At 59.4% G+C, this 63,405-nt stretch overlaps 9 protein-coding genes across 14 annotated transcripts in view; 3 read left to right on the top strand and 6 right to left on the bottom strand.

The window, feature by feature from the left end:
- Positions 1 to 6,475, top strand: part of MEX3A (mex-3 RNA binding family member A) — a 13,148-nt gene extending 6,673 nt beyond the window's left edge. Inside the window, exon 2 of the mRNA XM_087772079.1 lies at positions 5,361 to 6,475. Coding sequence (XP_087628205.1) covers positions 5,361 to 6,466 — 1,106 coding nt within the window. The 3' untranslated portion in view covers positions 6,467 to 6,475. The remainder of the gene's footprint in view (positions 1 to 5,360) is intronic.
- A 13,758-nt stretch (positions 6,476 to 20,233) lies between these two features.
- Positions 20,234 to 25,675, bottom strand: LOC104012225 (ras-related protein Rab-11A). Its single transcript, XM_087772127.1, has 5 exons — positions 25,561 to 25,675; positions 21,623 to 21,818; positions 21,354 to 21,547; positions 21,187 to 21,267; positions 20,234 to 20,943 (listed from the first exon to the last, which is right to left on the bottom strand). The coding sequence occupies exons 1-5, from the start codon at positions 25,598 to 25,600 to the stop codon at positions 20,804 to 20,806; spliced, it is 651 nt and encodes a 216-aa protein (XP_087628253.1). The 5' UTR covers positions 25,601 to 25,675; the 3' UTR covers positions 20,234 to 20,803.
- A 650-nt stretch (positions 25,676 to 26,325) lies between these two features.
- RAB25 (RAB25, member RAS oncogene family) lies at positions 26,326 to 30,520 on the bottom strand. The gene is made up of 5 exons (XM_009464216.2): positions 29,763 to 30,520; positions 28,522 to 28,717; positions 28,197 to 28,390; positions 27,955 to 28,035; positions 26,326 to 27,179 (listed from the first exon to the last, which is right to left on the bottom strand). The coding sequence occupies exons 1-5, from the start codon at positions 29,800 to 29,802 to the stop codon at positions 27,049 to 27,051; spliced, it is 642 nt and encodes a 213-aa protein (XP_009462491.1). The 5' UTR covers positions 29,803 to 30,520; the 3' UTR covers positions 26,326 to 27,048.
- Positions 30,521 to 30,586: 66 nt separating this feature from the next.
- On the bottom strand, positions 30,587 to 32,783 carry LAMTOR2 (late endosomal/lysosomal adaptor, MAPK and MTOR activator 2). The gene is made up of 4 exons (XM_087772132.1): positions 32,603 to 32,783; positions 31,306 to 31,468; positions 31,099 to 31,188; positions 30,587 to 30,826 (listed from the first exon to the last, which is right to left on the bottom strand). The coding sequence occupies exons 1-4, from the start codon at positions 32,743 to 32,745 to the stop codon at positions 30,770 to 30,772; spliced, it is 453 nt and encodes a 150-aa protein (XP_087628258.1). The 5' UTR covers positions 32,746 to 32,783; the 3' UTR covers positions 30,587 to 30,769.
- Positions 32,784 to 33,611: 828 nt separating this feature from the next.
- Positions 33,612 to 45,947, top strand: UBQLN4 (ubiquilin 4). 4 transcript variants are annotated; one of them, XM_087772076.1, is made up of 11 exons: positions 33,667 to 33,839; positions 35,903 to 36,054; positions 38,551 to 38,756; positions 39,095 to 39,357; positions 40,593 to 40,751; positions 41,479 to 41,704; positions 42,089 to 42,228; positions 42,678 to 42,761; positions 43,373 to 43,488; positions 44,127 to 44,304; positions 44,735 to 45,947. In XM_087772076.1, exons 1-11 carry the CDS (start codon positions 33,690 to 33,692, stop codon positions 44,885 to 44,887), a joined length of 1,827 nt encoding a protein of 608 aa, XP_087628202.1. In that variant the 5' UTR covers positions 33,667 to 33,689; the 3' UTR covers positions 44,888 to 45,947. The 4 variants fall into 4 exon arrangements, with proteins under 4 accessions (XP_087628200.1, XP_087628199.1, XP_087628201.1 ...); XM_087772074.1 differs by lacking the exon at positions 40,593 to 40,751 and having other exon boundaries at positions 33,612 to 33,839; XM_087772073.1 differs by lacking the exon at positions 42,678 to 42,761 and having other exon boundaries at positions 33,614 to 33,839.
- Positions 45,624 to 52,391, bottom strand: LOC148053907 (uncharacterized). The gene is made up of 4 exons (XM_087771920.1): positions 52,370 to 52,391; positions 51,672 to 51,944; positions 50,018 to 50,950; positions 45,624 to 45,682 (listed from the first exon to the last, which is right to left on the bottom strand). Exons 1-4 carry the CDS (start codon positions 52,389 to 52,391, stop codon positions 45,624 to 45,626), a joined length of 1,287 nt encoding a protein of 428 aa, XP_087628046.1.
- A 1,741-nt stretch (positions 52,392 to 54,132) lies between these two features.
- On the top strand, positions 54,133 to 56,700 carry GPATCH4 (G-patch domain containing 4). Of its 3 annotated transcripts, none has more exons than XM_087772515.1 (7): positions 54,133 to 54,251; positions 54,403 to 54,476; positions 54,994 to 55,086; positions 55,292 to 55,399; positions 55,574 to 55,680; positions 55,815 to 55,865; positions 55,998 to 56,700. In XM_087772515.1, the coding sequence occupies exons 1-7, from the start codon at positions 54,179 to 54,181 to the stop codon at positions 56,515 to 56,517; spliced, it is 1,026 nt and encodes a 341-aa protein (XP_087628641.1). In that variant the 5' UTR covers positions 54,133 to 54,178; the 3' UTR covers positions 56,518 to 56,700. The 3 variants fall into 3 exon arrangements, with proteins under 3 accessions (XP_087628641.1, XP_087628639.1, XP_087628640.1); XM_087772513.1 differs by having other exon boundaries at positions 55,182 to 55,399; XM_087772514.1 differs by lacking the exon at positions 54,403 to 54,476 and having other exon boundaries at positions 54,162 to 54,251; positions 55,182 to 55,399.
- Positions 56,701 to 56,846: 146 nt separating this feature from the next.
- On the bottom strand, positions 56,847 to 58,807 carry NAXE (NAD(P)HX epimerase). Its single transcript, XM_087772516.1, has 6 exons — positions 58,581 to 58,807; positions 58,134 to 58,242; positions 57,924 to 58,034; positions 57,675 to 57,788; positions 57,442 to 57,589; positions 56,847 to 57,360 (listed from the first exon to the last, which is right to left on the bottom strand). Exons 1-6 carry the CDS (start codon positions 58,763 to 58,765, stop codon positions 57,158 to 57,160), a joined length of 870 nt encoding a protein of 289 aa, XP_087628642.1. The 5' UTR covers positions 58,766 to 58,807; the 3' UTR covers positions 56,847 to 57,157.
- Positions 58,808 to 59,270: 463 nt separating this feature from the next.
- TTC24 (tetratricopeptide repeat domain 24) lies at positions 59,271 to 62,750 on the bottom strand. The gene is made up of 10 exons (XM_087772511.1): positions 61,934 to 62,750; positions 61,641 to 61,853; positions 61,432 to 61,560; positions 61,137 to 61,258; positions 60,932 to 61,045; positions 60,717 to 60,787; positions 60,550 to 60,623; positions 60,294 to 60,426; positions 59,848 to 60,024; positions 59,271 to 59,528 (listed from the first exon to the last, which is right to left on the bottom strand). Exons 1-10 carry the CDS (start codon positions 62,679 to 62,681, stop codon positions 59,417 to 59,419), a joined length of 1,893 nt encoding a protein of 630 aa, XP_087628637.1. The 5' UTR covers positions 62,682 to 62,750; the 3' UTR covers positions 59,271 to 59,416.
- Positions 62,751 to 63,405: the final 655 nt, after the last annotated feature.

Genomic DNA, 63,405 nt, shown 5'->3' with positions numbered 1-63,405 from the left:
TTTGTGCCAGGTAGGACTGCATCAGTAGCAGTACGTACCTGTGCAGGATCTGGCCTTCTACTAGCAGCGAGAAGGTTGTCAGCGGGTTTAGCTCTGAATTTACACTGAAGTAAAATATCCGATGGAACTACTCCATAGGCATGGCTAGGACATTTTCCCACTGTTCTTCTGCTGGCGTTTACACCGTGCATGGTGCGGTGGGTACATCCAGTGCGCATCCATCCCGTGCACCGCTCCGGCCTTTTCCCGCTGCCAGAGCAGCGCACGGGAGCCTCGGTGCAAACCACGGTGAGGTCCCGCGGAAGCCCGTTGGGTTTACGCCGCTCTGAGTGAGAAAAGATTTGGGATGGGTTCACGCGCAGTAAACGGCAGTCAGATCGGACGCATCCTACACCCTTGTTGCCCTCGTGAGCAGCTGCCTTAGCTGGACAGGTGGACCAAACTCTTGAAGCCTTCCCTGTTAGTTTTGAGGGATTTATTTACCCCTGATGCAGGGGTAAGCAGAGAGGAGAATGTGGCTGTGCATCCAAATCTCCCCCTGATTCCCTCACCCCTCCCCAGTTTGGCAATGTCTAGGCTCGATTTATTTATTCGTTTTTCGCCAGAGCTAGCTGCTCTGCGGATTAATTCCAGTTAGATAACTGGTCTGGGTGCCGGAGGCTTGACAGTCCTCAAGGGTTTGTTCCTGTATGTTAACATTTGTGGCTTACTAGAGTAATTTGCAAACACATTTACTTTGAGTCAATTGGCAATCAGTTAACTGAAGTTAAAAAGAAAAAGGGGTGGGGGGAGGAAATAATCATACAAGCCTCCTTTGTCAGATGCTTTGGGATCTGTGTTATTGGCAAAAACCAGAATAATAGAAGCTAGGTAGTGGAACCACAACAAGAAAGGGCTTAATTCTCTCTCTAATATAAAAATCTAACTGGCAGGAGTCTGCCAGGGATCAATTAGCTGATGTCTGCACGCTGCCTTAAAGAGTAGAACGCTACGGCAAAGTTATATATTATTATAGTTTCTACGGGTCCTTTTCTCCTCTTAGTTTTACATTTTTACCACCACCTACTAAGCAGTTCTCTCCCCTTTTAATAATCCACCGAGTAAAGCGGTTTGTTGCATGTTGTTTTCAAATTTCAGTTACGCATGAAGAAAGCCTTTCATTAAAAAAAACCAAACAACATACAGGACAAATTTCATTTGAAAAAAGCACATAGGACCGTGCTACTCATTCGGCCAGGATATAAAGGGCCACATCCTGAACTGGCTGTGCTGTCAGAAAAAGGGCGATGTCAAAGGAGGCTCAGCCCCTATTTAGTTGTACGAAGCAAGGTCAGGGTTGGGGTTGAGCTGGGCTGGGAGCCTTGGCACTAAGTGGGGAAATCAGATTTAAGCCCAGCTTGATTTTAGCTGATGTAAATCAGCGCGGCTCTCTTGGAAGTTGGTGGAGTTATCTGGATTTATACTGCTGGTGGCTTGGCCTGTTGTCTGTACCAATTTAGAGCTGCGAGAGATCTGGGCCACCGAACCCGCTGGGCTGCTGGTCGCGATGGAGTTGGTCTAATTTCCTGTGGGGTTATTTTCTCCCGCTTTTAAGCACAGGATCCCCCATCTGTCTGTCTCTGCAAAGCTGGCTTTCCTGTCTGCAGGCCTGCACGGAGACCCTCCCTCCTCCTCCTCCCCCTGCTTCTCACACCATCGACTGCACCACGCGTCCTTTTGTCCATTTCTAGATCCTCCCTCCGCCTCTCGCCACGCTCTCTCCTTGCCCGTCTCCCTTTTGCCGTTTTGGGGTGTCTGTCCTTTGCCTCCACACCCCTAATCCTCCGCCTCCCTCGGAGGGATCGCAGCGTGCCTCTCCCTCAATTTCCATCACCTTTCCTCCGTCCCTAACTCACTCCCACCCTCTCCAGCTCATGGAACTCGCTTACGTTTGCCCTCATTCGTGTGTATTCCTTGCCACCGTTTCCTTCCATCTGTCCCCAGCATGGAGCCCCTGTCCTTTGTCACTGCTCTGCTTGCCTGACCCTCCGTGTCGCCTCTTTGATTGTTTCCCTTCGTGCTGGGCTCAGATCCCTCTCCCCCCACACGCAGTCATTGTCCCGTGGCTTAGAAAAACGCCGAACCCAAGCCCAGCCCTGACAAACGCCTACCTGAGGTCCTTTTGCAAACGGGAGCAAGCCTCGCGCTCCTGGGAGGCAGAACGTGGGTCACCGAGGAATTCAGCAAACGCTGCTTCAGTCTGGGGTGATGCACGGGAGTAATTTCCAGCGCGGATGCTTGCCGCAAACACCCCCTTTCTTTCCGTGCGACGCTCCGGTGATATCCCTGGGGAAATGGTGGCATCTCGGTTAATCTTCCTAAGATGGAATCTCCATCTTTGGAGCGAGCAGCATAGGAGCGGAGCCGGGAAATGTCTGCCGGGGATGGGTCAGGGAGAGCCGAGCCTGCCCTGGGGCTGCGGGAGGGCATAGGTGACCCCTCACGGTTTTATCCCGCCCTCCAGGGGCTCCTTGGGATGAAGCTTTATTCTGTGATTTTGTCTGCGTGGGTTTATTCCTACAGCGGTGTCGTGCCTAGCACCGTGAAGTCCTGTTCTTCGAGTTTCCTAAGTACTAATAACGCAACACTGTAGATGACCATCGGTCCACATCAGCTGTTTAGAAACTTTACTAAACAAAGCATTGCAAATATACTTCAGGGTGCAAACTCGGCGGGGAGTAACGTGTGAGCTACATTAGACTTGGCAGGCGGTGGATTTGGTTTGGATTTTGGGGATTTGCCCAGCTCCTTCTCTGGGTCAGATCTAGCATTTCCATTCACCAGGAACGTGAAATTAGTGGCTTAGAGATGGGTTTAATGCAGCAGCATCGCAATGCTAAGTATTATAGGAAGTTTTGCCGTAACGCAGAGCAAGAGGCAGCTATTCTTCCCGTTCCACAAATGGGGGACTGAGGCTCGGAGAGCTGAAGTAGCTTTGAGGAGTTAAGAGTCGCATTGGGTGTCGACAGCAAAGTCAGGATTTACCGGCACGTGTCCTACGCCAATGCCAAAACCCTCTGACAGGCGGTGGGGTTTCAGAGCGATGCTGGGAGGTTTCGTGTTCGCGCAGTCTCCTGCAGTTTGACGAGGCTGCACCCCGGTGCCCATGCGATGTTGCGAGATGCGAGTGTGACCCGGCGGGCTGAGCATGCTTTGTGCAGCTGTAGCTATTGGTTGTACCGTGTGCGGCGCCTGCCACCGCTGCGAGCGCGGGGAATTATTCTTGTCAGCTGTAGTGGCACGAGGCTCCAAAGGTGCAGGGTTCGATTCTTGCTAATGATACGCGGTGGTGGGATCGTTACGTTCCTGTAAATACCCTGATGTCACAAGTCTGTGTCTGACGAGACGAGCTGCAGATAAGTGGCAACACAAAGTGAGTGGCAGCCCTGAACTCCCAGCTGGGAGAGAGGTTATTTATTAGCATCTGTATAAATAATAATGTTCCAGCCCGCAGGCTGAGGAATCTTAATTTCTTGGTTGCAGAAGCATCGTTTGCAGGTCATCCTGTGTTAAAGTATGATGTCAGCGCAGTACGTTGAGGAAAACCTGCTGGTGTCAGACGGCCAGAGGAGAGGACAAGAGATGGGCTCCTTTTGGGGAGAGAAGATGGGGTGGGGAGGAGGTGGGGGATCCCACAGAGGTTTCAGTGCCATATCCCGATCCTCTTGTTCCATGAGCCCCGGGTCAGATGCCTGAATCCTTGGGAAACCAGGGCAAAATGCTCGCCTTACTCCATCTGCGCTCGTAGAAATGTGGTGCCCTGGAGAATCACATTTTTCAATTTTTCTTAAGAGACCCGAGCTTGGAGCAAACCTCCCCGCAGAGGAAGCCCCAGTCTGCATGGGAACATGGTGCCAGGCTTTGAAAGTGCCTTCAGGCACCGAGTAAGGCTTTTGGAGAGAGGGATCAGAGGGACAGCAGCAGGGAGGGTTTCCAGAAGTAGTTTAGAAAACTGTGCCACATCTGTAACAATATTTAGTTGCTTGATGGCATCCTAGTGTCATCTAGGAACCTGGAGTCACACAGCTGGCTCTAAACCCCTCTAAAAAACGATTTGGAAGCCAAAACACACTGAAAAGTCTCTTGCCTTTTTTGGAAAAGCAGAAAGATGTTTTCTGAGCTGTAAGGAGCAGGGGGAAAGGTCTCGGTGGGCTCCAGGGAGGTGGATACCGATATACAAAAGCACTGGCATGGCAAATGACCTCAGGAAAGGGTCCGAGCGCCCGGACCGCTGTGGTGGGGAGGCCTGCGGCCATCAGCGTTTGATGGACCAGATGGAGAGCCAAGGGAGAAATGCAGCCCTTGGCTGGATGGCCTCCCCTCCCCGGGCAGCCACCGCCATGCCTTCGCTGCGTGGTGGGGCTGTGCGTGGACACGGGAGGGCAGCCCTGCCCCATTTCTTGCTGTTTTGACCCCAAAGCAAATACCGGCATCCTGCTACCCCCTTGGCCTTCTAGCGGTGCTGACGTTTGGGGTCCCACCGTATATGAGGCGGGGAGTGCAAATTGCTTCGTCTCTGCTACACCCCACCCCAAACTTGGCCTGCCAAAAGTGACCCGGGTCGCACCGGGTTCACCCCAAAAGCTCCACGGTAGGACAGAAGTCCCTGCGGAGGGCTCTGCTCTCTTGAGTTATGGCAGACGTCTCTCCCCTCATGCTCCCCATGAGCTGGCGCAGGGCAACAAAGGGGCTCCACGTCGGCCATGCCTGGCCGTGGACTCAGCGTCTCCCTGCTTTCTTCTGTCATCTCCAGCCTCTGTGGCGGCCCTGTGTGTCAGCCGAATCCTTCCTGTCCCAAGAGCTGAGACGAGAGAGGGAGAGACCAGAGGGGAGCCAGGGCGGCCATCTTCTCTGAGGGGCAGCATGGCGGGGCCCGGGCCTCAGTGCTTCCTCACGGGGACTGCTGGCCCGTGGGGAGGGCTGGAATCCCCCCAGCTCCCTGGTGCTTGCGGGTGTGTGAAAGGGAGATCTCCGAGGGGTGATTGCTGAGAAGTGGCTGATTTCTGAGGGGAGGATTTCTGATTTCGGTGGTGGGGGGCAGCACGCAAAATGGTGACACCTGCCATGGGATGAGGGAGCGGGGAGCTCCCGAGGGAGGAGCTCCATGGGGATGGCGAGGGGGAAACCTCCCTCTGGCATTTCTCCTATCGGGTTTAGGGGGAAAAGGGCCTTTCCCTCATTTTAGGTCCCCGGGCAGTGGCTGCTGCGTGGTGCAGGGCCTGCTGAAAACATGGCAGCTCAGCCTGGTTTCCTGAGGAGAGGGGAGGGTGGCGGGACAGCCTCTCTAACCTCCCTGCCTTGTTTTCTCTCTCTTCCCCAAGGCTGCAAGATCAAAGCCCTGCGGGCAAAGACCAACACCTACATCAAGACGCCAGTGCGGGGCGAGGAGCCGGTCTTCATGGTGACGGGACGGCGGGAGGACGTGGCCATGGCCCGGCGGGAGATCATCTCCGCTGCCGAGCACTTCTCCATGATCAGGGCCTCCCGCAACAAGGCTGGCACCACTTTTGGCAGCGCTCCTACCTTGCCGGGGCAAGTCACCATCCGGGTGCGCGTGCCCTACCGCGTGGTGGGCTTGGTGGTGGGCCCCAAAGGAGCCACCATCAAGCGGATCCAGCAGCAGACCAACACCTACATCATCACGCCCAGCCGGGACCGGGACCCCGTCTTCGAAATCACCGGCGCGCCGGGCAATGTTGAGCGCGCCCGGGAGGAGATCGAGACCCACATCGCGGTGAGGACGGGCAAGATCCTGGAATACAACAACGAGAACGACTTCCTCTCCAGCAGCCCCGACTCCGGCATGGAGAACCGCTACTCGGAGGCCTGGCGGGTCCATACGCCGGCGCCGGGCTGCAAGCCCCTCTCCACCTTCCGGCAGAACAGCCTGGGGTGCATCGGCGACTGCTCCGTCGACCCCGTCTACGAGACCCCCCGGCTGAATGACCAAAACGACTTCAATTACGGTTACCTCTTCCCCAACTATGGCGTGAACAAGCAAGATCTCTATTACGGGGTGCCGGAGTCGGGTGCCCCGATGTGGGCTGGGCAGGAGAACACCAACCCCGTCTCGGTGCTCTTCTCGAAGCAGCAGCGGTCCAGCAGTACCGGCGCCATCCACCCAAATTCACATCGCTCCCCGTCCTCCTCCATCCAAGAGCCCAATCTCTCCGGTCTCCCCAGGCGGTCGCAGGGGGAACCGCTCCAAGGGTTTTCCAAGCTGGGGACGACTACCGCTGCCCGGACGTCTGTCTCCAGCAGCCGCGAGTGCATGGTGTGTTTTGAAAGCGAAGTTACGGCAGCTCTGGTGCCGTGCGGCCACAACCTCTTCTGCATGGAGTGTGCCGTGAGGATCTGCGAGAGGACTGATCCGGAGTGCCCGGTTTGCCACGCTGCAGCCACTCAGGCCATTAGAATATTTTCCTAAAGAGACAGAGCAGGGCATTGGGGTGGGGGGGTGGGGGTAGGAAGGGAGCGTGGGGGGGGCCAGGAAAGAAAAATGATGATGATAATAATAATAATAATAATGATAATGATAATAATAATAATAATAATGACATCTGAAGAACAAACGAATGAATGAAAGAATAAATTAATTTAAAGAAGAAGAAGAAGAAAAAAAAAAGAAATTATTTTACAAGCAATGTATGTTATTTTTTAAAAAAAAAAAGTGAATAATAAAATTAAAATGAATAGCAAAGCCAGAAATTTTGAAGGGCGAACGATGCTCCAGCCTGCAATGTCTTTTTTAAAACAAGTACTCTGAACGCACACTCGGATCTCACAAGCAAAGCGGTTTAGTTCAGTTTTTTTTGGTGGTGAGATTGGGACTTCTCTGCATTGACCAAGCCAGGCCACCTCGATCGGACGGGGAAGGGAGCAGGGACGCGGGGAGGGCCCTGCCGGCCTTTCTTCTCCAGCCACGTTCAGTCTTCATCTTGGTCTGAAGCCCCTACTCTCCTCCCCCCCAGGGATGTCAGCCCAACTGGGAGCTCAGAAAGAAACAAATAGAAAGAAAGGAAAACGGATGACGGGGATTTAGAAAAACAAGAAAGAAACCATCAACCTCTGGGAACCTGTTAGAACGAGGGCACAACTGTATTACCTCAAAGATTTAAACAAAAAAAAAAAAAACCACAGCAGCTAAAGAACTTTTATTGTTTTCCTTTTTTTCTAAAAAAAACCAAACAAAAAACCACAAAAAAAAGAAAATCAAAAAAAGAAGATGAAGAAATAAAAATGACGCCGGTGAAACTGAAGAAGGTTTGGAAGAACCTATTGGAATCACACTGGGCGATTAGCATTTATTTTATTATTCTGAGCCACCGTGGAGTCTGGAACTTTGTTCTTTTTTCCTTATCCGAGCAGGGATTTGTTCATCAGACGAATCAGGAGTCACTAACAGGGTATTTCAAAAGCAGTCCTGAGTTCCCATCCATGGGGGGAGTGTATCGACTTCCGCGTTTCCGTACTTCACTCTTCATCCTTTTTTCCAAGCGATGCCAGCTGCAGCTACACACAACACGCACGCGCGCACACACACGCACACACGTAACATTGTGCTTTTCTTTTCTTAAAAATATATATATATCGCACCAAAACCTAAGAAAGACGATCATGCAATACAGGCAATGAGCCCACACGAAACCAACATGCATCCCAACAGAAAGCAAAAAAAAAAACAAACAAACCCCGAGTTTATATATATAATTTTGTTGTCGTCGTTTTTAAACTGGACCAAAACTTTTGTTACCCAAAACCGAGTGGGGGGAAAAAAAAAAGAAGAAAAAGTATTTCTTTATGGACCAAAACCTCTTCAGCTGTCCTTTACCTGGATCTTCCTGAGGTTGGCCACTTTTATATATTATATTTTTTTCAGAACGAAACAAAACAAAAAAAAATTGCCTTGTTGAACATCCTTTAATCATTTCAAGACTCCTGGTTTTGTTAAATCAGATACTTTTTAAACCATTGGGAAGTGGGAGAGGATGGGCTTCGAATCTGGCTTCTGTGCCAATGCACGCAAGATGCAAGCCAGCATCTGAACATCATCAGGTTTGTTCAACCGGTCTCTGGATGCCAAAATGCTGTGATGGTAAAGATGTGTGTTGGATTAACCTATCAAGTACCAGTATACCTATCTATAAATATATGTGTATATATATATATAGGCACTTAACTCATCAAGCACCTATATATATATATATGTGTATATAAAATTATATATATATAATTTTTCTCCCACCACCACCGCTTCCCCGTTTCTTACCCCTCGACTTCTGCTCACAGATCCTGGACCCTGATTTAGAACTGAACCAACAAGTTTCACAACTGGGCAGAGAGAGTTCTACAGCAAAAAAAAAAAAAAAAGAAAAAAAAAAAAGAAATAAAAATCGCCTGAGATATTTTTTTCCCTTCAGTTACAGGAGACTTTATTTTCATCGTAATAATGTTCCTGGGAACATCCCCTCTTCTGCTCAGTTTGCTGCCGCTTGCTCCCGGTTGCTGCCTGCACCCCGGTATGGTCCGCTCGAGCCATCCTCGGTCACCGGAGGAGAGGCTGAGCTTGCCACTCTCGGGGCGGGCTGCTCCGGTGCTCTGCGTCGATAAAGATCCACTTTCGATCTTCAGATATCGGGTGGAGGGGCGTGAAATGATGGGCCTCCACCGTTTTGCATCAACGGTAAAATAGTACGTAGGGGCAAGAGGTAGATGGAGGGGTGGACGACGTTCCTAGGCTCTGTAGTGGATGCTGATGTTTTGGAAGAAGTAAAAAAAAAAAAAAAAAAGAAAATGCTGTGCTAAAGGGACACTGTCAGGTCGAATTTGTACTCACCTCCTCCCCAAAGCTTTAAGAAATCTCCGGCCACTTGGTTCTCCCGGCCCTGCGGTGTGCACGGCCGTCGGCACCGGGACCGGGTCGGGATGCGAGCGCTTCCCGGGGGAAGGCGCCGTGGTTTTGGACCCGCCGGTGTGGGTGCCGTGGGGGAGCCGCGGAGCGACGGAGGGCTGGGGGTGCTGGCCAGCCCTGCTCCGGCCGAACTCCCAAAAGCCTCCCCGGCCCGGTGGTGTCCCAGGGCACAGACGTGAAAGCCATCCCCCTGTGGAAGCGTGGCCTCGGCGAAGGCTTCAGGGCCTCGGCGAAGGCTTCAGAGCCCCGGCCAGCTCTGGCCACATCCTTTCGAAAACTGGCCCAGTTCTCGTTCAAAATCTGGCTTCGGTTTGGTCCCAGTAAAAGAAGGGGAAGGGAGAGGGGGAACATTTCTGTTCTCCGGGCAGTAACCTCTCCCCTCCCCACGCACACCACCTCCTCCATCATGTCCCGTCCCCCCACCCCGGGGTTGTATTTTAACCGTTCCTTGTGCAAAATTCTCCCGCTGATGTCGAGAGAGTGGTTGGGGCAAGAGCTGGGGGGCGGGGGCGGGCGGGGGGGATCCAACCACCCTTCGAAGGGGCGTTCGGAAATGTTCGTGTTGGTAACGGAGGGGATTTAGCTGGAAACTGCAACGGCAAATGCTTCCCTGGCCGAGTCCCCCGGGGCCGATATGTTAGTTGAGTTGACTAGTCGTTCTTGGCTGAGTGAAGTCTGTTCGTGGTAATGTGAGCAAGTTTTTGATCAATGTCTTTATTTGATGCCAGGTTGTGAAGAGGTGGGTGGGAGCGGGGAGGGGGGAAGGAGACACCCGTGTCGGGGACCTGGGGTGGGGGGGACCTATTCTAGCACTGACCCTAGGGAGTGGGGAGGGGGGAAGGTAAGGGGGGCTCTTGTCTGCTCCTTTTATCTCCTCCCTTACCTCAACAAGCGAAAACGATGTAAAAGCCTCCTGCATGCTGAAAAATGTTAGAGAAAAAAAATAAAACCTTTCTTTTTAAAAAAAAAAAAAAGGAAAAAAAAAAGAAAAAAAAAAAAAGGAATAATGACCCAAACAAACGTCCATGCTTGCTGATCGGAACCGGAGGGGGGCTGTCCGTCTGTCCAGGCAGCGGTCCGGCTGTCCAGGCAGCGGTCCTTCTGTCCAGGCAGCGGCACGTCCGCCCCTCTCTGCAGACGAGGTTCCTACTCAAGTCTCCAAGTTGGCCTTTAATAAAATCTTCAGTTCCAATAACCTTTATATATATATATATACATATATATATACATATACATATATATTAAAAGAAAGCTTGATGTAGCAGTTCTAGTTTAAAATGAATAGAAGTATTTCGGCCCCTGTTTTATTTTGATTTCTCCTTTTCCCCTGCTTTCCCCCCGTACCCTCACCAACTCCATATTTTGATGTAGCAACTTTGGAAGAAAGAAAAAAAACAGGCGCTGTAAACGCACCGAGAGCTACCTCTGGCCCGCGAGGGGGCTGCGCGGGGGGCTCGGGCAGTGCGGGAGAGCTGCGGCCCCCGCCGCTCCCCGGCCCGGCGCGGGCACCCGGAGAGGGGCATTCCCGGGCCCTGCCTCTTGGCATCCTAGGGGAGCCCGGTTGCGGGGCTTAAACAACAAATTTGCGTAACTTTTTTTTTTTTTTTTTTCTCTCTTTTTAAATATATGTATATATATAAAAATCTTAAAAAAAAAATAAAATAAAAACAAAAAACAAGAAAAATGCCCATGACCTTAACTATTTGCTCTGACTTGTATCTTCCTTGATAGGTGACTAAAAATGGCTTGTTGGTCTAATTCACCAGCAATAACGTTAACTAAAGACAGACCCCTCCTCCCTGCACCCTGCCCTTCTCTGCAGCGAGGTCCGAGCAGGGTTCCCGGCGCACGGGTCCGCTTTCCTCCTTCCCTCCCGCCCCGCAGGGATGCCTCGGGTGACCGACCTTGCAATAGGAACAGCGGCGTAAACCAGCTAGGAGAAACCTCGCTAGCTTCAACTGCCCTAAACATCCCTCCCAGGACTCTGGGATAACCCGGTCGGGGTGCTGAATCGATACGGGGCACCCGACTTGTGCCCCGGGGGACGCGGCACACGAAGCCGGGTCTTGCCGAGCCGCCCGGCTCGCCCTCCCTCTGGTTTAGGAGCAGCACAACCCTTGCAGGGAGCCTGGTCCTCAAGACCTCCCCATCCTGCAAATCACACGGGGGCTTGACTTTACGACGAGCGAGCGGCCCACCAAAATCGGGCCGGCTCCTGGCAGGGGTAAAGCGAAGCATCCATGCTTGCAGGATGGGACCTCGCGGGTGGCCCGGTGCCGATGGACGCTGCTGGTTTCCCCTCCGCGCTGCTGGCCAGACAGGGGAGCGGGTTGTTCCCCGGTGTTTCCATCTGCCGGTGGGGATGGCGGAGCCAGGCTGGGGACCCGGCTGAGGACCTGACTGTGACTTGCCGTGCCCGGGTGAATGGTGGCGGTCTCCCCTGGGCACTCATCCTGCTGCAGGGCTGAGCTGCGTCAAGGCACTTTTGTGAGGCAGGCGAGTGGTGGGACAGAGGGCAGGTCCCCAGAAACGCGGGGGGCTCGGAGCATAGCTGCGTTGGAAGGTGCTGAGCTGTTAGCAGGAGGCTTCCAGGTCCAGGCAGGATCAGACCCGTGGGGGAACGGAGCGGACCTAGCAAATGGGACCGACTTGGTGCCAGCCGCCCCAGTTCAGCGCGCCGCTGGGATTTACGCACGTGCTTTGCCAAACTGCAGCCGACTTCGGCGCTTGCTGAAACCGAGGAGCGGGGGCTCCGGTGCTTTTGCTGAATTTGGGACTCATCCTGCAAACTTTCCTTGTGGACGTGACCTCCCGGGCAGAGCCGAGACGGCAGAGCCGAGACGGCGTCGGGGCTGTGGGAGCGGGGGCTCCCCGGTCCTGGCGCAGCGGGGAGATGTGACCAGGGAGCGGACGGGTGGCAGCGGGGGGCTCGGCAGGGGAGTTTCGGGGTGATGCCGGCACGGCTCTGCCGCGGCCCCCAAAACCCGACGCATCTTCGGCCGGTGTTTGCAAGCTGCCGCGGCGGGGACAGGGGCTCCTGGAGAAGGGACGATGCGGGGGAGAGGGTGACAAAACGTAAGAAAGGGAAACGGAGGGGTAAAGTAATATCATGCTGTGATGTCATCCTCATCGACATAAATTATATAGAGAATAGTATGTATTATAATACATAACAAAAGAAAAAAAAAAGAACCAAAATTGGATTTATATTTAATGAGGAGATACTATAAAAAATATCTTGTCCTAGCTCCCATTTGCAAAAGTATTTTTCAGCTGGAGGGATATCTATTATTTTTTTCTCTTTTCTTTCTTTCTTAAAAAAAAATAATCTCCATACGTACAAAGGCTCAGACTGTTAGTATTGTGAACCTCTTAAATCAAAATGCTCCAACCTGTTTATTTGGTATTTGAAGGGTTTATTTTGATGCATTTACTGGTGTTTTTTAAAGAGAGAGAGAGGAGGGAAAAAAAGACTAAGATTTTAAAATTAGAACATTTCTTTATAATTTAATATTCTATTTTAATAAATGCATTTATTACATGTAAATGTAGCAAGGAACTGGGCTAATAAAAATACTTTTTATTAGGTAATTTATTATAAGAAAAAAGGATATTTTATTTTATGATAAAGTGATCCTTAAAAGTTTAGAAGGTTTAGAATATATGTAGGTTAAAAAATACATTTGTATCCAGAGTATTGCTTAAAAAGTGTTTTTAATATATGTTTCCTTTTTTGTGTGTGCGTGTGTGTATGTAAAAGGTGATAGTTATGGTGCAGATAGCCCTTTCCAGAAATAAGAAATTAACACAGTTGGATGTATTTAAAAAAAAAAAAAAAAAAAAAAGAAGAAAAAAGGTCATTAAAAACCAGAGAAGTAGAAGAGAAAAACCACTATGAATCAAAGCCCGTGCGGTCATTTCGAAGCCCCCGTCCTGTGGTCGCTCTGTCTGGCGAATCCCTTCGCAAGGGCTGGAGGTCGGAGCGCGCTGGAACGGCTTGGCGGGATCGGGCCCTGGCTGCCGAAACCCTGCGGGCTGCGGCTCGGGGGTCTTTCGGCAGCAGCGCCCAACGCCGGCCCCGGCCGAGCCCCGGCCCCGCTGCGGCAAAGCACATGGGCTCGTCCCCTGCGCCCACGGGCTCGCCGGGGCTCTGGCTCCGACCCGCCGCCCGGGGCAGGCGCTGGGTGACGAAGCTTTGCTCTCGCTGTGGGTTTTTTGGGGAGGGCAGGGGCTCGGGAGGAGGCTGGACGCTCTTAAAAAGCAAAGCTTGCGTTGCTCGCCTCTCCAGCCCTCCTCCTACTCGGTTTCCTCCCAGCCCTGTCCTGTCCCGGGGAGCCGGTGGAGAGTTTTGCCATTGATTCGGTTCACAGCAGGGTTTCAGAGAGCCCTGTCCAAAACCGCTTCTTGTCGGAGGCGAGAGGATTGACGGTCCTTCCCGCAGCCTTGACGGGAGGGGACCACCAGCCACTGCCAGCGTGGACCTCCCCGGGCCGGGAGCGTGCCGCAGGGCTGCTCTGCGGACGAGGGTGGTGGTTGCCGTCCGTCGCCTCCCTTCAGGCTTTGGCTCCGTTTCTTTCCGCAGCTGAGCGGGCTGCGGGGACAGGAGTATTTTGTCCCAGCATTCAGGCCAGGCCTGATCTTGCAAACATCCACCGTCGTCCTTTTGGACCTAAGGGCTTGTGCAGGACCTCCTGCAGCTGCTTTGGGCTTGTACCTGGTGCTCCGAGCAGCCAGGGGATGAGGCCGCTTGTGCAGAGCCGTGGCCAGCTTCGACCCGTCCCGGCTAGGTAAATGCTACCCCTTCTGCTCCCCCCAAGCCAGCACGGGCACGTCTCGTCCAAGACAGCCTGGAGCGAGCGGAGTGCTCCTTTTTTGAGGCTCTGAGCTTGCAAAGCACGTGTTTTAATCCAAGAAAGCCCTTCAGCATGCGCTTAACTCCAGCCACATCCCTATTTTGCAGGATCTTGGCCCAAGGAGCTGCTTTGCTGAGCAACCTCCACCTCCCCGTGGGCTGGGGAGCGCGGGGGTCCCGTACCTGCGCCGCGGCGCCGGCCCTCGTCCCGCTCCCCTTCCCAAAGCAGCAGGAAGGTGAGGGACGCTTCTGCTCTGTTGCCTTTCAAAGAAGCATTTAAAACTAAGATTTTTTTGTTTGTTTGTTTGTTTTTAACCAAAAAGGAGAAGAAAAAAAAAAAAAAAGAAAAGTTTGAGTTGATGGGTATTAAAAAAAAGTTAATAATAATAAACATTCAAATTTATTTCATATAATCCTAGAGTAAAGATTAAAATAAAATTAACTAGTTCAAATAGTAGATGCTATCCATATTGTTTAATCTATAGTAGATCCAAGTGATCCCAGACAGAGCAGAATGTAAAATAAACTTGTAACCAAGATCAGCTATCGTTTTTAACTTCCCCAGAAATTCCATCTTTTTTTGGTACTATTTTTCTGAAGCAAACAAAGAATCGAACGAAAGCCTAACAAAATACCAGAACACCGACTGGTACCTTCTGTCAATCAAAGTCCTGAAGTTATTTTTATAGAGGGGAAAAGAAAAAAAAAAAAAAAGGGATCTAATAATATGTATTTTTTTAAAAAGATAAGTTTGGGTTTTTATGTTGCTTTTTTAAGAAAAATAGAAAGATTTGGCTAGTCACTGAACAAAATAAGGAGGTTTTAGGCCATTATTTTTGCCTTATTCTGACCTCCGGCCTTGGGCTCGGAGCGTGAAATTGCAGAAAAAAGAAACGTGAAAAGTTGCCGTTACTTTTCTCGCGCTGTTCTTGCTTTCCGAACGTCTCCAAGCGCTGAAGGCGTTGGAAGGTCCCCGTCACGGGTGGGACCGTTCCTGGGCGGGAAGGCGAAGGAAAGGAAAATTGGATCAACTCCCCTCTGTAACGTGACGGACAGAGCTCGAAGGCAGCGAGGTGCTGGTGCGAAGGCGTGGGGCTCCTCCGGCACGTCCGCCGCGGCCCCGTCAGTTAGGCTTTCTGCCCTCGGAGCCGGGCAGTAGACATAGGACATTAGGGTTGGTCTGTTCCCTTTTTTTTTTTTTTCTTTTTTTTTCTTATTTTGGTTATATCTCGACCCGGTGAGGAAGCACTGCACCAGGGAGACGATGTGCGCCTTGGGATGAGCTGGCTTGTTTAGCAACTGGCATCTTTCCGGATGCCAAATTTGGCTTGTTGGGTGTTTTTGCTGTGCCGGGTGCTCCCTTAAGGGAGCTGTTGCTCAGCCTCAAGTCATCAGGTTCGAGCGCTGGAGCTGCGGGCGAAATGTTTGCAAAAGGCTCTGCTGGCCTGGGGGGTCCTTCCCGCGGCCGGGCCGGGCCACGGCATCCCCGAGCCCGCAGCCTTCCTTCCCGACAGCCGACCCCAGGCCGTCCTGCTCTCGGGAGGGTGACATTGGTGGCGAGCGCCTGGTTTTTGGCTGCGAAAGCAAGGGAGGAGGCTGTTCCCGGCCGGTGCCACGCGTCAGGCTCCGCAGTCTGAGTCCTTGCAGTGCCGGGAGCGGGAGCGAGCGGCTCCCCGAGCTGGTGGACCAGCGTTCAGATGCAAAGGCTGGACGGCGGGTCCGTTCGCACGGAGGGAAGCTTTTCCGCTGACAGCAGACCCGCTTTGGGCGGTTCGGGACGGGGGAGCGCAGCCCTGGCACCGGCGGTGGGGCGGGATGAGCCCCGCGCTCCCGGCCAGCTGGTTAAACCCTGGTCCTTGCGTTTCAGAGCCAGGCCAGCACTTTTCGCCGGAGTGCTGGTGACTGCTTTTCGCTGCACCAAAATCACCGTTTACATGCTATCACTCGAAAATAAATGACCTAGCGTCAACTCCGTTATTACTGGAGAAGCAGAGCGTTGCGAAGAAAACACTCGTGAAAGGTGGTTACCTCTGGGTTTAGCTTTCGCTCCTATCCTCTGTGCCGTGGCTCAGCCGTAGCGAACCCAGGGATGTCCTGCAGTTCAGGAGCATCCACAAGGATCCCAAAGCCTTCGAGAAACGCAGCGGCTGCCCCTCGCTCCCTTGCCCGCGGACGGCGCGCCTGCTCCTGGGGTGGGACGAGGCAGCCGCTTACCAGCATTCGTTCAGCAAAGCCATGCAATAGGTTAGGCCAGGAAGCGAAGACAGTTCTCATTCGGTTTCTGCGTATAGCACTGTGAATCAGAGATCGCTCCACGGGACCCTCCCCGGCATGCCGGAGAGGTTTCGGAAAGCAGGGCACGATGTCTCCCGCGCTTTTGGAGGGGTTCGTGCTTGGTGGAATCAAGCGCCCGGTCCTTCCCTGCAGGGGGGGCGAGGCGGCCTGTTTGCTCTTTCATTTTTGTTTTACCTCATTTTTTTGGTTTTGATACTTGAAGAAGAGTCAGTGATTGACATTGTACAGTGATGCCCTGGACTGGAGAGTGGATGCACTTTATAGTAACTTGTATACTGATAGTGGGGTCCCATCCTGCCTCTGCCGAGCCCGCAGCGAGGTGTCCTTGGTGTCAGCGCCGGCAGGAGCGGAGCCAGGATGGGCTGGTTCTTCCAAAAACCTTTCTAGGATGTTAGGGAGCAAGCTCTGTATTTTATTCTGAGTTTTCACATACTGTAGAAACTCGAAGTCACATTCTGCTGTCGGTTGACCCGGTGGAAAATTCAGCCGTAATTGTGGTGGGCTGACTTCAGTTTTGCCCGTGCCGTGCCGGCTGGGGACGGTGGAGGTCGGGCAGCTCCTGCCTTTGCTCCTGTGTAACTCACCCGGTTCAATGGGGTTACTCTACTGGAATCTGAAGTCGCTTCAGCCCTGGCAGGCTGCGGCGTTCCCGCTGGATCAGCTCCAGCATCACTTCAGGGCTGCTAATGGAGCAAATTGAAAGTCACCCCCAGTAAAGTGACACTAATGTAAAACCTGGAGTTGTTCCACTGGTGTCTGCGCAGGGATAAAAAATGAAGTCACCCTCCGACGGTGGCACCAGTTTACCGGGCAGCTGATGGCAGAATGTGTTTTCTGGTCTTGCGAAGATGCTTTTGAAACAACTTGCAGAGAAACGGAGTGGCGAGACAGAGCAGCGCGTCGTGGCCGCAGCGCTCTCGGCTCCCGGGAGCTGGGACGGAGAGACACGGTCACGGGCTGCTTTGCTTGTCTGTGAAACGATCGGCACTTTTTTTTTTTTTCCTTTTTCCTTATGAATTCTGTTCAAGATAGTCGTAAAAAAAGGGGAAAAAAAAAAAAAAAACAGGGGCCAGATCCTGTTTTGCAATTGAGGATTTGCTCCTGGGTTAAAAGCAGTGTTAAGCAAACATGAAAGGCAGCGGGCACGAGCGCTGATGAATCCCAAACGAGCAGGTCTGTTCCAGCCGTGGCCGCTGCAGAGCCCGTTCACGCTGCTGTGCCACGGAGCCGACTCTGATCCCAGCCCCAGGCGAGCCAGGGAAATCCCCAGGGATGCCCAGAGCCGCCCCCGGGCCTCCGACGGCGCGGTCGGTCGGGAGCCTTTGGGGCTGCAGAGGATTTCCTCCGGCTCTGCCCCGGTATCAAAGAGATCCGGGCTCCAGCTTGCTGCCGTTGGGACTCTGGCAAAGCAGCTCCGGTGGGATTTCCCATGTGAGACGTGAGCTAAAACGAAACCCAAGCCACCAGGCACCACGGGCAGCCGATCCCGGCGATGCCCACGCAGCGGCAGCGGCTTCCAGGGGAGCGCAGCCCTCCGCCAGCCCTTCATGGCATTTGCTTGACCAGGACCACCTTAGCTTTCTCTCCTCCTCGCTCAAAAACGCTGTACAAGTTTGCGTGTATCCGCTTTCCCACGGATCCGGGTGCTATCACGCGGTCCTCCTCCACGGTACTACCAACCTTGCGCTGAGCCAGCCAGCCACAGAGTCGCCCGGCGTTAGCCCGGCCGTCCTGACCGTGTGGCCCTTCCATTTAAAGTCCATTCCCTATTATGTTGTGTTTGCCTTTTTTTTTTTTTTTTTTTTTTCTCTCTCTTTTCTTTTAACGTCATAGGAAACCTGTAGTCGGGATTGTTACTATTGGAAACCGATCACATGTTCCATGCAGGTATTTTCATCTCTCCGGCGTTACGCAAAAATAAAGGCCTGAGAGAGAGATATAACCGAACATAGAAGTAGAGTTAGGCTCGTTGTCTGAGTTTTGAGGCATATAGTATAAGGGGAGAAGGAAAAAAATTAAAATAAAGTAAAAAATTAAAATAATGATGTTGCACAACTTGTAGAAAACAAAGAAGGGAAAGGGTTAATGTATTAAATGTGCTAAATTACATTAAGAACTTAATTTTATTAAAGTATTATTACTTAAGAAACTTGGTGTCTGCTCTTGGTTTCTGTCTGTTCACGCTTTGGGAGGGGGGTCTGGTTGGGAACGGGGCCCCTGGCCGGGCTGAGCGCCGGGGCGGCGGGGCCGTAACCTCCTTCTGCCGCCTTTAGCGCCGCTTCTCGGGGTTAATTAGAGCAAAGGAGTTTCATTTGCGAGGCTATCGGCTCCCCTGCACCAGCCGCTCTTCCCGGTCCTGGTGGCCACAAGGTCCCAGGTCCGTGAGCCTTCTGTGCAAACCTGTGCCTTGTTTCACCCTTCCCACTCCTTCATTCCAGCAGAAATCGTAGAAAAGCTGGAAAACCTGTAACAAAACTGAGCTGCCGAGCTTGAAAGCGTCTCCATGAGCCTAAATGACCTCATCGTCCCGTGCATCCATGCCAGCGCCTGGCTGGACGGCACATCTGACGGCAGCGAGCCCCGAGGGACGCTTGGCTCAACCCCTGTCCCTTTGCGGAGCCGGGGGCAGCGTCCTTCCCCCGCGCGCCCACCTTTCCCGGCGGCGGGGCTGACATCACCTCTTGGCACCGCGTTTTGGCGTGGGCAGATGGTGGTGCGGGAGGGGGTTGCGCTTGGCGGCTCTGCGGCGGGTCTGCATATAGCCGTGCCTCTCCCGGCTGGCGCGGGCACGGGGCAGAGTCCGGCCGGTGGAGTCATCACCGTCACTCACCTGGGGACAGCCTCCAGCCATGGTCAGACGCAAAAGGGATGCGGCCGAGGATGAGTCTGGCCAGCTCAGGGGCGAGGCTGCCTCCGGGACAGAGCGGTGCCGCGGCGCGGGGACGTGCTGCGCCGGGCTGGATGAAGCCAAGGTTAAGCTGCTGCCAGGGCCGGGGTGGCTGCGCTGTCGGTTGGATAAAAAGGGGCGACCTCAACCCAAACGGGGCTGGCACCCACGCGACGCAGCCGTTTCTGCACCGGGTTCGTGCCCCCCTGCGCTGCCCCCGTGCCACGGCAGCAGGATCCAACCTGCCCCTCTGATCCTGAATTTCCAGCTCTCTCCTCCAGCTTCCCAGCAAGGCACCCCCTTGCCCAGGCTACGGTCACTCCTGCGTCCCTGCCCCTCCTCCTCCTCGCCTCCCTTGCCCTTCATCCCCTGCATCACCCTTCATCCCCTGCATCGCCTGGGGATGCTGCTCGGCTGCTCCGCGCCCAAGCGGGCAGAGGCGCGGGGCCGGAGCTGGCACGATTCCTGGCCTCAAGGAAGGACCCTGGCAGAGAGAGAAAGAACCTCCAGCAGCAACTTTATTTGGGGATTTTGCCCAAATTCTTACTTCATCGATAAATCGCGCCCCGAGGCAAGACCCCGGCACAGATCCTGCTGGCACAGCCAGGTGAGATGGGGTGACCGGGGGCAGCCACGGAGACAGAGGCACCCCCAAAAAAACCCCACGCTGGGATGGGGGACGCGCTCCCGCGCTGGGCTTAATGGGAAGGGACAAGCTGTCCCAGGAAAGCCACCGCAGCACCTGCACCCCTCTTGATTGACACCTGCCCATCACCCCCTGACAGCGGCACTGGGCTCAGCCCAGTCTGTCCCAGCACCCTGGGTGATGTCCGCGCTGGGAGGCCCCCGGGCAGGGGACGGGGGCCGCTGTCCCCGTGGGTGCAGCAGACGCTCCATCTAGCGGCAGCCACGTCCCCAGGCCCCCGGCCACGAGTGGCAAAACTCGAGTGGAGCCGCTCCAAGCCCTGGGGGAGGCTCCTCGCAGGCCGGAGCCAAGGGACCCCAGGCGCTGGCACCAGCCGCCGCACGGGGAGGCGTGCGGAGGGACCCGGTGCCCACCCTCAGCAGCCCATCCCTGCCCTCCCCCCCCCCCCCCCGAAGCCCCGGGACCCCCTCGTCCCCTCCCCAGGGCTCCCCCAAGGACATGGCCCCCCCCCCAGGTCCCTGCTCCAGGCCCCCCAGGCTGGGGCAGCAGGGGAAAAGGTGCAGTTTTGCCCTCAAAGGGCTCACAGCATGAAAAACAGGGTCCTTGCGGGCAGGAGCAGGGAGTCACCCCCCGCTGGGGTGTCCCACAGCCGCCCCCGCAGCACCCCGAGGCACACCCAGCCCTGGGTGTTGAAGGGGCAGGGCTGGGTGCAACCGGCTGCCGTTGCCGCTCGCTTCACCAGGCAAGAGAAGGGTGCACCCCGTGTCCCCCTCCGTACCCCGCCCCGAAGGGCTGCACCCAGGGGTGCCGCAGGAATGTGGCACCAAACAAGGGAGTCACGATGCTCGGGCTTGTTCGGTGCCACCCTGAGTCACCCGGTGACTGCGCCTTCAGGGCTAGAGGAAGCAGGGACACGAGGGGATGCCACGTCCCAAACCATGGGGAGAGAGGGGAGAGCCCCTGATGCTTTTTTATCCCCCTCCTATTTGTGTAGGTCCTACATAAAACACAGGGAGAGCAGCATACAGGCAGCATGATGGTGCGCACAGAAGCAGCCGCCAGCCCGCTCTGTTCTGGAGAGCTGCGGCAAACGGAGGTAGAGGGTGAGAAAACCACGACGCCAGCACGCGGCGGGTGGCGGCGGGGTGGCAGGGCGGGGGCAGCCCGGGGGGCTCAGATGTTCTGGCAGCAGGGTGCCTGCCTGCCCTCCTGCTGCGTGGGCAGCACCCGGATGGGCTCGATGGTGGTGGCGGGGCCGAACTCCGACTCTGGCTGCCCAGCGATCTGCCTCTGTGACACGATGCGGTAGATCTCTGCGGCAGAGAGGGAAGAGAAGGCCAAATAAAAAAAAGTCTTTAAGTAGGTATTTCAGTGGGGGAGCTGCCCCCTCCCAAAACACACAGCTCCAGGGGTGCAAATGCCCACACCTCCCCATCCAGGGGAGCAGGATCCCACCCCAGAACGTACGGCCAGGGTCCCCAGCGGGGTCCTGAGAGGACACAATGTCCGAAACCAACTCTGCTCCCCTCCCTGCCCCTTTCCTGGCTGCCCCTTACCCGAGAGGATGTTGTGGAAAGCCGTCTCCACGTTGGTGGAGTCCAGAGCAGACGTCTCGAGGAAGGAGAGCCCGTTCTTCTCTGCAAGGACAGGGCGAGCTCAGGTGGCTGCCACGAGCTGCAGCTGCCCCGGGATGGGCCAGGCCAGGGCAGGGTGGGGGAGATACCTGCAAAGCTCCTGGCCTCGTCGGTGGGCACGGCCCGCAGGTGCCGCAGGTCGCTCTTGTTGCCCACCAGCATGATGACAATGTTGGCGTCAGCGTGGTCCTGCAGCTCCTTCAGCCAGCGCTCGGCGTTCTCGTACGTCAGGTACTTGGCGATGTCGTAGACGAGCAGAGCGCCCACCGCCCCCCGGTAGTACCTGGGGGACAGCAAGGGGACAGGGTCACAGCAGGGCCCCGAGTGAGGGACACGGGTGGGCAGCAAGGAAACTCACGCCGAGGTGATGGCCCGGTACCGCTCCTGCCCGGCCGTGTCCCAGATCTGAGCCTTCACGGTCTTGTTGTCCACCTGGATGCTCCTTGTGGCGAACTCCACCCCGATGGTGCTCTTGCTCTCCAGGTTGAACTCGTTGCGGGTGAAGCGCGAGAGCAGGTTGCTCTTCCCCACCCCGGAGTCCCCGATGAGCACAACTGGGGAGCACAAGCACAGCGTCAGCCCCCCGCACGCCCAGCGAAGGCGTCTGCATCCCGCGATGCCGGCCATCCCAGCGGACCCCGCAGCCCAGCCCGGCAGGGACGGAGGAGCTCCCCGTCCGCCCCCACCCCAGACCCCACCTCCGTTTCACCCAGGGAGAAGCTGCAGCCTCCATCGTCCCGGTGGCACCGCAGCTGCCCACAAACACCCCTCAAGCAAATTCCTGCTGTCACCTGGACATTGCCGGAGGTTTCCTTCCCAGCACCAGGGATGGGAAGGCACCGCATTCCCCCACGTACATGAACCAGGCAGAAAATCGGAGCCAGGACCTGTGCGGAGACAGCCGGGCCAGAGAGGCCAAGCAGAACCGGGTCTCCTCTTTCCAGCCCAAGCTCCAGCCCTGAGGCCATACGAGAGGACTTAAAGACCTGGTCTGAAAGGAAGCATCATCCTCCTCCGCTGCTGCTGGTCCAGCCCACGAGCCGGAAAGTCCCTGGGTGCTAGTTAAACGCATTTTTTGCCTGCCCCAGCTCTGGCTGGTTCCTGTAAAAGCTGGTGCAACAGGCTCTGGGGAGGCTTTATCGTGCAGCTCCCCTATCAAGTTTGTTGAGTTTATGACTCAACAGGTTTTGATTTTTCTTTTAAATAATTCCCCTTCTTCTGTTCGTTCTCCTGGTGCCCTCAAACACAGCCTGCTTCGTGTCACCCACCCTTGTGGGACCGAGCTCGGGGACACCTCCCCCCCAGGATCAGACAAGAGCAGGGCTGGAATCACAACCCGCCAGTGACCACAGCGGAGCGGCAACACCGGTAAGGGACCACACCAGAGCGGCAACACCAGCAAGGGACCACTGGCTGTGCCACCCCACTGCACTCCTCACCGGGGCTGCAAAGCACGCCGCAGGATCTGCCTGGCTTTTGCAGCAAGACACATCTACACTCATTCAAGGCTCGGCAGCCGCCGTCCTCCAAGGATATTGCTCCGTGTCTCCGATAACCCCAACCCCATCAGCTCCAGCTCACGGGGCCTTGGCTCCCTTGCACGGGCTGGGATGCAAAGCCTCCAACAACGTAGCCACCCCCTTGCCAAAACCCTCGTCGCAGGGCAGCCAGCAAACAGCACTGCTCCAGGGAGCCCAACAGCCTGCGGAGCAGCTCCCTGCCATCGCCGAGGGCGGCTGGGAGGCACCGGAGCCTTGCTGGCATTCGCCGTGTCCGGGCGGCTGGCAACAGAGGAAAGGGTGCAGCGCTGAAAGCCACTGCGCCCTACGTGGAGGCCCAGGAGGACCTGGGTTACCCTGGACAAACCGGTAGGGAAATACAGGCCAGCGATGAGCCAGGTTCGTTAACGCTTGCTGAGCCTCGCCGCTTTGGTCTGGGCTTGGTGTTTAATCAACGGGAAGTTGCCGCTTCCTCCGGCTCAACCGCCGCGTCCCCTATCCCGGCAGCGCCGGGCTCCTGCTGCCTCCGTGGCTCGGGGACAGGAGGGCAGCGCTGCCGGTGGCTGCAAGAGCCCTGGCTGCCAGGGGACAGCACTAAGTACAGCCAGGGGAAACTGAGGCACGAGTGTGCCACGCTGCATCGCCCCTGCAGCCAGCAAAAAAAGTATGGGCATAGGAAAGCCTTAGGAAAGCAGGCTGGGGAGGGAGGAAGGGGCAGAGCCAGCCCGGGCCGGCCACACGCTGACTTTGCACAGACCCGCACGGCCATGGCACCTCCTCGTGCCCCTGCGAGCTTTGCACCACGCCAGGGATGCAAGGAGGGGGCCGGATGGGCAGGGACCCGGCAGCCTCCAGGGCAGAGGGGATGCAGGGGGGTACGTGCTCAGCACCATCCCCCCGAGCTGGAAGGACCAGAGGGACTCGAGCAGCCTCCCCCACCCCACGCACAAAAGCATTTGACGCGCTCAGTCCTTGCTGCCTCTGAACACGCAGCACGAGCTGTTTAAAACAAGAGCACGCGTCCCGTGAGCACCGGCGGAACAGCCTTGACGCCTCACGTCCCACCCCGGAGCTGGGGATGGAAACAGCCTGGAGCTCCGCACGGGGCCCTGAGGAAGGGTCCAAGGAGCAGCCGTGCCCAGGGCCGTTTCTCATCTATCCCAAGCCCCTCCAGCAGCACTGAGGGCTTTCCTGTGAGCACAGCTGGAGTTTGCATCGTCCTTTGCAACAGGAGAAGGCAGCTGATGCTCCCGTCTCAGTGGGAGTCGGGATAACGCTCCTTTGAGCGGTGACCATCTCCCATTTCTCTGGGGGAGAAGCTGGTCTCAGCAGAGCCATCCCACCCCGGAGAGCACTGGCCCAGCACCGTGCCCCTAAACACTGCGTCTCCCTTGGACTTTGCTCCTGCTTTGGGAGGGATGAGCAGACCTTGCATTCAAAACTGAGTTCTACTTATTTTTTGAGCACTCCAGAGATCACCGCCAGACCGAGGAGGGGAACGCAGAGCCCAGTGCCGAGCTGCTCGCAGCCCTGGCTCCTGTAGGATCACAGGGAAGGGACGGGCACCCCAGGGGGACAACGCGCCGGGGCCATCTCAGAGCTGCGCTGCTGGCGCAACGCTGGGCGAGAAGCAGAGGAGACTCCAGCCAGAGGAGCTCCTGCCCAAGAGCCTTGCTCCGAGGCATGCCCCAGCTCTGGCCGCATCAGAGTTTCCCCCTTGCCGGGTCCCAGAATAACTCCAGAGAGGAGGATTTTCCTGGGCAGGGGCCAGGGGAGGCGTGCGAGGAGCCAGGGGCTACCGTCCTGTCGGTGGCTGGAATTACTCGGGGCCTTTGGGGCAGGGCTGCGAAGGGCGGCTGACTCACGGCCGGCCGCCGGGTGATCTCACTCCCTCCCCAGCTTTTATTGCTCGGGAGGTTGTGACGTTGCGAGCTGTCCCCTGGCTTCCCCCAGCACCCGCTCCAGCCACAGCATGGCGGCCGGTGCAAGGGGAGAGCTGCTAACGGCAGGGAAACCCGGCGTGCGCAGGGGAGGGTGGCTCGGATGGGGATGCTCCACAGGGACACTGGGATCCCAGAGCCAGGAAAACCAGCATCACACCTCCAAGGGCCCAGCCCGTCCCCCCTTGCACACCAGAGAGGTGACACCGTGACCAGCACCGGGAAGGACAACCCCAGAGCCCTGGATCCTTTCCTTAACTGCAGCCGGGCGAGCAGCACAGCTTTTCCTCCTGGGATCGCTCGCTCGGCCCGCAGAACTGCTCCTCCCAGCCCAGCCGCGCAGAGGGGAGCACCCAAACCCGCTCAGAGGGGCTCGGGTGCCGGCACAGCACCCGCAGTGCCACACGGACCGGCTTTCCCCACCGCCCCTGCCTCCTTGGGCTGCACCCCGGGACCAGCACCCTGCCACGGGCTCGGCCACCCCTCCCTTGGGTGCTGCACCCCGGTGAGGGCTCCCGACTCCCCCCACAGCAGTAACGAGCTGCTTTAATTAGCACTAGGACCACAAACCAGCTCTATGCAAACCCTCAGACCACGGCAGCATTTCAGCCTCCACCCTGAGGCCCCAGCACCACTGACACCCACCACCCTCCGCCCAGCACAGGGGGGCACCCCAACAAGCCCTCCCCACATCCCCAGCACTGGGAGCCAGTATATCCCAGTACAAGCCAAAGCCCCGGCTTCCAGCTCCATCCTGAGGGTGCTGCATGGAAATAGCAGCACCCGCAGCAGGCTGAGACCGAGCACAGCTCATTGCAGGCACGGCCAGAGCAGCACAGGCAGGGCAGGACACCCACCTTTGAAGAGGTAGTCATACTCATCGTCCTTGCCCCGCATCTCGCCCAGCACCACAGCCCCACTCCCACTGGGCTAACTGGGATTTCCGGGCCTTATCCAGCCCTGGCAGGGGCTGTCCCCTGCACACCCATTGGTGGCCACAGCCCTTCCTCCTCCGCACCCATTGGTGGCCGGGGCTGCCCGTCACCGCCCAGGTGTGCTCACCTGGGCCAGGTAAGGGGGGGTGGGCAGGTACGGGGCTGCTCCCATGGCTGAGGGCTCTGCTCCCTGCTCAGCACCGCCGTGCTTTCCCCAGGGCTCGGGGGTGCATTGCGTCGGGGTGTCCCCACGCAAAGCAGCAGGGAGAGGCCACCACCGCGTCCATGTGTGCCACCGATGGGGACAGTCATGGCCACGCTCTCCGTGCAGAACCACGGACGCAAAATGGGAGCTGGGCCGACAACGTCTTGCATGGAGCAAAGGGAAAGCGAGTGCGCAGAACTAGAGGAAGATCCGGAGAATCCAGTGGGAATTCTCCCAGTTCCCAGGGGTTTTGGGTAATTGGCTGAGGCCAAGTCATGGCTTGGACCGATAAACTGCCAGCTGTCCCCTATAAACCATCGAGGGCATGGGGACACGGACTGGGAAAGGCTGCATGGGGAGCGGGCACGGGGGACCGTGGCATCGGGCTGGGCTGCTTGGGTGACCACGATCTCCAGCGTGTCGGGGAGGTGGGGACCAGGGGATGGGACCACAAAAACGCGGGAATTCCGGCTCAGCAAACCTGCATTTCGCAAGTCCTTTAATGGTTGCGTCACCGTTGCGCTGGACACGGAGCTGCTCCCCGGGCCCCTTGGCACCGGGCTCTGCATTGAGCCCCGTCCCGCCGTGCAGATGGGAGGGAGCTTCGCTGGGCCCTGCTGTCACCCTTGTCCCATGTCTGGGATGGGGACAGAGGCATGCCAAGGACTGAGCCCTGCCACTTCGCTCCTTAGGGCTTGGGACAGCCCCAGAGCAGTCCCCGGTGGGGATGGAGACCTGTGGGGACAGCCACATCCCCAGCGCGTGGCACAGGGTGGCCCCACGGGAGCAACCCCAGGGCCAGACGCCATCGGAGCGGTTCCTGTCGCTGGCACGATCCTGGCCAGAACCGCCTGGCTCCTTCCCCAGCGGTGCCGCGGGGGTATCTCGGTCCTCTGCACCGCGGGTCCGGAGGGGCTGGGAAGTCCATGCGTGACGGTGGTGATGCTAATCAGGGCCTGGCAATAACGAAGCAGACAGAGCAGAGCTCCCGGCACTGGTGCTTCTCACCGTTTATGGCAGAATTTGGCCGCTGTCTGGGCTGCTGGTCCCCACTGCACAAGGATGGGGGTGGCACCACAGGCTGGGTGACGGCAGCCTGTGCCGGTGGCCAGACGAGTCCGCGCGGAGGCAGACCCAGCTCTATGCCACTGGCATGTCCCGGGGCTGCGGGGGTCCCCGGGGGCTTCCCAGGGTGCCTGGCCCGCTCAGAGGGCCACGCAGCACGGGCGCTTCTCCGTCTGCGCCGCGGCCGCGGTCTCTGGGCTCTCGCTGGCTAGCGACACCGTGTTGCTTTGGCTGCTCCTCTGCTTCTGCTTCTGCACTTTGTGGAAGATCTCTGCAAAACAAGAGGTGTCGGGGGGTCTGTGTGTCAGCCGAGGGCCCCTGGGGAAGCAGGGACAGCTTCGAGCCTGCAGCCCCCGGTGCTCGCCTGCCGGCCCGCTGCTTGGCACATCGGTGGCTCTCCTTCCCCTTTACGCAGCAGAAGGGCTGAGTTGAGGGGTGACAAGGGAGCAGCTCCCCCAAGTTGCATCGCCGCGGCGCCTGAGGAACACCCTGCGCTTAGGCAATTTCCTCTTGCCCAACCTGGGATTAGTGCTTCACCCCGTGCCAGGGCTGGCGGCTCGCCGAGCCAGGCTGGCTCGGCACTGTACGGCACAGCACGGCACCCCTCGCCGCGCTCCTGCCCCGGTGCTGCTGGCTGCCATTCCTGGAGAGGTGCTCCCGGCCGAGCGTCACCCCTCTCCATCCCCGTCCCCCCAGGTCCCCAGGGCCGGTTGGGCAGGGTGCTGGAGACGTTGAGTCAGGAGCACAGGACAACAGGAAGGGGGACCAGGGATTACAGGGGGAGAAGGAGCCCCCGGGGCTTCGGGGATGCCCAGGGGCCGTGAGAACAAAGCCATGGGTGGGGAGAGCAAAACGCCCAGCACGATAGGCCAGAAACCAAACCAGCCAGAAAGACAACACCGAAACCAGCCCCAAAGAGCTCACGTGGAGCAGGGCAGAGGAGAGACGCGCTGCACATCCTCCGCCCAGCCCTGTGTCCCTGGTAAGGGACCCCGCAATGCCCCGGTCCCCGGGACCCCGCTGCACCACGGCACCGGTGCGTGTACCCTTCAGGATGGTCTCGAATGCCTGCTCGACGTTGGTGGAGTCCAGCGCCGAGGTCTCGACAAACAGCAGCCCGTTGTTGTCTGCAAGGAGAGGAGTCCCCCGAGACGATGCAGACCCCGGTGAGGCCATGGCTCCATTTTGGAGCCCCTTTAGAGAGGTTGGGGTGCCCACATTGGTGTGGGTGCCTGCTACCGGGGAGGTTCCCAAGCCCCCAGCCCCGTGGCAGGGTGCCAGCCCGTACCTGCAAACATTTTCGCCTCCTCCATGGGCACCTCCCGAGCCTGCGCAAGGTCGGTCTTGTTCCCCACCAGCATGACGACGATGCTGGCCTCGGCGTGGTCGTACAGCTCCTTCAGCCAGCGGTCCACCACATCGTACGTCTGGTGCTTGGTGATGTCAAAGACGACCAGGGCACCCACAGCCCCCCGGTAATACCTGTGGGAGAACCCCACCGTCACCCCATGCTCTGGACACCCCCCACAGCATCCTCACCCATGGGGCTCAACTACAAGGGCATCAGCACCCAGGTACCGGGGGAGCCCGGATTTCAGGGATCCCATCCTTACGCAGAGGTGATGGCGCGGTACCGCTCCAGCCCGGCCGTGTCCCAGATCTGAGCCTTCACCACGGCGTCTCCCACCAGGATGGTGCGGGTGGAGAACTCCACGCCGATGGTGGTGCGGCTGTCGTGGTTGAACTCGTTGCGGGTGAAGCGGGAGAGCAGGTTGGTTTTACCCACCCCGGACTCCCCGATCAGGACGACTGCGGAAGGAAGGGAGAAAGCCCACCGGCGCTGTCGAGGAGGGGAGAGGGCTGCTCCAAGACACTTCACAGTAATTCAAATAACCCTTTCTGACACGAGCCAGAGCAGCCAGCGGCTCGTTGCCTTGGCAGTGTGGCAACCGGCCCGGCCCAGCTGCCGGCACAGGGTGCACGGGCATCCTCCCTCGCCCGATGACCCCAGACCCGGGCGCAGCAGCGGGGCAGGCGTGTGGGTGTAATACCCGGCGCGGTCACTCCTTTGGCAAACGGGGGTCCCGTCCCTGTGCCATGAGCTCTCAGCCCCTTGAGCGCGGCTGGGCGACCGCGGCTGAGCCCACCCGTGCTCCCCATCTCCTGGCGTAGCCCCAGCGCTGTTCGGGGGGGTCACAGCTGCCAGGCTCTGGGCAGCAGGAGCAAGGCGAGGACGCTGGCAAGCCCTGTGTCACCCCGCTGCAGTCGGAGGTCCAGCGGGGTCCGGCCGGTAGCACCCGACAGATTCAGGACGCCGGGGCCCCTTGCCTGCAGAGCTCAAGGTGCGGGGCATGAGGCCGTGCCCCTGTTTCTCCAGCCCAGGTTTGACCCCCGTGTCCTCTGCGTGTGCCACCACGCGGGTCACCGCAGCAGAAGGACTTTTAAATGCCCGCCGCTCTCGGGAGTTAATGGGCTCACCCGGCATTTATGTCTTGCACGCTCAGCCCCGTCCGGCTCAGCCCCCACCGCACACCGGCAATGCGCCCGGCGTCCCACGCGTGCAGCCTTGGGGTGGGCACGGGTCTCCCTGTGCCTCCACGGACCCCGGTGCCATTCGCCAGCCCTGACGTCGCTGCCGTCAGGGGGGGACGCAGCCGAGGCCGGCGCCTGCTCCCCGATCCCCTGACCCTTCGCAGCTCCCGGTGCACATCAGAGCGGCGGGGATGGACAGCAACATCCCAGTTCGGGACACGGCGGCCCTGGGGGGAAGGCACACCAATTCCCTCCCCGCAGCCCCTGGCCTCCCGCTCCATCCCTTTTGGGGAGGGGGATTCACGTCGAGCCCAGGACTCACCCTTGAAGACAAAGTTATAATCCTCCTCGGCGCTGCCCATGTCGCCCCGGCTGCCGCCCGCCCTCGCCGGGGCCGCCGCCGCTTGGTTTCCTCCTTCCCACTGCAAAGCCTCGAGCGGACGGTGCAGAGCGGGCAGGGCGCCGAGGGAGGAGATGGAGGGGGCAAAGTTTCCTCTCTGTCTGGGAGCGAGCGGGGAGCGAGCAGGGTCCGGGGGAGCGAGTGGGGTCCGGGGGAGCGACGGTAAGGCTGGCCGGGTTGGCGGTGCAGCTCGGCCGGTTGACTCAAGGGGTGGGACTGGGTGTCGCAGCGCAGGTTGGGCAGGTAGTGTCACCCTTGGGACCGTCACGGGGCGGCCGGAGGAGGAGCCGGGGCCTGATCCTGGCTGCTGAGGCCGGCGCAGGCTGCAGCGCGGAGCAGGCTGGGGCAGCGGGCAAGGGCAGTGTGGGCAGCGCGGGCAGCGCGGGCAGCAGGGCCAGAAGCAGAGCCCACCAGCTCAGCCTGGCTCCAACCGGGTGTGAACGTGTTTCCTCGCCTCTGCTGCCATCGTGTGAAAGCCGGGGAAACTGGGAAAGGGAAGGAGCCCCCGCCACCCCCTGCTACGCCAAGGCAGCCGGGCAGGGGTGCAGGGGGGCTCGGCTCTGTCGGACCCACTCCCCCCTGACGCAAGCCCCTCGCAGCCCCTGCCCGGTTTTTCCCCAGGGTTACGGCCCATCGTGGAGCTCCGGGCAGCCCCAAAGCGCTGCCAGCGGCACCCCCAGCCCGGCCGGGCACGCGTTACCCCCCAGCAACTCCTTTTATTCCCAAGAGAGACAAAAGGACACAAGCATCAGACACGCTTTTATTCCCCCCTGTCTTTTTTGCTCCCCCCACCTTATTTTTAAAGGCCACGCCAAAGCAGGACCGAGCTCCAGGATGCCCGTGGGGCCATTCACCCCCCACCCGTGTCGGTGACGTCGAAGCAAACGGCCTTTGCACGGCAGCACCTCCGAGCCCCTCGGCTCCCGCACTCAGGATGCGGCCACCTGCGTGAGCGGCTCCTCCAGGTACTGGACCAGCGCCTGCGCCTGCGAGCAGAGAGCGGCGTGAGCGGGGCCGAGGCGGATTGTGCAACCTGCACGCACGCCGCCCGTGTGCTTATTTTAATTTATGTTTCATTTTACAGCCTTAAAAAGGTGTGGTGCGGTGCCTGGGCTGGCACGGGGGACAGAGCCGCAAGGAGGAAAGAGGTGTGCCAGGCACGGCAGCTTCCTCCACCGCTCCCATCCTCATCCTCAACAGCCCTCTCCCACCCCACAGCAGGGACGCGGCCCCCCGGCCCCCTCCCCACCCTCGTTACCTTGGCCTTCAGCATCCCAAATCCAACCGTCTCCTTCGCGTACATGCAGAGCAGCAGGTTTGCCACCCGCGTGATGGCCACTCGCCCCTCCTGCCCAGGGAGAAACAGCACCCGTCGCATCCCTGGCTTGGCAGGGACCGCCGGCAGGGTCCCGGGGACCCCCAGGGCCGCGGCAGGGAGGGGACGGCAGCCCCCGGCCCCACGTACCATGCAGTCCATGAGGATGAATTTGAGGTTGTCCTCGTTGAACGCTTGGTGCCCGTTCTTGTCGTAGGCCACCCAGATGTTGCTGGCGATGGCCGCGGTGACTCTGGCGTCAGTGTCCCCGTAGCCCGAGTAGGCAAGCAAGGACCCCTCGTTGTTCAGGAGCCTGGAAACGAGGTCGAGGGCCAAACTGGTGCCTCTAAACCCAGTGGGGCACCAGACCCCACTGCCTGCAAGCCCCCCCAGCCCAGTCCCCCCAGCACTGCCCCCACGACACCCCAGGCTTGCAGGGGATTTTGGCAAGGGGGTGGGGGGCTTCAAAGCCAGGAGGCTCTGGGGTGGCCCCAGTCCCGAGCAGGGCAGCGTGGGTCTGCGGTGGCTGTGCCTGTTGCAGCAGCAGGACCTGCTGCAGACAGGGCACAAGCCTGGCGGGCAAGCACCGTGCAGTGTGCATGGCCCTGGCACCGTGCACAGCCCCAGCACCGTGCATCATGTACTGTGCACAGTGCATGGTCCTGGCACCGAGCACCGTGCGTGGCCCCGGCACCGTGCACGGCCCCGGCACTGTGCATCGTGTACTGTGCACAGTGCATGGTCCTGGCACTGAGCACCGTGCGTGGCCCCGGCACCGTGCATCATGTACTGTGCATCGTGTACTGTGCACAGTGCATGGTCCTGGCACCGTGCACCGTGTGTGGCCCCAGCACCGTGCACAGCCCTGGTACCGTGCATTGTGTACTGTGCATTGTGTACTGTGCATCGTGTACTGTGCACAGTGCATGGCCCTGGCACCACGCACTGTGCATGGCCCTGGCACCGTGCACAGCCCCGGCACTGTGCATCATGTACTGCGCACAGTGCATGGCCCCGGCACCGTGCATCGTGTACTGCGCATGATGCAGGGTCCTGGCACCAAGCACCGTGTACGGCCCTAGCACGGTGCATCATGTACCATGCACAATGCAGGGTCCTGGCACCGTGCATGTCCCTGGCACCGTGCACCATGTATGGCCCCAGCATCATGCATGGCCCCAGCACCATGCACAGCTCCGGCACCGTGCACAGTCCTGGCACCATGCGTGGCCCCAGCACCGTGCACCGTGCAAGGCCCCAGCACCACGCATGCCCCTTGCAGGGGCCCTCGCCCCCCTGGGGGTGCATTTCCAGGGCAGGGGGAAGAAAGCATTTCCTCGCAGGAGTCTTGCCCTGCGCCGAGCGGGAGCGTGCCAGCCGGCCCTGCGGCCCCCAGCGCACGGGCGGGGAAGCCGCCCCTCGCCCCCGGCCCCCAACCCCTACTCACAGGGTGCTCTGGACCCCGCCGGTGTTGGCCTGGCTCAGCACCTGCGTCAGGGCTTTGGGGCGCAGCATGGCCGCAGCCGCCCCGCTTCTCGCCCTGCGATGGCGGGGAAGGATGAAGCAGGCCTGCTCCGTCAGCGGGGCCATGCTCTGCCCGGAGCACGCTGGGACTTGTAGTCTCTGTCCGGGGACGCCATGCGCGGTGGCCTGTCCCCCAGGGCCGCTCCGGGGTGCTGCCCCGGCACCCAGCTCAGGGTGCAGCAGGGTCCGGCCGCCCGAGAGGTGCAAGGGGAAGGCAAGCCTCGCCGGGGGGGGGGAGCGCCGGCATCGGCCCGACACCCCCAAACTCTACCCCTTGGCCGGCCGAGCGCGGCTGTTGGCACCCGGCTCTGGATCCGTGCTGGCAAAAAGGCTGTGGCATGGCGGCAGGAGGCCACCCCGCGACGGGCCCCAGCGAGGGGGTGGGGGTCCGGCCCCCGTTGGGGCACCTGGCAGAATCGGTGCCGTTGTTAGAGCAGCTTTGGCAAAGGGAGGGGGCAGAGGTGGTGGGGCTGGGTAAGGGGGTGGGTGCAGGAGGGATCCGGCTAACCGGGGGGATCGGGAGGGATCCGGCTAATGAGGGGGCTGCAGGATGGATCCAGCCAACCAAGGGGATCCAGGATGGATCCAGCTAATGAGGGGGGGGTGCAGGATGGATCCAGCCAACCGAGGGGATGCAGGATGGATCCAGCTAATGCAGGGGATCCAGGCTAGAGCCAGCTCACGAGGGGGGGTGCAGACTGGATCCAGCTAACCCAGGGGGTGCAGGACGGATCCGGCTAACGAGGGGCTCCTGGAAGGCACCCGGGGGTGCTGGCAAGGCAGGCAGCGAGGCAGGCAGCAGTGCAGGCAGCAGTGCAGGCAGCAGTGCAGGCAGCTGCCCCCGCTTTCCCGCCCCCTCCCCGCCCCTTTCAGCCCGCCCCGCAGGTCCCCGCCGGGCCGCCAGGGGGCGGTAGCGGCGGCGCAGGGCGCCGGGGCGCCGCTCTCGCCCGGCAGAGGCGCGCGCCGCCTTTCTCTGGCGACGGCCCGGGCTGGCGGGGCGGGCGGCGAAGATGGCGGAGCCGAGCGGCGGCGGGCCCGGCCCCGGCGGGGAGGGCGAGGCGGGGCTGGGCGGCCCCGGCGGGGCTCTCATCCGCGTCACGGTGAAGACCCCCAAGGACAAGGAGGAGATTGTCATCGCGGACGGCGCCTCCGTGCGCGAGGTGGGGGCGGGGGCGGGCCTGGGGGGTGTGGAGGGGCGAGGGGGGCCTGGCCGGGGCGTGAGGGGCTGAGGGGAGCGGGGGGGCCTGGCTGGGGGGTGAGGGGCTGAGGGGAGCGGGGGGGCCTGGCTGGGGGGTGAGGGGCTGAGGGGACCTGGTTTTGGGGGGGTGCCGGGCTGGGGAGCGGAGTGCGGGGGATTTTGGGGGAGGGACCTGGCTTTGGGGCGGGGGGGAGGACTTTGGAGGGGGGGTGAGGGAGCCGGCGGCCCTGCGACCACGGCTTTGGGTTGGAGGTGAGGGCCGGAGGGGCTTGGAGGAGTTTTGGAGACCTGGCTGCGGGTCGGGGGGAGCTGGGGCGGTTTGGGGGGCACCCGTGGCCTTTGGGGCCTTGCGGGAGCCAAGGTTTGAGGGAGCTGGGAGACCCGGGGGAGGGCAGGGGCTGGGGGGGGCTTTCAGTGGGGAGCTGACACCAGGGATGGGGACAGTCCCGGGGTGGGGGGGAGATGGTCCTGGGAGTGTTCCGTGGGAGGGTTTGTGGGTGTCGAAAACAGGGCGTTGTTGGCGGTGTGAGAGGCGTGGAGAGTGGCTTTGGGGAGAGGGGAGCTTCGGGGTGGATGGTGGCTGTGGGGAGAGGGGTGGGAAGGATCGGGGTGCGGGGCTGGGGGCTCGGCCCGTGGGCCGGGCTGTGCAGGGAGCGGGAGGGAAGGTGTTCCCTGAGCGGATGGTGTGGGAAGGGTGCTGCGATGGGGGAGAAGCGGCTTTCGGGACAGAGCCGGAGGCAGCTGGGTGGTGTGGGGTGGCTCTGGACACTGGGAGGCAGATCCCTCGGGCAGAACTTTGGGGTGAAGGTTGGATGGAGCAGAGGAAAGGGAACATCAGCCCACGTCTGGGCTGGGGGGGTCTGCTCCCGCAAGGGAGCTTCACAGGGCACGGTGGCGTGGGGCGAGTGGGAGGGGGCTGGAATTTGCAAGGAACGGCTCAAGCACTGTCGAAGCGGCTGTGCCCACTGGGGCAAGGTGTCATCGGCACGGCTCTCGGCTTCTTGGCTTGCTGCGCGCTTTGATCTGGGGTGTAGGGCACGAGGTAGCGGTGCAAAGGACCTGGCAGAGATCTCTGGGGAGCAGAGTCGGGGGGTAGGCAGGAGCTGTAGGACCTGTGGCCCTCCTGCTCCTTCCCGGTCTGCTCCCAAGAGCCTGTCGGTATAAGCGGGTTGCGAAGCGACAGCTTTGTGCAGAGGAGGGCACGAAGCTTTGAGACCAGGATGACCTGGGGCTCGGGGCTGTGCTCTCCCGGCCGTTATTTTTGAGGGTTCCGGTGCGAAAGCCGCGAGCTCCTCCGGCACAGGTGTGTGCCTCTCCATCCGTCCTGGCCTTTCCCTCTGAATTTCCTGTAGTCTGTGGCTTCCAAAGGCAAGGCTTTTTTTTTCCTCGCAGATCAATTTGGGAATGCCCCAGCTGGGCTAGCAAGGACAATCTTATTGGCAGGTGTTAATCCCACCCCATCACGCAGCAAAGAAGAGGTGTCCGTGTTATGTGGCGTGGCATGCTCGTAGGGAATTCAGTTGCAGAAATAGGAATTGGAGAAGACCTAGTTTCTTTCCATTGGCTGATAAAGGATTGTTCCCTTTTCCATAGAGCTCTGTCCTGTATTAAATCAGAGTTGGGCTTTCCTTAGGAAAAAAATCAAATGAGCAGAGACAAAAACAGTTCAGTCAGAGGATAAATGGTGTATTTGGATTAGACCTAAGAGACACACTTGATCTTGCTTTGGAAGCCTTCAGCTCTTCTTGAGGTAATTGCTCTATTCTTTCTGAAATTTACTCCACATTTTGTAAGTGTAGAGCTTGTCTTTGGTTTTCTTTTTTTTTTTTTTTTTTTGTCTTAACGCCTCAGACATCCTCAGCAACTGGTGACTGAGTTGGTACCTGCACGGGCTCCTTTTGGGTGAGGTACTGAAGGACTGTCAGTTCCTTATGCTGTTTGCATAGTGGATATGATATCTGGAGGATTAGCTTTAAATTTCTGGTCTCGGTCCTTTGCCTGAAAAATGCTTTGTTTGTTTTTCAGTTCAAAGAAGAGATTTCCAGGCGGTTTAAAGCCAAACAGGATCAGCTGGTTCTGATCTTTGCTGGAAAGATCCTGAAGGATGCAGACACGTTGAATCAACATGGGATCAAAGATGGGCTGACTGTACACTTGGTCATTAAGACTCCACAGAAGTAAGAAACTGTTTCGTCTTGGGGGGCTGAGGGTAAACGGATGATGCAAATAAACGATGGCGGAGCATTTCTGCCCTGTCGGTGACTGAAGCGGAGTACTTGTGCAAGGCTTTGGGGCGTGTGCGAGTCTGGCAGCGGTGATCCGGCAGGAGAACTCTCCCAGGCTCTCTCCCTGCCGCGGCTTTGCCGTGCAGCTGTGGGGTTTATTGCTCGGCCTGTCTTTTCCCGAGGTTACACAGCTGTGTAAGTTTGTGGCACGTACCTGAGGGGCTGATAACTCTTGAATACAACTCCTGTATGTGGCTTTGCGTATTTTGAGCCTTTATAATTTAGTGTTCTTGAAAGAACCCATTGAAATTGATACTAGTTCTAACAAAGATAAGCTGCTGTTAACAGAAATTACTTCCCCAATGAATTCGCCTTGAAGTTGAAACTAATACCTAGGTTTTCGTTTGCTTCCTGTCGTGTACTCTGCTCTCTAAGCCTGTGCTCACGCTCTCTCAGGTGCCACGGGAGGCACGCCACGCACAGAGCCCGTTCTGCAGGGCAGAGCAGTGTTTCTGTGTGGCACCTATAGGTGTGTCTGCACGGGTGGGTGCCCCACCTCGGTGGGAACGCGCGGAGGCTGGGGCCGTATGACCGCGTGTACGCAGCGGTGTGGTTGTTAGCTCGAGTACAGTACTGCAGGCGCACCCCATGGTAGCTCCCAGTTTGGACACGGTTCACTTCAGTCCGTCTGCACCGTGTAGCTCGGCCTGAGAAAGGGATGCAGGATTGACTGCAAGGTCATGCAGGGTTAGGCTTTTCCCACTGCTCTCCAATGGAGTGGTGGACACAGAAGGTTCTGGGGAACGGTTGCTGTACTTGAGGCGCAGCCGCGTCTCGTTGATCTCGAAACCCCCTCCGCAACCATTTCTTGGGCTCCCTGCTGCAGTCTGATCGGGCTCCCGGTGAAGTAATGGGGCTGCGTCTCTGTGCAGTTCCGCTGTCCCCTGGGAGAGCTGCCTTACTGGCTTAGTCAAGATTAGTGCTTTCCCCCCCCCCTTTTCTACCAAGACAAGCATGTGTATCGTCAGCTTCTGCAGGAGGCCTCTCTCTCGATTCTGCATCTCCAGGCAGCCCGATAGTCCGATGCTGTTTACCACCGTCTCCGCAGCGAACTGTGGTACTTGTGAACCATTTCAAAGGGTAAACGAGAGAGCTGTCCTGGGTTGCTCATTTTTTTCGCCGCTCATAGGCATAGATAAGTGCTTACTGAAGACATACAGCCTCTTCCTGTGCTGAGAGAAACCGAGTGACCTTTCTCCAGCTTCCTCCTTCCTTTTTTGTTCAGCTTCCTATTTGCTTTGTTTCCCCACTCTCTGCCTCCCTCTCAGTGGCCGCTGGTTTTTAGCAGCGGTCAGGTGAGTCTGGAAAGTGGACAGGGACCTTCAGGTATGATTTTTAAAGTCCTGGAATAAGAGTGAAAAAGGAAAGGGAGTTAGAGAAAGGAATAATTCTGGGTTTGGGAAAAAAAAATAAATCAAGAAACTGTTGTTCTTGTTTACTTGTCATTGGCATAATAGCATTATTGGAGGCGAGTAAAGTGAATTTTGTGGTCCAATTTCATGTGAAAGCTCTTCAGCACTAGTCCAGGACTCACTGTCCTGACTGCAGATGCGCCAGAGAATCTTTAAGTGTTCTCTTTCAAATTCCTATAAAATTCCTGAGGAGGAACTGTGATTATAAGGTACTAGCTGGGGTTGGTTTACTCAGTAAAGCTGATGTCCAGCATCTGCTGCGCTGTGGCTTATGGCATAGAATCTGCATGCGTGTATTAAAAGAAGCTCTAGTCAACTTGTGCTGGACGGAGGAGCCTTGCATGCAAGGTACAGCCAGCGGCCGAGATGTGAATTCATAGCCAAGCTGGCCAGAAACGTTCTGTAGCTCCACGGGACAGATGCTAGCCGCCTTGTGCCTCAGTTGCCCTATCTGTAGAGTAATGCTGATACTTGTTTTTGCCCCCAGGAGCACTGGTAGGAATATTCTGTGCATGGGAGGGTTTGCAGAAAAGCAGATTCTTGTTTACCCCGTGCACTAGCCCTGCTGTAACCTCCTGTGGTTTCTCTGGGAGCAGCAGGAGGATTTTCCTGTTTGGAGCAAACTCATTGCTCAAGGATATAGCTGAGGTAAATAGTTCAGTGTGATTCAAGGAAGAGCTAGATACAATTCGGGGTGAGACCAGTCAAGCCACTTTGTGTGGACCAGGACAAAATGTCGGGGGCTGTTATGCATCGGGATGGGAGGCAGATTCCAGCAGATGGAAGGTGTCTGGGAGCACAGCTGTGCATCCGTGCAGGCGGGAATGGAAGCAGCCAGGGCTGGCTGCTGTGGGGACGACAGGCGCGAAGGGAGGCTCGGTCGGCGCGGGGTGCGCCGTCCTGTGTCCCCCCCAGAGGACTCTGCTCACCGTTCCTGAATCTCAGGAGTTTAATGCCTTCTGTCGTTTCTTCGCAGGGTCCAAGATTCAACATCTGCTGCTTCTGCCCCCAATGCTGCTTCTGCCCCCACTGCAACCCCTTCTTCTCCTGCTGCCCCATCTCAGCCTTCCACATCCAGCAGCGCCGTTTCTGACGCGGGGAGCGGCAGCAGACGGAGCAGTGGGTCAGGGACCGTGGGAGGTCCTGGAGACGGAGGCCCTAACAGTGCTACATCCATCCTGTGTAAGTGACGGCTGTGAGAAGGTGTGACGCGAAGGAAGAATTTCCTAGGATTAGACCAAGGAGTTGGGGTTCTTGACCGCTGCAGCTGTCTCTGCTTGCTGTAGGCTTTGCATGAGTCGCTTCCACTGGCATACCTCGGTTTCCCTGCTCAGGGTAATGCCAAAGCCTTTAGGGAAGCATGTGTAGCGGGTGTCCTCCCTCAGAGCTGGCTGCCGTAGGAGTATAGGATACCCCTAGACTAGAGTGGGTGCAGTTCAGCTGATGCGCTTGTCCTCTTTTTGCAGCTGCCGACAGTTAGTGACTCACGCCTCTCTCCCCGTGTGTTGTTCCCTCTCCAGCTGGCTTTGGCGGCATCACTGGGCTGGGCAACCTTGGGATGGGCTCTGCCAACTTCATGGAGCTCCAGCAGCAGATGCAGCGGCAGCTGATGTCCAACCCAGAGATGCTTTCTCAGATCATGGAGAATCCCTTGGTGCAGAACATGATGTCTAACCCTGACCTCATGAGACAGATGATCATGGCCAATCCCCAGATGCAGCAGCTCATGGAGAGAAATCCGGAGATAAGCCACATGCTGAATAACCCGGAGCTCATGAGGCAGGTGAGTCAGCACGCCAGGGCCTGCTTAAAGCATGTTCAGGAGCATCTTTGTGGGCCAGCTTCAGGGTCTGCTCTCCAAAGGGAGCGTGTGAATGCCAGATCAGTGATTTGAGAGAGCTCTTCCTTCCTGCTGTAAGCTCCCCACAAACAGATGGTGGTCTTGAGTTATGTGAATACTGATTACTCAGCCCACATACTTGCAACTCTTATCTGCCTTTCAGGGCTATCGAATCCATCATGTGTTGGGCAAAAAAGGATGCTGGGATCATCCTAGCGTGCTGCATACAAGGCTACTGTGTTCTGTTTCAGGAATGGGAGTAAAAGCAGCCACAGAGAAGTGAAGCTGCTGCAAAAGCTTTTTGTTTCTCTCTATTTCTCTTGATTAGATTAAGTATAGACTACAGAGCTGTACAGTCAATATTTTACTACCTGTATCAGCGGAGAGCACTAGTCGTAGGCCGGGATCCTAGAGGTCTCCATTTTCTGTACGATCCCAGACCCATGCTATCTGGAAGACCGAAGGTTCATCGGAAGGGAAGCGTAAGGGATGAGTGAGAGCCTGAGTGTTAAATAGCCCTTGACAGGACTCTGCTGTTCCCCCAGGAAGACTTGTCAGGAGGTCTTTCTGGGATGTTGCTGCATGAGCCTAGTTTCCATCTGCTTCTCGGTTATCTTTCTTTCAACTGTGTTGGCCATACGTGAAATTCCAGAGCTGCAGGACTACGTTGTGAATGATCCGTACTTGAGCAGCTCCCCAAATGAGATCTGGATGTTCCTTGTGCAGGGGAGACCCGTCAGAAGTCTGGAGAGGCTGAATTTCTTGGTTTTCTTGAAATGGGAAGGATCCAATCTCTTCCACCTTCTCAGTTTTTGAACGCAGTCCATCTCCTTTGAGTGGGAACATATGGGTGTTAAATGTTTGGATGTCCTGATACTGCTTAGAAACAAAACAATCTCATCCAGCTGAATTGAGGTTGAGAAGGAAGAGAGCTGAGCAAGGATGGGAGGAGCCAGGATCCCTGGGCTCTCTTTGCTTGGATAAATGATCTCTCTGCTCTCTGGCTGTGAAACGGGTTTAATTATACTCTTTCTTCTGGGAGCTGAGATTTAACTCTTTCAGTGCTTGGCTGGTAGACGAGTAGAATACCACTAGGCTGCTAACCAGTCTCTTGGTCCACTCCGGTCTTCCATGGTGCACACGGGCCTGAGCTTTCCACGTTTTCCTCCTTCTCCCAGACGATGGAATTGGCTCGTAACCCCGCCATGATGCAGGAGATGATGCGGAACCAGGACCGTGCTTTGAGTAACCTCGAGAGCATTCCAGGAGGATACAACGCCCTGCGTCGGATGTACACGGACATCCAGGAGCCCATGTTTAGTGCAGCCAGGGAGCAGGTATTGGCTGCGTTCCTGTAAGTGGGGTGTAGTGTGCCGAGCATGGGAAAGGGGTCTCTCCCTGACCCCCGTGCTGGCGGGGCAGCCTTCCCAAAGCATCGTTGTTCATCCCCTCCTGCTCTAGATGCCGAATGCAGCCGCTAGCAGGAGAACGTTGTGCAGTGCCTGTCATCTGCTTTTATTCCACGGTTTGGTGTATCGGAGCAGAGCCCTGCCCTCGCTCCTTTGGTCTCCAAGCAGGCTGGATGCCAGCCGTTGCCGATGTGAAGGCCCCATAGCTTCGTTAGCGCAGCCCTCTGCTCTCAGCCCGGCTTACTGTATTAGCTCAAGCCTGACGCCTTTGGATTGGAGCTGGCTGAGATCCAGCTGGCTTGAAGCAGAGGAGGAGTGAGCACAGGTCTGTCTGCAAAAGGCTGTGCAGACATACTCCAGTCTAGCATTACCTACTGGTATGTCCGGGTGCTGATTTTACATGGATGTTTTGAAGCCCTGCATTTGGGAGCCAAATCTAGGGCTGTGGCCACTTCTTGAGCCTGGTCTTTTTCTGAGCAAGGTGTGTTGTGGATTACAGATTTCTCAGGAGGCAAATTATGGCACGTGTTCAGCAAATTCTGGACCTGGATGAATATGATCGGCTGTTCCCTAGCTCGTACGGTGCTGGGGTTAGTCCGGCATTCTCTGCTGGGGCTAACTGATTACGGCAACTTCTTTTTTTCTTTTTCCCTAGTTTGGCAACAATCCCTTCTCTTCCTTGACGGGGAATTCTGATAGCTCAAGCTCTCAGCCTTTGCGGACGGAGAACAGAGAGCCGTTACCGAACCCCTGGAGCCCCACGCCCCCTGCTTCCCAGAGCCAGGCGCCTAGCAGCGAAGGGAGCACTGGCTCGGCAACCACCCAAAGCACACCGACTGTATCCAACCCCTTTGGGCTGAACGCTGCTAGCATTGGGGCTGGTACGTAAGCAAGAGAGGAACCAGAGGGTGCTACTGACTGAACAGGTCACCCAGGCTTCCTCGGAGGGCGGCTCCCTCCGGCATCTGAGTGCCCGTCCAGGGCTGCTCTCCAGAGGAACGATTCTAGCCCAGTTGCAAGCACAAATGGGTTATGTCTTGTGTGCCCATCGGAGGGTTACTTTGGGAACTCTGATGTCCCTGCAGCCCTCGAGAGCGTGGGAGAGTGGCAAGCAAAGCGCTACCGTGTCTGTCCACAGCGATACTCACTGTTGGCCAGGGGATGAAGTAAAGGCATTGCTGTTACGTATCATGTTGTATTTCAGGCATTGCAGCAGTGCTCAGGCTTGTAAGGGGTTTTCCTTTGTCTTCCCTTTCCCCTTGCAGGCATGTTTAACAGCCCAGAGATGCAAGGACTCCTGCAGCAGATTTCCGAAAACCCTCAGCTGATGCAGAACATGATCTCTGCCCCTTATATGCGGAGCATGATGCAAACTCTTGCCCAGAACCCGGACTTTGCAGCACAGGTAAAAGCGTTGCAATTGTCTTCTGTTGTCAGACGGGCCGTGAGCACAATGCTTGCGAGACCAGTCTGCTTCTGTAGTTGGAGTGGCTCCTCTTGCAGAAACCGGGGAGCTGAGTGAATACAGACAGTTTTGTGTTTTTCTCGATAGCTTGAAGGCAGTCGCAGTACTGAACCCCGTGTCTTAGCAGAGCCCCTAACAAAAAAGGGAGGCTTTCAGAGGGACATGGGAACCGCCCTTCTCTTTGCCCATGGCCAAGTGGCCCCTGTTCAACACCGCTGCCAGGAATTGAGCTGTCCTGTTTCAGTCCCCGTTAGCAGGGGAAGACATTGAAAGCCCAGGGAGGGAGTCAGGGGCATGACTGACTTGTTCTACGTGGCTTAGTTACGCAGGGTTTAACAGCCAGTGGCAGCAACCCTCTGACCCTACCTACGTGTGCTGTCTCTTGCTAGATCATGGTAAATGTCCCCCTCTTTGCTGGGAATCCACAGCTTCAAGAACAGCTCCGCCTTCAGCTCCCTGTCTTCCTGCAGCAGGTAAAGGCCCCTGTCTGGCCCTGTGCTGCTCTCAGCCCCTGGGCTCCAGAGCTTTTCCGTCCCCTGTAGGAAAGGGAGTGTCTCGGCTGCGTAGTCAAGTGGGCTAGGAAGCGTGGGGGCTTGGGTGGTTCGGGCTGTGAAGGAAAGGGCTTTGCACAGGGGAGAGAGAAAGGAAGAGCTAAACGAAGTAATCTAAATTACCTAAAGGAGGACTTCAAATTAGACTAGTTAAGCTACATGAAACCCCTGTGTGGACGGTCTCTCACTGTAATGAGTTTACAAAAATTAAAACAGCTAATTGTGCTAGAGCAGCTGGTTCACTCAGGTAAATCAAATAAAATCACATTAATTCCAAAGGCATGTGCCCCCAGTTCTAATCTGATTCACGTAGTTCATTTAGGAAATTTGATCTAAACTCTCTGAGTATCTCTGTAGATGAGCCCTGCAGTCTGGAGACTCGAAGGAGGAACCAGACTCGCAGGTTTGCTCTGGCTGCAGGGCGAGAGGCGCAGCTCTGCGCCGACCGTCGTTCAGATTTAAAGCTGGTGGATCTCTGGCTGCGGAAGCTCTCGCTGTTTGGTACCGCTGTGTCTTTTTGCCTTTGTTCCCAGATGCAGAACCCAGACTCCCTCTCCATTCTCACCAACCCCCGCGCCATGCAGGCGCTCCTCCAGATCCAGCAGGGACTCCAGACGCTGCAAACGGAGGCCCCAGGACTAGTGCCAAGGTAATAAGTGCTTTAGAGTGGGTTTCTGCAGGCAGAGCTGACATGCTTGATACCAGCAGGCAGACTAGCTGTTGATTCATCGAGGGGATCTGCTTAGGGCACTCTGTCATGGGGACTTCTGCGTGTGTGCGTGCCTGCAGGCCTCTGAGCTCCAGCTAATTAGCACTTTCTGCTTGTTTGTACTTCACACGGGAAGTCCTCGACCCTTTCTTTTTGGAGAAAAGGTTTGGAAACCACTTGGTCCCTCCCCCATCTTTTGTTTGCTGTATTCAGTACCGGCTGAACTCAAGAATTTTATCTCTGGAGAACAGTATGAGATGCACGGCCGCGAGGTTGGGTGGGTACGGTGGGGCAGACTGGTCTGCGGCAGCCCTCAGCCCTTCTGCTCTCTGGCAGCGTGGGTCACGTTCAGTCTCTGCAGTTCCGTTCAGCCCTGCGCCTCTGCTAGGGTTGCTTATTCCCAGCACCACGTGTGACCAGGGTACAAACGCAGCCGGTTTAATTTACAAAGCTGTCCTGTGGTATGGGCCTCAGGGAGGGCCAGCCTGGCAGAGCCTGCCGGTTACCGTGCTGCCCAGCGCTCGGGGACACCCAGAAGTGCCAGCTTGCCTCTGAGCACGCCCTGCCTTCCTCTGCAGCCTCGGCTCCTTCGGCATGCCTCGAATGCCCCCGTCCTCCACAGGAGGAAGCACAATCCCGGAGAACCCCGTTCCCTCCGCTTCGACGCCGGCCAGTGCCTCTCCAGCTGGGGGTGGTAACCCCCAACAGCAGCTCATGCAGCAGATGATCCAGCTGCTGGCCGGAGGAAGCTCTCAAGTATGTAATGCCCAGCTGCATGCTGCTACACTTCTGGGGAGGGACGTCTCCAGGGTGAGCTAGAGGTTGTCCCGATCCCACCCCGCTCTAGGGATGCAGTCCCCAACAGGTTTCTCTTGGCTCTGGTGCTTTATGCTAAGTTTGGTGTCTCGGGCTGGCTAGTTCGGCGGGGTGTAGTAAGCCTTTGCACAGGTTTGGAGCTAAGATCCTTCTCCCGGCGCTGCTGTCACCGTAGGTGCAGGACTTGGACTGACTGTGTGCAGCGTGGCTGCTGTGCCAAGGCCCGTGGGGAGGCGGGTGACATCGCGAAACGAGCCTGGAGCATTTCAGTACGCCTAAAGCTGAGCTCAGCCGTCGTCGCTGGCCCTGCCCGTATTGGATGTTGATCTCTGCTGTCTGACTCTAAGGTCTTTGTCCTTTCCCTCGGCAGGCGCAGAGTCCTGAAGTGCGATTCCAACAGCAGCTGGAGCAGCTGAACGCCATGGGCTTCATTAATCGTGAGGCCAACCTCCAGGCGCTTATTGCCACTGGTGGAGACATCAATGCAGCTATTGAGAGACTGCTGGGCTCCCAGCCTTCCTAAACTCTTGTCATGCTGCCCCACAGACATCAGCACATGCATCCATACACATGCACAGGGGGATCTTTCAGGAAAGCCCACCATCATTTTCATATCTGACAGCTGTCCATGTATTTAAAACAAAAAGATACAGCTTAACCCCTGACCTTCCTACTAAGTTAAGATTTCATGTTGAAATGCTCTTTAACTGGCTTGTATGTGGATTCCAGTTCTCATCGTGGCCACAGAGACTTCAGATGTGTATTTTTTCCTAAATATGCCCTCTGTCTCAGACACTCTCTCTCTCTCTCTAGATGGTAGAGGCGATACTTCTAGTTACTTACCTGAATGATTGTGTTTTGAGTAGCTTGATTTTAACTGTACATGATTCCCTCCCCTAGCCCTCCTTTCAGGCAAATATTTAAAACTTGAGCCAAGTTTGGTTTTTGGTTATTTCTCCCAGCATCTTATTGGGAATGGATCAAAAGAAAAATTGAAATGACCTGGAAATCTCTGATGTCATTTGTCGTAATGTTCCATTGGATGAACTGAGCCTGTGTCCCTTGCACACAGGGGCCTCTGATCTCCTGGTAGAGGGTTAATTTCTTCAAACTACATTTGAAGTACGGCCTCTTTACGCTCTTGGGATGGTGTAAAGGAGCCTAGATGCCTTCAGGGATCAGGCTTGCTGTTCTCGAACTTGAGTTGAAAGTGCCGTGCAGAAGAAAGTGTTGGAAAGGTGTGTTTCTGCCCAAGCGATTTAGTTCTTGCGTGGTGGTGTCAGGGCTTTGTTGACTCTTGTGCTCAGTAGGCTCATTCCTGAAAGCGTAAAAACAAAAAAGGAAATTGAAAAATAAGTTAACGATCTTTTCGCTTCACTGGAAAATGTCGAAGTTCATGTTCTTCCCAGTTTAGATCCATCCTCCACCCGCCCCCCACCCTCCATTTTGGTGTGTTTGAATGTTACGACTCTCCAAGAAACTCCCCGAGGACCAGCAGGGTGATATTTCCCAAGAGCCTCCATGGCTATGTAATTTGCATACCATTTTTATCAAAGAAAAATAAATGCGCACAACCATCTGTCTCCCTGCACTCCATGTTATCTTCCTTGATTGCCACGTTTAAGCTGATTGAGTTCCCCTAGTTACTGGCGATGAATCTGTCTCGTCCCCCGTGCTTCCCTCTTGCAGATCGCGCGGGCCGGCGTGCCGCTCCCCACCTGGCCGCCCGCCCTTCTTCCCTCTCGTGGCGGGAAACCTTCTTAACGCTTAAGTACTTTCGGAAATGCTGCTGAAGCCTTGCCCAAAATCTGGCCCTAAACGTGCCCGTTCGGAAGCTTCCTTCGAATTCGGGACTCGTAGGAGAAGCGAACGGCTAGTTCTGCTGTGTTTGCATGACCTGATCGCGGTGTAGAAGGCGGCAGCGAGTTCTGCTGAGCCCGGAGGCGTTTGCTCACGGCTGGGCAGCGCCGGCGCCCAGGGGAGCCCTGGGCACCTCTGCGCACGGTGGGTTTTACCCCTGCTTTTCCGTAGCAAGCGCAGCGCTTGCTGTTAGCTGGGTGTTAGTGTTCTCCTTTGGTTTGGGTTTTAAAGCTGCTTTTGGTAGGGGAGGATTGGGCAGTGAGAGGGACCGGGAGGAATCCCAGCGCTGCTCTCTTGTATACCTGTAAAACCTGCTGCGCCCAGCTCGCTTCTGGATCTATCAATACGCTGTGGTGTCGGAGAGCGTAGGTGGAGCAGCGGTTGCTCGAGAAAACAGGGGAGTGCGTGCGGGCTGGAAACGCTCCTGCCTTCGTGTATGTGCATCACGAGGCTGGATTTTTCTAGAGGAGGATTCGGAAAGCCTACCTTTAATCGCTTCTCTTGGAGGCTGTGCACGTACGTGTGGATTTCTTTCTGCAACGTCTCCTCAAACGTAGAAGGAATGGGCAAAGGGTTGTAGAAGGATGGGTGCTGAAGTTCCTGGTTGCGCTGGCACGGTCAGAGCTCTTTCCTAACGTTGCTAAAACCTTTTGCAGCTAAAAATTGGCTTATAAAAAGGCCTGTCTGGTCCTTCGTGATCTCTTAGCTTTGGCGGATGTCCTTTGCCCGCACTAAGGTCTATTTATCTCCGCAAAGGCTCTGTCCCCATGCAAGCCAGCTCTTGCAAAGAATGCGCTTGTGGGAGGATGGGGTAAGCGGGTAAGGGAGAGGGAGCAGAGAAGGCAGCTGGAAGGAGAGGGGGTGCCGCTGGGTTGCGGGGAGCGGAGACGTCCCCCTGTCTTGGCGATAAAGTTGTGCTCTGCGTTTGAACCTCTTTGAAAAGCAAAGCTAACCCCAAACCCTGTTGTTTCTGGGCAGCCAGAAAGAGTCCTTCCAGCTCCCTCCTCGGCGTTAGCAGGATGGGGCGCAAATCACAGCAACGCGAGGGATCTGCGTGCGCGGAGCTGGCGTGCTGCGTGCTGGCGGGACGGAAGCTTCTGATGCGGGAGGGACTCGGAGGGGCCGGGGGGATCCGGTGAATCCGAAGCCACGAGCCTGCCGAGAGGGAGGGCTCCCGGGACGCCGTGGCTGCCGTTGCCGGCTCGGCTCGGACCAGCGAGGTGGAGCAGAGCTGGTGATGCTTCGGCATCGCCGCGCAGATGTTGGCTGCTCGGTGCCGGCGAGCGAAGCCGGCGGGGAACACCTGCGTGGTGGAGGGATCCTGCTGGCAGCGTAGGCAGGCTGCTGTGAAGGATTGAGGAGAATTAATGCGCTGCTTGTAGGAAGTTCTTGCTAGGATTTTTTTTTTTTCTTAAGCTGAGGTCCTGCTTTTCCAGAGAGGGCTCTGGACCGTGGCAAGTGCGTGGAAGCCGTTCTCCAACGCTTCCCGTAGGAGGGTAATGATTGTCGTCTATGCCGGAGAAGCGAGGAGGCCGTTTGGTCCTCGGTGCCTCTCTGCTCGTTTAAGCAGGAAAACATATTTCTCCTGTCTCTCAACATCGCAGCATCCGCTCTTATGTCAGTTTGAGATCATTCCTCACCTGCTGCCAGCCCACCAGCCAAGGTGCTAAAATAAAGATAACAGGGCAGCCTGCTATCTCGGCTTGCAGCTTCTGGTTGCATCTGATGTTCAGCTACCGGCTCTCCGGCTTCCCCCGGGCAGTTTGGCAAAGCTGCCACCCTCCTTGCTGCTCCGGAGGGGCTTTGCCGTGCTTTGCGGAGCAGCCGGATGGATTCGTGGCTCCGGCTTTGGCGCTGGAGCAGCGTGGAGGGGAGCGGTGGGGAAGGGGACGAGCTCAGGGAAATGCTCTGCGCTGGCGCAGCTTTTGCCAACCCCTCAGCCCTTGCAGGAGTGTTTTCCCCCAGGGCTGTGCTGGGCAGCGGGCTTTGCAGGCTCTTCCCTGTAGCTGCTACGACTGATGCTCTGGTCCTCCTTATTCCAGGGCCAAGGGCAGGGTTCTGCACCCGGGTCGGGGCAACCCCCGGTGTCAGCACCGGCTGGGGGATGGAGGGGTGGAGAGCAGCCCTGAGGAGAGGGTCCTGGGGGTGCTGATTAGGCGAAAAGCTGGCCCTGAGCCGGCCATGTGCGCTGGCAGCCCAGACAGGCAGCCGTCTCCTGGGCTGCGTCCCGGGCAGCGGGGCGAGGGGGGGGGATTCTGCCCCGCTCTGGGGAGACCCCCCGGAGCCCTGCGTCCAGCTCGGGGGTCCTCAGCGCGGGAAGGACACGGAGCTGCGGGAGCGGGGCCAGGGGGGGCCACAAAAGTGGTCGGCGGGTGGCCCAGCTCTGCTGTGGGGACAGGCTGAGAGCTGGGGGTGCTCAGCCTGGAGAGGAGGGGGCTGCGGGGGGACCTCACTGCGGCCTTGCCGTGCTGAAAGGGGGCTCATGAGAGAGATGGGGACAGGCTGTTTAGCAGGGCCTGTAGCCACAGGACAAGGGGGGATGGTTTTTAACTAAAAGAGGGCGGATTCAGACTGGATCTGAGGAAGAAATTTGTTCCGCTGAGGGTGGTGAGACACCGGCACGGGTTGCCCAGCGCAGGGTGGATGCCCCATCCCTGGGCACATCCAAGGCCCGGCTGGACGGGGCTGTGAGCAGCCCGATCTGGGTGACGATGGCCCTGCCATGGCAGCGGGGTTGGACTGGGTGACGTTTAAAGCTCTCTTCCATCCCAAAGCCGCCTGTGATTCCTCAGGGAGCAGAAAAGCAGCATGATCCGCCCGTGCACCGGGACGAAGCGCCGAGCTGGGAGCCCTGCACCCCCCGGGGGATCTCTGGGAGCAGCAGCGTTCCCCCATCGCAAAATGGGGGAGAGGAGGTGGGAGGGAAGGGCTGGGGCTCCCCCCGCACGGCCGGCGGGAGGGAGGGACGCGGCGGGGCGCTGCGATGGCTGCAGCCCTGGGTTTTGGGTCTCGCCTTTGGTCGGCCCAGGCTTGGGAGGAGAAGGCGGCTTTGAAGGCTGGTGAGAAAGCAGCTTTTTAGCGAAACCTTAATCCCCTCCAGAGAGCTTTCCCTAATCCTCAGTAACTGCTGTTCAAAAGCCCTCTTTCAAAGGAACAATTGCACTTTCTGGCTGCTGTCTCTCTCCTTCCCAGAGGAATTGCCCCAAGGTGTTCCTCGCTGACTGTTTCCTCTCATTTTTCTCTGATAAATAGAATTAATTCCTTTAAAACGTCACAGAAGGAGCAATTTCCTCAGCAGGTCGTGGCGAATCTGGCTGATTGATTTGGAGAGATTTCTGCTGTCAAGGACTTATTTTCACTTTATTCCTCCCCCCTCCCTTTCAGCCTTTCCCCCCGGATAACGACCGCAGCACTTCCAACTTGGAAATCAGACCTTTTAAATGTGGAGGAGGGAGATGTTGCAGGAAACGAACACCTGCGTTTCTTTCAAGAAACCAGTTTTTATTCCTAAGGTCCCTGGCCGCGACATCGGGGGTTTCCTTGGGGCGCAAGTTCAAACCGACTCTGTTAAAGTTAATAACTTCTGAACGTGCGGTGAGAGCGGGGTCAGCAGGGAGATCTCCAGGGTGGGGAGGCTGGGGAGTGGGATAGCTTGGAAAAAATATATATATGTGTGTGTGTGTGTGTGTATATATATGCACGTATATATACGTATGTACGTATATCGAAGTGCTGCAGCATCTTTGCTTGGCCACGGGAGCCGTAAGGAAGGCCGGGAGGCGAGCAGGCTGACGGACGGACGCGCCTTGGCCTCCCCGCTCAATTCGGCAGCGTTTCGGGGCAGAAAACCGCGATTTGGAGAGCGGTTGGGCCATCGCCAGCTCGCTCGGCTGCCTGCCGGCGGGATGTGACCCTGTCACATTCGGCTCCCTATTCACGTTGCTCTGCCTTTGGTTTATTTTTAATTTCTCCAGCAAGTTGGTACCTTGTTCCCTGCAGCCGCCTGGCTGCGTCTCACCGGGGTTCGCGCGTGGGTGCAGCGTGCCCAGTTTGCGGGGTCGGCCGCGCTGGAGCCGGCGGTGCCCGCCGGCGTGGAGCCTGTGCCCGGCGCAGGGCGGAGACTGGGATTTGTTGTTTGCTCCCCTTGACGTTGGAAACAACAAAATCACAAGTCTTCCAGCCTGCCGCAGGGCTGAGGGACGCGCGAAGGAGGGGTGGTCCGGAGAGCCGCGCCGGAGCTGCCCTGGGGAGAGGGGAAGGGAGAGGGGTGGCGTTCGGGCACCTCGCGTCACCCACGCAACCCAGCGGCTTTCTAACGTGCGCCGGGAGAGGGTCCAGGGCACCAGAGGGGCTTTGCAGCCCCTGGCCGCCGCTGGCAGCGGTGACAAAGGACAGCGGTTGTGCCCGATGTCCCCCCGCCAGCGTCGGCGATGGGTTTGAGCCCCAGCTCGGCCCCCGTCTCCTGCTCGGGAGCCCGGACTGCCAGCGGCCTGCTCCAGCCCCGTCTCTGCCAGGGACGGAGGAGAAGCCGCCCACGCCGCTCCGTCTGCTTCTGACGGATTTTGCAGCGCTGGGATGTTCGGTCCTGCCCCGCTCGTGTTTTCCTGGGTGTCCTGGTGGGAATATCCCCATCCTTGCTGCCTCGGTTTCCCTGCCCCGTGAGACACAGCTGGGGTGCGGCCATGAGACGGCTCCTCCACGAAGGTTATTGCTGCTTTTTTTAATCCTAGCAGACAGAGCAGATAGCAGTGAAATATGGAGCAGTCAAGGCTGTTGCTGCGCGGACTCCGGGCTGCTGCGGTCTCCCGGCTTGGCGCGACCCTGGAGATAAGCCCCCAGCGCTCTTATCGAGGGGAGCGGGAGGGGAAGGCAGCAGGCGTCGGGATGCTGGGGCTGGGTGGGAAAGCAAAGCGCGAGGAGATGCAGGAGCGATGCTCGCCGGGCTGGAGCAGGGGAGGGGGCCGCCCTCCACCCCCTCGGCCCCGCCGGCGGGATGCTGCTGCTGCGTGCGACGGCTGCAGCAGCGCAAAGTACGGAGTCGATGCCTTTGCTGCGCGCGGGCGCGCCCCGTTGCACAGCACACGCAGCGCGCGCGCCCCGTTGCGCAGGACGCACGCCACGTGCGCCCCGTTGCGCAGCACACGCACGCCATGCACCTGTAGCGCACCTTGCACGCCGCGCACCCTGCACGCACCCCGTCACGCACCCCATTGCACAGCACATCCCGTGCACACCCCGGAGACCCCATCGCACACCTTGCACGCCGCACACCCCATTGCACAGCAGAGCCCGGACACCCCATCGCACACCTTGCATGCCACACACCCTGCGCACACCCCGTCACGCACCCCATTGCACACCTTGCACACTGCACACCCTGTGCACACCCCATTGCACACCTTGCACGCCGCACACCCCGTCGTGCACCTCATTGCACGCCTGCTCACCTGGGGGCTGGCTGCCCGTCCTCCCCACCGCCGTTCCCAGCTGCTGCCGGCGCAGCGGCGACGTGCAGGCGTTCGTGGCCGCTCTGCGCTGCTCCTGCCCAGGCGGCGCACGGCGTGAGCAGCCGCGCCGGTGGGGCCGAGGCGGTTGCACGGGGACGCCCCCACGCACGATGCCGCCTGGCTGGACCGCGTCCTCCTCCCGCTTTAGGAAGCGCAGCTTTGCCGGAGCGAAGGGAGCTCCAGGGGACGCGACACGCGTGCGCGTCTCCGTCCCTGCGGCGTCGCCGGGGCCAGGCCCCCGGGGCGGCACGGCAAGGGGTGCCAGCGCGGGGTGCCCCCGGCTCCGCAGGAGCACCCAAGCCCAGGGTGCTGGCAGTTGCCAGCTCTGGGAGTCTTATAGCCAGGGCGGCCTGGCGACAGGCTGGCCTTGGTGACGGCTTTGAGTGGCAGCTGGCGAAGGGCCGGAGCTGGGAGGGACAAGGACGCAGCCGGGCTTGGCCTGGTGCAGGGGTGCAGGGGTGCAGGGGTGCAGGGGCTGGAGCTGGGCTGCGCAGGTGGGGGGCAGAGGGTCCCCGCTGGGCTTTTGGGCCGGGCGCGCGGGCCTGCGTGCACACGCGTGTGTGTGCACACGGGCACGCGCCCTCCGTGGCTGCAGAGCCCCCTCTGCCCCCGGCCCCCGCGCAGCAGCGCCAGCACACGTGCAAAGCACGGCAGGCGCATGCGGGCACGCAACGCGCAGGTAGCGGGAGCGTGCAGTGCACGGGTCTGCAGCATGTAAAGTGCCGTGTGTGCGCGTGCAGGGCACGGTTAGCTGTGAGAGTGCGTGTGCCACGCGCACGCAGCTGGCGGGGGGTGTGCAACGCTCAGCTGGTGGGGATGGAGGGTGCACGTGTGTCCACACATGCGTGTGCATGTGTGTGTGCATACGGGTCTGTGCATGTGCGCACACGTGCCTGTGTGCGTGCATGTGTGTGTATGTGTGTGTGCACATGTGCATGTGCATATGGGGCTGTGCATGCGCATGCACGTGTCTGTGCATACGTGTGTATATGTGTGTGCATGCGCATGCACGTGTCTGTGCATGCGTGTGTATATGTGTGTGCACACGTGTCTGTGCATGCGCATGCACATGTCTGTGCATGCATGCGTGTGTATATGTATGTGCACACGTGTCTGCATGCATGTGAGCGTGTGCACACGTGTGGGGTGTGTGTGTGCGCGCATGTGCATGCATGGGAGCATATGTGTGTGCATGTTTTTGTATTTATGTGTGTCCGTGTGCACGTGTGTGTGTGCACACGTGTGTGTGTACCTGTGTGTATAGGTGAGTATCTGTGTGTATAGGTGTGTGTCTGTGTGTACTGGTGTGTACCAGTGTGCATAGGTGTGCATAGGTGTGTATTGGTGTGTATGGGTGTGTATGGGTGTGTATAGGTGTGCACAGGTGTGTATGGGGGTGTGTATGGGTGTATATCTGTGTGTATAGGTGTGCACAGGTGTGTATGGGGGTGTATGGGTGTATATCTGTGTGTATAGGTGTGCACAGGTGTGTATGGGGGTGTGTATGGGGGTTTATGGGTGTATATCTGTGTGTATAGGTGTGCACAGGTGTGTATGGGGGTGTGTATGGGGGTTTATGGGTGTATATCTGTGTGTATAGGTGTGCACAGGTGTGTATGGGGGTGTGTATGGGTGTGTATGGGTGTATATCTGTGTGTATAGGTGTGTATCGGTGTGTATGGGGGTGTGTATGGGTGTGTATGGGTGTATATCTGTGTGTACAGGTGTGTATCGGTGTGTATGGGGGTGTGTATAGGTGTGTGCATCGGTGCATATAGGTGTGTATAGGTGTGTATAGGTGCATATAGGTGTGCGTATGGGTGTGTAGGTGTGTGTATAGGTGTGTATGGGTGTGTAGGTGTGTGTATAGGTGTGTATGGGTGTGTGTGTAGGTGTGTATCTGTGTGTAGGTGTGTATGGGTGTGCATAGGTGTGTGTATCTGTATGTATAGGGGTGTGTACGGGTGTGTATCTGTGTATGGGTGTGTGTGTAGGTGTGTGTATCTGTATGTATAGGGGTGTGTATGGGTGTGTATCTGTGTGTAGGTGTGTGTATAGGTGTGTGTATCTGTGTGTAGGTGTGTGTAGGTGTGTGTAGGTGTGTGTATAGGTGTGTGTATCTGTGTGTAGGTGTGTGTAGGTGTGTGTAGGTGTGTGTATAGGTGTGTGTATCTGTGTGTAGGTGTGTGTAGGTGTGCATAGGCGTGTGTATCTGTATGTATAGGGGTGTGTATGGGTGTGTATCTGTGTGTAGGTGTGTATAGGCCGCGTGCCCAGGCGCGTGCCTGTCCGTCCCCGCCTCCCCCGTCCGTCTGTCCCTACCCCCCCCCCCCCGCCCCGCTCCGGGCGCGTTCCCGGCCCCGCCCCGCGCGCGTGCGCAGAGCCGCGGCCCCGCCCCGCCCCGCGCCGCGGCCCCGCCCCTCCCGCCCGCGTGCGCCCCCGCCGCCATGAGCGCCCCGCCGCCGGGCCGCGGGCTGCGCTTCGCCGAGAGGCAGCTGCGGCGGCACGGATGGCGGCGAGGTGCGGATCCCCCCGCTCCGCCTCGCCCCGGCCCCGCTCCCCGGGCGGGCGGCCGCCCCCCGGCGGCCTCCCCCCGGCGGCCTCCCCCCGGCGGCCTCCCCCCGGCCGCGGGGGGCTCTGCGGCGGCGCTGACGGGTGTCCTCCTCCCCAGGGCAGGGGCTGGGGAAGCGGGAGGACGGCATCGCCCGGGCCATCCGGGTGAAGGTCAAGTGCGACACGGCGGGGGTGAGTGCGGCCCCCCTGCCCCGCCGGGGCTCGCCCGCGGTGGCCGCCGTGGCGGTGGCTGCAGCCGTTTTGGGGGCTGCAACCATTTTGGGGGCTGCAACCATGGTGGCTGCAGCTGTTATTTCGGTGGCTGCAACCATGGTGGCTGCAGCCGTTTTGGGGGCTGCAACCATGGTGGCTGCAACCATTTTGGGGGCTGCAACCATGGTGGCTGCAGCTGTTATTTCGGTGGCTGCAAGCATTTTGGGGGCTGCAACCATTTTGGGGGCTGCAACCATTTTGGGGGCTGCAACCATTGTGGGGGCTGCAGCCATTGTGGGGGCTGCAACCATTTTGGGGGCTGCAACCATGGTGGCTGCAGCTGTTATTTCGGTGGCTGCAACCATGGTGGCTGCAGCTGTTATTTCGGTGGCTGCAACCATGGTGGCTGCAGCCGTTTCAGTGGCTGCAACCGTTTTGGTGGCTGCAACCATTGCGGTGGTTCCAGCCCTTTCAGTGGCTCCCCGGTGCCTCGCAGGTGGGACACGATGCGGCGGAGCCGTTCTCCTTCCACTGGTGGGACCACGTCTTCAACAAGGCGGCTGCCAACATCGCCGTGGAGGCCGGGCAGGTCGGAGGGCTGGGGGGCGGCGGGGGGTTGAAGGCAGGGGAAGGCTTTGGGGTCCCCTTTGGTGGCCTTTACGCTGCCGCTACATCTCCCCGCAGCCCCCAACAGCGCCTTGCGCTGGGACCGTGGTGGCAGGGAGGCGCTGCTGGAGGGGACGAAGCCCCTCGGACGAAACGCTTCCGAGCCCTTGGCATCTCTCTCCCCCCAGGATGGCATCTCCATGAAGACGCTTTCCGAGGAGGGAGTCCGGATCAGCACTAAGAAGCCCCGCAAGGCCGGCAGCACCGGCAGCATGCTGTACGGCCGCTTCGTGAAGGTAACCGGCCCCGGGGCCGTGGCTCGGGGAGAAGCTGGCGGCTCTGTGAAGGCTGCTGCGGGCTCTGCACCCCCCTTGCAGCGCAGCCTCCCCAGCCCATCGCTGCTGTGGCCCCCAGGGCCCCCATTTTCTTGGCCCCCTCTCTCACGGCCCCTCTGCCTCTCCCCGCCGCAGGCGGCCACGCTCACGGCACGCGGGGAGGAGTCCACGAAGCCGCCCACCGGCTCAGAGAGCAGCGAGGAGGAGGAGGAGGAGAAGCTGGACCTCTCTTCGGCCAGGAGGCGAGGCTGGGGCAGGGGTGCATGCCCCGGCCCCGCGCTGCGGCAGCGGGGAGGGACGAGGGCGAGCCCCGGTCCGGACCGCGCTCCCCGCCGCGCCGACGCCGGGGGTGACACGTCCCGTCTCCGTCCCGCAGGCTGACGGACGAGGAGCTGATGCGAGCGTGCGGGGGCCGCACCGCACACAAGTGAGTGGTTGGGGGGGGGGCTGCACGGTTGGGTTTCCCCCTCCTGGCAGGGGTTTCCGAGCGGGCTGGGCCGGGGCGTGCGCGTTCCCTGCCAGGGAGGTGCCGGACCCCGGCTGCCCGCGATCGTTGCAGGGGTGCCCGTCACGGCCTGACCATGAGCGCCAAGCTGGCGCGCCTGGAGGAGCAGGAGCGAGCCTTCCTGGCCGCGTACCGAGGCAAGGAGCGGCAGCCCGCAGAGAGCAGCCCCCCAGGGAGGCAGGGAAAACGGAAGAAGAAAACAAGGGAAGAGCCTGGGGACGGGGCCGCTCCCGAGGGGCTGCAGAGCCAGGAGCCAAGCGGAGAAGAGGAGGTGGCGGGAGAGGAAGGGAAGGTTGCGAAGAGGAGGAAGAAGAAGAAGAAGAAGAACCAGGAGCCAAGTGGAGAAGAGGAGGTGGCAGGGGAAGGGAAGGCTGCAAAGAGGAAGAAGAAGGAGGAAGAGGAGGAGGAGGAGGACAGAGAAGAGCCCGTTGAGACAAAGAAGAAAAAGAGGAAAAAGAAGAAGGAGGACAAAGAAGAGCCGGCTGAGCCAGAGGTACCTCTGGAAGACACAAATGGGCCAGACGAAGCTGGGCACAGCCCCAGGAAGAAGAGGAGGAAGAGGGAGCCGGAGTGAGGAAGGGCCACGGCTGCCGCGCTGCGCAGCCGCCGGTACCGTCTGGCTGTCGGGGCCCCGATCCTGCCTGCTGGCGCCAATGGGGGCCCAAGGTGCTCTGGGCTCTTCCCAGGTGGAGCCCAGCGCTGTGGCCCAGCTGCGCCTTCGCTGCCTGGGGATGCTGGGCTGGGACTGGTTGGGCTGGAGCTGGATCGAGCTTTATTTCACTCCCCGAGCCTTCCTCCCGTCAGGGGTGACCCCGGTTCCCACCAGGCCCTGGGACAGGCACCCATTTGCCGTGGGTCTGTCGCAGAGGGACACAAGGGGACAGACCCCCCGCGGTATCGAAGTATTTTTTCAAGGGCACGAATAAATCTTTATTGGGGTGAAACTATCCTGAGGTGCGAGACGCGCGGCAGACCCCAGGATCGCGTCTACACCTAGAAGCACTCGGATTAGGCAGCCGCCCCGTCGCTCCCAAGCTCCTGGGGGCTTTGGTCTGCGGTGAACTTCAATCCCGCTGGCAGAGCTGGGTAGGACTGGAGCCCAGTGAGGTGCTGAGCATCCTCCTAGCAGAGAGCTGCGGCTTTGGCAGAATTAGGCCCTGATCTGCCGTGCCGAAGCCTGGCCCAGCACCCCGAGCCCCCGCTGAGCCCCAGCCCTAGGTCAGCTGCAGGACGCAGTCCGTCTCGGGGTACGGTGGCAGGTTTAAAGCGTATTTCTTCTGGAGCGCGGCGGGCACAAACCTGCCCCCGAGGAAGTGGTAGCGGCCAGCGAAATGCATTGCCGCCTTCTTGGGCGCCGTGAGCGAGATGAGCATGTCAGGCTGGAGGCCGTCCGCCTTCCCCTTCTCCACGTCCCAGCCTGCAACAAGCCCCGAGGCCAGGCTGGAGGAGGAAGACCCCGGCCGGGCACCTTCCTCCGGTGGGTCCAGCCGCTACTCACCCGAGGGGATGTCGATGCTGGCGATGGGCACCGTGATGCGCTCGAGGGTGCCGAGGATGCTGCCGAAGGGCTCCCGCACCGCTCCCGTGAAGCTGAACCCGAAAATCGCGTCCACCACCAGGCCGTAGAGCTCGTCGATGAGCGCGGCCTGCGGCGGGGAAGGCGGCGGGTGAAAAACAGCCCCAGGCACGGCTCCAAGGGCGGCTGCTCCCAAGCCGGGGGCTGCTCCTCACCTCGGCCGGGAACTCGGGGAGGAAGGGGATGTCCATCTTCTGGCACTGGGTGGTCAGACCTTCAAACAGGGGCTTGTTGGGGCGCTTGGGGTAATACACGGTCGGCTCGTAGCCCTGCAAGAGCGGGAGGGACCTGAAGGGCGCTCCGGCAGCAGGAGCAGCCAGAGGAGCGGGAACCCCAATGCTTGCGGGTACGGGGACGGGCGCCCTCCCGGGGGGAGCGCGCAGCCGCCTACACGAGAGACTCACAAACATTTTCAGGTGCCGGGCGCAGACCAAGCCATCGCCGCCGTTGTTCCCCGGCCCGCACACGACCAGCACGGCGGGCTGGCTGGTGGTGAAGGAGCTGGGCGGGTAGGCCTGGCGTGGGACAGGAGATGTAGGGTTACGGTGGGGAAGCGAGGCCACGCCACGGGGCCAGGACCCCCAAGGACCAGTGCCGGCCTCTCGCGCGCCCACCTTGGCGATGGCGGTGGCGCAGCTCAGCCCTGCCAGCTCCATCAGCTGATCCACGCTGAACTTGTACTCGGTGAAGAGCTCCTGGTCGATGGCCTGGGCCTCCTCCTGCCTGGGGAGGGAGGGAGGGAGGGAGGATGGCAGCCCTGGGGGCCTCGAAACCCAGCCGGGCTCCAGCTCTGCGGGGTCCGGGGCAGCTCGGATCCCCTCGACTTTGCAAAGCACCAGGGAGTGCGGGGGGGGGGGGGGGGGGGGCAGGACCCAGCTCCCCACCCTGAGCCCCCCCGTGCACCTCTGCACCCCCATGAACCCTGCACCCCCGTGCACCCTGCACCCCCATGAATCCTGTGCACCCTGCACCCCCCTCCGCCCCCCCTTTTGCACCCTCCCTGCACCCCAGCCCCCCCCGCGACCCCCCCCGGGGCCCCGCACCCCGCTCCGCAGCCGTACCCGAGGAAGCGAAGCCCCCGGGGGCCGGGCCCGGCGCTGGGCCCGTGCATGGCGCGGTGGGGACGGCACCGGTCCCGCTCCCAGCTCCGCTCCCAGCCCCAGCCCCGGCCCGGGCAGCGCCCGCCCGCCCGCGCCCCCGCCGCCACCAGCAGCCCCAGCCCCAGCAGCGTCCGCGGACCCGGCATGCGGCGGGCACGGCTCGGCCCGGCCCGGCGCGGCGCGGCTCGGCTCGGGGCTCCGCACGGAGCAGGCGCAGGACCGGCCCCGGGGCGGAGCGCCCAGCCCCGGGCTGCGGGGCGGTGCCGGGCGGAGCGCAGGGCTCGGAGCCCGCCGTCCCTCCAGGGACCCCCCCCACCCCGGGACCCGCCCCATCCCGGGATCCCCCCCCTACCCTGGGACCCCCCACCCCACCCCGGGACCCCACCCCAGGAACCCCCCTACCCCGGGACACCCCCCTGCCCCGGGACCCCCCACCCCGGGACCCCACCCCGGGACCCCCCCTACCCTGGGACCCCCCACCCCACCCCGGGACCCCACCCCAGGAACCCCCTATTCCGGGACACCCCCCTGCCCCGGGACCCCCCACCCCGGGACCCCACCCCACCCCAGGAACCCCCCCTGCCCCAGGACCCTCCCCTACCCTGGGACCCCCACCCCGGGACCCCCCCCGGCCCCCGCACGGAAAGGAGAACGGCAAAGACCCGGGTTCAAAACCGTCTTGGCTCAAGCACCGTGAGCGGGATCCCAGCGGCAGCTCGGGCCTGCCCCGGGGAGGCACGGATCCCGCTGCCCGGTCACGCTGCCGGGAAGCCGCCGTCTCCCCGTGTCCTCCACTGTCACACGAGGCTGCAGACGAGGGACAGCATCCTGCTCCCCGTGCGGGGCTCCGGGTTCCCGCGGGGCCGGCAGCCGGTGGTGGCGGCGGCAGCAGCGGGGTCGGCGGCAGGGCTGGGAGGCAGCGAGGCCACCGAGGCGTTACGGGGTGTGCGGGTGCCCGGCGGGATGCAGAACAGAGCACAGGGGGTGGATTTCATACTGGGGTACACGAATCCCCCCTCAGAGCTGCTGCCCCATTATAGCGTTAGGGTTGGGGTTGGCTACAAGGTGCCAAAATCCCAAGCCCCTGTGATTTTGGGTTTGGGGACACGGCCGTCGCAAGGAGCGGGGGTGTCCCAAGCCCCGCCGGGGGTCTCCAGCCCTGGACCCTTCCCTCAGAGGACACCCCGGAGCCCAGACCTCCCCTCCGCTCCTCCAGCGCGTCACCTACCGCTCCGGGGACCTCAGCCGGAGGCTTTGGCGGTCACGACGCCCTGCGAAACGCGGCGTGAGAACCGCAGCCCTTGGCTCGCCGGGGAAGCGAAGCTCCGGTGGTGGTTGGTACTCGCTTGGCCGGAGGCCGCCGTGGTGCGGCGGGGCCGGGCGCGGGCGGGTGGCGGTCAGGCTACTGGGAGCAAAGCAGAGACGGCTGCCGTGGAGGTGACGGAGAGCATCTGTGTGGCAAACTCCCCCCTATCGCATCGTTACCGAACCCTCCCCAAATTCCAGCTTGAATTAAAATCAGTCCCCAAACGCGCTCCCCAGAATTACGCAGCTTTTAAAATCTCTGGATTTTCCCCTTTAACCATCACCTCCGGGGCGATGCCACCCGCTGCTACTGCAAGGGTATTTGGGTGCAGGGAGCCGTATCGGGGTGCCTCCCCCTCGCCCACCCACCTGCCAGCGTGGGGCTGACCGCGACGCCCTGGAGCCGCGCTGGGACCATCCTCATCCTCCCCAGCGGTGTCCAGGCAGCTGCGTGGGTCGTGGGGCTCCAGCGCGGGGCCGACAGTCGAGGCCGCTCCCATGCCTCCGGCAAGGAAGGGCAAATAGGCAGGAGTTTGGTGCCAGACCGTGCCGAAGCCTCGGCTCCGGCAGAAACCGGCTGCGTGGCTCAAGCAAGTTGGCTGGGGTTTAGTTCGCACCCTCTTACCTGAACGCCCGGTTCGTGCTCCCAGCTCAGGTGTGTACAGCTCGTCCCCAGGCCGGGCTTTCCCCCCGAAGGACCTGGGGTCAAGGGAAGGAAGGTTTCTCTCCTGGGTGACGCTGGGAACTCGGCCGCGGAGGAAGGAGGGGCAGGACGGCCGCTTTCCTACTCACGCCTCGCTCCCCCAGCGCCGTGTCCCGCTGGCGTGGGGCAGCGTCGAGCGAACCCGCTGCTGGCCGGGGGCCTGCCAGGATGGAGGGACGGCCTGGGGCTTACATGCGCCTGTCCCTCTGCCCACCTAAGCCGGGTGCCTCTCTCCACCAGCCCCCACCTGGGGTGTCAGCCCCCAGCACCCCGATCTGCCCCGCGCCCCCAGGGTGATGCTCACCGGGGCGGGTGCCCAGCCACCCCGGCAGGAGAGGCGGCCGTGGAGGCAGAGCTGGTGTTGGATGGCATCGGTCAGCTTGTGCACGACCCGCTCGCGGGCGGCTCTGGGGGTGTCCTGCCGAGGAGAGCGCCCGCGTGGGCTGGGCTGGGTCGTCCCGTGATGCACGGGAGGGTCCGGCCTCGGGGTTTTCCCCGGCGTGCCTTACCTGGCAGTGGGAAAGCAAAGTCAGGGCCTCCTTGTAGCGCCCGACGGCTTTCTGGGGGTCTCCCAGGTGGAAGCAGGCTGCTCCCAGCCCCTCGCACGCTTGCCACTGCCCCTGCACGTCCCCTGGGAGGCGAAGGGCAGCGTCAGCGCTGGCCCGGCACGTCGCAGCCGAGCTCCCGGGGAGGGAGCATCGCTGATGCCCTTTGGATCCGGCACACGCCCGGCTTGAGGCCGCTCGGCATCCGGATGCTGCAGAGCCCCCGGCACAGGGACGATTTGCCCGCGCCTCCCCTTACCCGAGTCCCGGAAGGCTTGCAAGGCGTGCAGGTAGTTCTCTGCGGCAGCCTCGTGGTTCCCGAGCCGGCTGCAGGCGTACGCCAGGTTACCGAAGCACTGCCCCTGCGCCCTCCGGTTCCCTAGAGCGCCTGGAATTGGGAACACGGGGCTCCATCCCGAGCCGGCACATCCGGCAAAGCCGAGAGCAAGAGATACCGGTGCGACCTACTGTGCAGTGCCGCCGCTCGCCGGTGCCAGCCCAGGGCCGTGCCGAAGCTGCGCAGGGCGTTGTGGGCAGCACCCAGGTTCTGCAGCAGCGCAGCCTCCCTGCGCCGGTCTGGCTCGCCGCCGCAGAGGGCAAGGGCCCGCTCGAAGCTCTCGGCAGCCAGGGAGAAGATGCGGAGCTGGGAGTAGCCGAGGCCGATGTCGTTGTAGAGTTTCCCTGCGGGGCAGAGAGGAAAAGCTGGGTGCGGGCGCTGCTCCCCGGGGCTCCGAGAGGAAAGGGGCGCAGCGCGGCGTTACCTCGCAGGGCTGGGTCGGGGATGCTCTCGCAGAGCGAGCGGCACTGGGCGAGGACGCCCGCGATCTCCACCGCCCTGAACCGTCGGCTTTGCAGCATGGAGCCGCTCGCCCTGCTCAGAGCCACCGCGGTGGCCTCGGGGCTCGCGGCCGCCGCGTAGGTCCGCGCGGCATCCAGGAAGCAACGCGCGGCTCGCGCCGGCTCCCGCATCCCCAGGTAGCAGCAGCCCATCTGCACGCGGGTCCCTGCTCGGCTGCCGGCCTGCGCCGCGGGGTTGTGGCCGGCGGCTTTGCCGAAGCACTCCAGAGCCCTCGGAAAGTCCTGGAGCCCTTCGTGAGCTGCGCCGATGTTGAAATAAAGGTCCTCCAAGTGCTCCCCGCTCTCTCCCTCCGAGGGCTGGGACTGGAGGAGGAACTCAAGGCCCTTTTTGGGCTTCCCGGTCTCCACGTAGGCAGCCCCCAGGTTGAAGGCACAAGCCCTGCGGAGCCGGGGGCTCGCCGTGCCCCCGGAGAGGCGAAGCGCCTTCCTGAAGCACCCCACCGCCTCCCGCGCATCGCCCAGTGCCAGCGCCCGGCGCCCGGCTCGCGTGAGCCCCTCGATCTCGCCCAGTGCCAGCCCCGCCGCCTCGTCCCCTCCCTCCTGGGCATCTTCCCCGGCCTCCGCCTTCTCCTTCCCTTTCTTTCGGCTCTTCTTCCTGACCGCGGGGGCCGCGGGCTCTGCTCCCGGGTTAGCAGCCTCCTCCGAAGCCATGGGCAGGGTGAGCAACCTGCCTGCAAGAGAAAGAGATGCAGCAGGCAGCCCAGTCCTGGGATTTCTTGAACCGAGCAGCGTTATTTTACATTATTAAAAAAAAAAAAAATTAGAAAAAGTCTCGTAGCCTGTTTGCTGCTAAAGTTTCAGGGAGGAAAACGGCCTTTCCATGGAGGACCCCAGCCCAGGTTCTGCACTCCGTGCTTGCCTCCTGCAAACCTTTGTGGCCGCCAGAGAGGAGGGGGGTCACTGGTGGAGGAGGGGGGGGCACCGCAGCACAGGGTGGGTGCTCCCGGGTGTCTTTTTGGGAGGCAGAACAACCGGTTGCATGCACTTACTGTTTGCTCTTTGGGTGGAAAGGGTGCCGAGAGCGTGGAGGGGAGGGAGAGGGCATCACCACCGCTTGCAGCCGCGTCGCTGCTGCAAACCGCCGCTCTCCAGACGGGGAGGGAGGGTGTCCGGAGGGCCTCCGAGTCCCGCTGGGGCTGGAAAAGCACCCGGAGCGGGTCCAGCCCCCCGGGCGATGGACGCCGGTGCCTGGGGCCTGGTGCTGGAGCACAGACAGCTTCTGGGCGCCTGGAAAATGTCGGGGTCGTGCATGGCACGCACCAACTGGGACAAAGCCAGGTCTCCTCCCGGGGAAGGCACGTTCCTGCAATGGCTCGGCTGGCTCCGGTTTCACCTCCGTCACCGGCACGGTGTACAGTGCCATGGCGACTTGGTT

Source organism: Nipponia nippon, unplaced genomic scaffold, assembly GCF_047370975.1.
Source record: "Nipponia nippon isolate SJK-2023a ecotype South Korea unplaced genomic scaffold, ASM4737097v1 scaffold_36, whole genome shotgun sequence".
NCBI classification, from domain to species: domain Eukaryota; kingdom Metazoa; phylum Chordata; class Aves; order Pelecaniformes; family Threskiornithidae; genus Nipponia; species Nipponia nippon.
The sequence above is the reverse complement of the archived record's forward strand: the minus strand, read 5'-3'. Positions and strand labels throughout refer to the sequence as shown.

What these genes read in the sequence shown, in the direction of transcription:
- LOC104012225 (XM_087772127.1), bottom strand. Translation starts at nt 25,600, where the DNA reads ATGCGGGGCAAGGACGATGAGTATGACTACCTCTTCAAAG. An exon ending in TACCGGGCCATCACCTCGGC is followed by an intron (nt 21,548 to 21,622) that starts GTGAGTTTCCTT and finishes GCTGTCCCCCAG; the next exon opens with GTACTACCGGGGGGCGGTGG. An exon ending in CGAGGCCAGGAGCTTTGCAG is followed by an intron (nt 21,268 to 21,353) that starts GTATCTCCCCCA and finishes CTGTCCTTGCAG; the next exon opens with AGAAGAACGGGCTCTCCTTC.
- RAB25 (XM_009464216.2), bottom strand. Translation starts at nt 29,802, where the DNA reads ATGGGCAGCGCCGAGGAGGATTATAACTTTGTCTTCAAGG. An exon ending in GGAGGCGAAAATGTTTGCAG is followed by an intron (nt 28,036 to 28,196) that starts GTACGGGCTGGC and finishes CTCTCCTTGCAG; the next exon opens with ACAACAACGGGCTGCTGTTT. An exon ending in ATTCGAGACCATCCTGAAGG is followed by an intron (nt 27,180 to 27,954) that starts GTACACGCACCG and finishes CTTGTTTTGCAG; the next exon opens with AGATCTTCCACAAAGTGCAG.
- LAMTOR2 (XM_087772132.1), bottom strand. Translation starts at nt 32,745, where the DNA reads ATGGCCCCGCTGACGGAGCAGGCCTGCTTCATCCTTCCCCGCCATCGC. An exon ending in TCATCCTCATGGACTGCATG is followed by an intron (nt 31,189 to 31,305) that starts GTACGTGGGGCC and finishes CTCCCTGGGCAG; the next exon opens with GAGGGGCGAGTGGCCATCAC. An exon ending in TTGGGATGCTGAAGGCCAAG is followed by an intron (nt 30,827 to 31,098) that starts GTAACGAGGGTG and finishes CTCTGCTCGCAG; the next exon opens with GCGCAGGCGCTGGTCCAGTA.
- UBQLN4 (XM_087772076.1), top strand. Translation starts at nt 33,690, where the DNA reads ATGGCGGAGCCGAGCGGCGGCGGGCCCGGCCCCGGCGGGGAGGGCGAG. An exon ending in TTAGTGCAGCCAGGGAGCAG is followed by an intron (nt 40,752 to 41,478) that starts GTATTGGCTGCG and finishes CTTTTTCCCTAG; the next exon opens with TTTGGCAACAATCCCTTCTC. An exon ending in GCCCCAGGACTAGTGCCAAG is followed by an intron (nt 43,489 to 44,126) that starts GTAATAAGTGCT and finishes CTTCCTCTGCAG; the next exon opens with CCTCGGCTCCTTCGGCATGC.
- LOC148053907 (XM_087771920.1), bottom strand. Translation starts at nt 52,391, where the DNA reads ATGCGCCTGCCGTGCTTTGCAC. An exon ending in GCGCCTGCCGTGCTTTGCAC is followed by an intron (nt 51,945 to 52,369) that starts GTGTGCTGGCGC and finishes GCGACGCCGCAG; the next exon opens with GGACGGAGACGCGCACGCGT. An exon ending in GACGGGCAGCCAGCCCCCAG is followed by an intron (nt 50,951 to 51,671) that starts GTGAGCAGGCGT and finishes TCTGTCTGCTAG; the next exon opens with GATTAAAAAAAGCAGCAATA.
- GPATCH4 (XM_087772513.1), top strand. An exon ending in TCAAGTGCGACACGGCGGGG is followed by an intron (nt 54,477 to 54,993) that starts GTGAGTGCGGCC and finishes GGTGCCTCGCAG; the next exon opens with GTGGGACACGATGCGGCGGA. An exon ending in TGTACGGCCGCTTCGTGAAG is followed by an intron (nt 55,400 to 55,573) that starts GTAACCGGCCCC and finishes TCCCCGCCGCAG; the next exon opens with GCGGCCACGCTCACGGCACG.
- NAXE (XM_087772516.1), bottom strand. Translation starts at nt 58,765, where the DNA reads ATGCCGGGTCCGCGGACGCTGCTGGGGCTGGGGCTGCTGGTGGCGGCG. An exon ending in CGGGGGCTTCGCTTCCTCGG is followed by an intron (nt 58,243 to 58,580) that starts GTACGGCTGCGG and finishes CTCCCTCCCCAG; the next exon opens with GCAGGAGGAGGCCCAGGCCA. An exon ending in TCCCCGAGTTCCCGGCCGAG is followed by an intron (nt 57,590 to 57,674) that starts GTGAGGAGCAGC and finishes TCCCCGCCGCAG; the next exon opens with GCCGCGCTCATCGACGAGCT.
- TTC24 (XM_087772511.1), bottom strand. Translation starts at nt 62,681, where the DNA reads ATGGCTTCGGAGGAGGCTGCTAACCCGGGAGCAGAGCCCGCGGCCCCC. An exon ending in GTGGCTGGGCACCCGCCCCG is followed by an intron (nt 60,788 to 60,931) that starts GTGAGCATCACC and finishes CCATCCTGGCAG; the next exon opens with GCCCCCGGCCAGCAGCGGGT. An exon ending in AGCACGAACCGGGCGTTCAG is followed by an intron (nt 60,427 to 60,549) that starts GTAAGAGGGTGC and finishes TCCTTGCCGGAG; the next exon opens with GCATGGGAGCGGCCTCGACT.